Source organism: Zootoca vivipara, chromosome 12 (genome assembly GCF_963506605.1).
Source record: "Zootoca vivipara chromosome 12, rZooViv1.1, whole genome shotgun sequence".
NCBI classification, from domain to species: domain Eukaryota; kingdom Metazoa; phylum Chordata; class Lepidosauria; order Squamata; family Lacertidae; genus Zootoca; species Zootoca vivipara.
Window position 1 is genome coordinate 3910850 of NC_083287.1, and position 71234 is coordinate 3982083.

At 44.6% G+C, this 71234-nt stretch overlaps 3 protein-coding genes across 4 annotated transcripts; 2 read left to right on the forward strand and 1 right to left on the reverse strand.

Moving 5' to 3' along the window:
• Positions 1 to 20388: 20388 nt before the first annotated feature.
• On the reverse strand, positions 20389 to 22611 carry MRPL32 (mitochondrial ribosomal protein L32). Its single transcript, XM_035129525.2, has 3 exons — positions 22464 to 22611; positions 21044 to 21225; positions 20389 to 20655 (listed from the first exon to the last, which is right to left on the reverse strand). The coding sequence occupies exons 1-3, from the start codon at positions 22567 to 22569 to the stop codon at positions 20401 to 20403; spliced, it is 543 nt and encodes a 180-aa protein (XP_034985416.2). The 5' UTR covers positions 22570 to 22611; the 3' UTR covers positions 20389 to 20400.
• Positions 22612 to 23149: 538 nt separating this feature from the next.
• PSMA2 (proteasome 20S subunit alpha 2) lies at positions 23150 to 39937 on the forward strand. The gene is made up of 8 exons (XM_035129529.2): positions 23150 to 23265; positions 24657 to 24733; positions 27044 to 27176; positions 29392 to 29514; positions 36366 to 36447; positions 37364 to 37437; positions 39568 to 39625; positions 39711 to 39937. The coding sequence occupies exons 1-8, from the start codon at positions 23225 to 23227 to the stop codon at positions 39825 to 39827; spliced, it is 705 nt and encodes a 234-aa protein (XP_034985420.1). The 5' UTR covers positions 23150 to 23224; the 3' UTR covers positions 39828 to 39937.
• A 3248-nt stretch (positions 39938 to 43185) lies between these two features.
• Positions 43186 to 52062, forward strand: C12H7orf25 (chromosome 12 C7orf25 homolog). 2 transcript variants are annotated; one of them, XM_035129526.2, is made up of 2 exons: positions 43186 to 43312; positions 46760 to 52062. In XM_035129526.2, the coding sequence occupies exons 1-2, from the start codon at positions 43233 to 43235 to the stop codon at positions 48027 to 48029; spliced, it is 1350 nt and encodes a 449-aa protein (XP_034985417.1). In that variant the 5' UTR covers positions 43186 to 43232; the 3' UTR covers positions 48030 to 52062. The 2 variants fall into 2 exon arrangements, with proteins under 2 accessions (XP_034985417.1, XP_034985418.1); XM_035129527.2 differs by having other exon boundaries at positions 43236 to 43392.
• Positions 52063 to 71234: the final 19172 nt, after the last annotated feature.

Sequence of the window (71234 nt, forward strand, 5' to 3'; positions counted from 1 at the left end):
AACTGAAGTGGAAAGGGCTTTGCTTTAGCAAGAGCAGCTAAGTCTCCGCTTGCTTGGGGGGGGGGGACACAGCTTTTTCCTTAATAAAATACTGGGGGGGGCAGATAAGCCCCACATAGAAAGCCCATCAACAAGGGGGGATGACTCTTTCAAATACGGTATTTACCAGTAATTGGGGGTGGGGAGGCACCTAGGCCTCTAGGAGTTGGCTGCTATTCCTAGGAGTAGGACAATTCAAGAAAGCAGAATGATGCATATGCTATAATAATATATCAATAGAATCATAGAGTTGTAGTCGGAAGGGACCACAAGGGTCATCTAGTCCAACCCCCTGCAATGCAGGAATTTTTCCCTAAGGTGGGGCTTGAACCCACGACATGGTTGAAATATTATGCTGATATGCAGCAACGCCTCGGAGCCGTCATGGCTGCGGCCTTGCCTCACCCTCGCCCGCCCTGCGACACCCTCTCGCCTGCCCGACCCTCGCGTCCTCTCCAGCCAAACAGGGTAGCCGCCAACGCTGCCAGCCCCAGAAGCACAAGGTGGCTGCTGCCGCCACAATGTCATCGGGCCCGCTGGCCCTGTAGCCCCGCCCACATTCCCACTTCGTGGCCCCTCCCCTCCCGTGCCTTGGCCCCTCCCTTGAACGACCATGGCTTGCCCCCCCCCTAGTTTTGATCCTGGCTACACCCCTGCTCCTCGCATCTGGTATTTTGCTCTCCACAGTTCAAACAACTGAAGTTTTTGTGTATTTTCACAAGCACAACTCCTTAACCATAACTTCAGGTCTATTAAATCCATCAGGTTGTCCATTTTTTGCATGCATTTTTGCCAGCACACAATAGTTCTGCAACATTTTGTCAGAACCACATTTAATTATCACATACCCAGTGTTTGGATGACAGCTGGCAAAACAACAGCAGCTACTCTCAAGGCCTGGTTCACTTTCAATATAAGACACGTAAATGTGCAGTGATTCTCTTAGGGGGAGGTTAGCAAATATAATAGAGAGGAGAACAATCGATCTATTCCTGACACTCTTTCCTCCTAATGCCTTTGTACACAAGCAAAGTCTGACTGTAGATGGAGCCAGCTTGAGCTATATATGTGAGCACCATGTCTTCGTCCTCATCATGGGAGGCAAAAATGGAAAGCCAACGTTGTCATTTCCTAATGAAAAGCAGCGATTCAATTAGCTCCTGTTGGCGCCATCACCCTCTCGTGCCGCATGTGACTGAGTTCGAGGCCCCCAGACAATAGGCCCATACAGATAATTCACAATAATTCTGTGCCTGAGTTGTGATCTGTCTTCGTAGCACCTGCCGCAGCTGATGGCCCCATCTGTGCTCCTCGGAGAGTGTGACACATGGTGACAGCACTTAACATGCCTGGTGTCTTTTCGCTTCCTTTGCTCTTCTTTTGTATCAATGAAAGTGAATTTTGAGATGGTAGGGGGTGCACGTACACACACACACCCTTCCTAGAAGAGAATTGCTGCACTATTATAAGCAAGCATTAAGTACAATGGGGATGGAAGCAGAGAGACCCAAACCTTACTTTTAATGGAACTGTTTCTATCATTCATTATGATAGCAATAGACCGTGCGTATGAATGGGATCAAGGAAGCTTTATTTCCATCTTCTGAATGCATGTATATTTGCATGTGAAGCAGCAAAAAAAAAAGAGTAGCAAGAGGAGTCAACACACACACACACACACACACACACACACACACAAACTTTCCAAATAGGAAGTTCAAATTTTAAATTGTCAGTCCCATGCAACCTATAAATTCATTTCTCCCTGAGTGTGAGTTCTCAAACGTTCTACCCTCTGGGCCCACTTGAAAATTACTGAGGCCCACCAGTCATGGGCAGAACTAGTTCTGCGTGTTGTGGCGGATCGCCACCTCCGTATAACTCAATAACCTCAGGTTAGCTTATGGTTTTTGTGTGAGGTAAAACTTTGATTCTTGGAGACACAGGCATAAGTTGAAAAAATAAGAAAGATTTATTTTACAGAAAAAAGTTGGTAAAACAAAAGATGTGCCTGGAGATGATTCTTTCAGGAAACAGTCAACTTATTTATAATTATGCCAAATCTAGTGGATGTTACAGGCTTCTAAACAAGGTAGTAAACGTACAGCTTTAAAACCTCTGTTGCTTAGTTTCAGTTATTACTCTTCGGTTAGTTTCTAGACTGGATGGTAAATGCTTAGCTTATTTCAAGTTATTGTTGAAATTGTTCAAATTGCTGCAGTGTTACAGGTTAATACTTTGGTTCTTAAACAAGGCAGTACTTTCTCTGTCAGTTTCCCAAGCTTTTCTCTCTCACTCTGCTGAGGTACGTCTAGCAGTATAACAGACCCAGGGGGTCACCTCACCCCTCTTAACAGGCTTGGGAGTCTTCTCTACCTGAAGATCTCTCCCCTCCTGACTGGAAGGAGACCCAAGGAGACTTTATCCTCACAGCTTCTAATTCTCCTGCTCAAACTCAGCCCTCCAATTCACTCCTGTCTGAGCACTTTCCCTAGACACTACACATTGTCTTTCTATCAAAGCTCAGAGACTCCTTTCTCAAGCTGTAGATGTTTTCCTCAGAGTGGATGTTTCACCCACAGATCAGAACCAATTCTCTAACTCTCCTCTCTCTAGCTCCCTGCTGAAACTATCTCCTTATGTGACCTCTTGGTCAGTAATGGCCCCTTTTATTTTCCCGCCCAAAGTGCTGTCTCCGCCCCCCTCTGGCTGCCTGCCTTGGTAGCCAATCAGAGAGAGGCTCCAGTCCACTAGTGGAATGCAGAGGCACTGCATCACCAGACTCTGGTCCGGCTCTGCTGTCCGTCACACATGTATATGAAACTCATTTCTACCAAGGATGCTCACCAACAGAGGGCAGAAGAGATGTCCAGCAAATGACTTTGTTCACTGGTTGATTTGACACACCCCTTGATGCCGATGTCAACAGCTGGATAAGGTTGATTTGATTTGATTCCCCTCCTAGTCCTGATGTAGATCTTTACACTAACACCCTTCTTCCTGGGACACACACACACCATTTTGTGATTCATCTCAGGTCCCAAAATGTCTTGGGTTGACCTTGTGTAAATGAATTTGAAACACACAAACACACACAAATAACTAACTACTTTTCTTTTAGTAGTAGCACACCTTGATGGTCTGGGAATCAGCGTGTTTTTACATGAGTAGCATGTGTGCTTTTATTTAAAATGTATCTCTGGGTTACTTGTGGGGCATAGGAATTCATTCATTATTATTTTTTCAAAATATAGTCCGGCCCCCCACAAGGTCTGAGGGACAGTGGACCGGCCCCCTGCTGAAAAAGTTTGCTGATCCCTGTTCTAGTGGCACAGAACTGGAAAGGACTGGAGCATCTTTGTATCTCTTTTTGGAAAATGGAATGGATGGTCTATTGCTGTATCAGAAAAATTAACAAAGATTAAATAATACATACATTGAATAATACAAATGATGTAGACAATTTTGTTGAAATATGGCATAATTTCATATAATACTTTTCTGATAACCCTGAAGAATGGAAACTACCAAAATCACAGATTCGACTGTGGAAACTTAACTAGATTGATCCGTCCTGGAGGGGACAGGGGCAGCAAGCTCGGATTTTGTATATTTCTCTTTTTAAAATTGTTATATTTGGGGGGGGGGGGAACAATATCATGGAAATGGATTTTTTTTTCTCATCCATGATAATACGAGATTGGATCAATAGAGTACATAATTACGGTACAGTTGGTGGTGGGAGAGCAGGTTTGACCTAAAAAATTCCCTTTCAAAATGCTGACAACCTCCAACATTTCACAACAGCAGCTCATATTATTTCAATGATTATCTTTCTAATTTCCACAGGGGCTTTGATGAAACACTTTCCCCCATACAGACAGTATACTAATTAATATGAGAGAGATAAGGAAAGGGGAAGGGAGAGAAGGAGATGGTAGCAGATAATTTCAATAAATTAAGACCTCTTCATGAAATATAATGTCTGAATTGAGAAGAGTTGGGGATTTTTGTTGGAGAATCTATTACTTATTCAGTAGTAAATACATTAAAAAATAGCTTCAGAAGCCACAGCCCTGCCAGCTGTGTACTGAACTACATTAGCATCACATAATTTATTCAATGATTGAATTTTTTCCCTCTCCAGAATAAAATCGCTTCAGACTGCAATATTAATATGATCAGTGTAAATTGTTTCGTGCTGAATAACTTCATAGATTCCTTCTCACCATCCCCAATAAGAAATCTCACTCTACCCTTGTCGCTTCATTCATTCAACCAGATTGATAAATCCCTTTTTTATAGACCCGCTTTCAGTTAACCCGGCTTCTTTAGATGATGCGCCACAGATGATTCGTTGAATTTTTTTGTAGGGGAACAGTTACAGCCAGAGGTCAGAGGTGCCAGCTTTCAAGGGCAACGGGGCGGGGGGGGGGAATTGCATGTATGAGCATCATGCTTCCCTCCCTAAGCTGGGCAGAAGCTTCCCAGACATTAGGAAGGGGGCACCAGGGGAATATTTAGAGGACTAGCCTAGACCCCCTAGTCCACTGACTGAACACCACTGATACACTGAATTCTACTGGTAGTCAGAGACGGAGCTAGTTGCTCCGGCACCCGGAGCGGCGCACATGCTGTGTACCTGGGGGTGGGGCTAGTTGCCTGCAGGGGCACTACCCATGGTGAGCGTCCGGGGGGGGCAGGATGGCAATGTCACCCCCCTCAGGGATGACACCCGGGGGGAGCTGCACCCCCCGCACCCCCTTCCTCCGCCAGTGCTGGTAGTTTGTAGAATCTGGTGTTGAATTCTTCTCTCTGAGGGTGCCAGCTTCTATTTTTTCCTTAGTATTTTTCTTTTTTTAATCCCCGGTGCATACCAAGAAAAGTTTGAAAGTTCACGGGCAGTGTCTGTTGAAGGCTCAGAATGCATGCACAAAATATGCAAGTGTTTTTGCACTGAATTTATAGCTGCAAGTACCATTTCCCCTACTGCCTTCATATGTTTTCATTTAAACACCTATGCAACGAATGCTGCCAATGTCAATACCTGTGAGTTTTGGAACAAGACAATCAGCTCTGGATAAGTATTAGAAAAGTGCTACTATCTAACCAGAGTAAAATTTTAGGCTGTAATCCTATATTATAAGGACATGAAAATAGCCTGCCATTGGCCCATTTAGTCCAGCATCCTGTTCTCAGAGTGGCCAACCAGATGCCTGTGGGAAACCAGCGAGCAGAACAGGAACACAAGAGCATTCTCCCTTCCTGTGGCTTCCTGCAACTGTTTTCAGAAGCATGGGTTCCTTCAAATGTGGAAGTAGAGCATAGCCATCATGACTAGCAGCCATGAACAACCCTCTCCTCCATGAATTTGTATAATCCTCTTTTAAAGCGGTCCAAGTTGGTGGGCATCCCTGCCTCCTGAGGGAGCAAATCCCATTGTGCGGCTATGCACTGTATGAAGAATACTCCTTTGCTGTATGAGTGTTGGTTAAAATCTGCCCTCCACAAGCAAACAGTAAACTGGTTCAGGCAAAGGTCCATCTAAACATCCAGTTTTCAATAGCAGTCAAACAGACACCTCCAGAAAGCTCCAAAGCAAAGGCTGGAGAACCTTTTCCAGCTTGAAGGCCATATCTCCTCATAGGCAATATTCCAGGAGCCATATGCCAGCGGTGTGTGAGGCCAGAGCATCCAGCCACGCACATTTCTATGCACACATACACTGTGCCATATCTCTCTTCATTTTCCATCCAAGCAAATGAGGCAATGCCACAGTTCAGGGGTGCATTTCAGCCAGGCAGAAGCATTCAAGGGGGGCAGTGTTGGTGAGCATAATAATTAAAGTTCCCCACCTCTGAGAGAAAGGCAATAGGTTGCTGTTTGGTGTTTAATTTAGTTGTTATAGTAATAATCATTAATAGACTTGAGCTCCAGGAATTTGTCTAATGATCACAATTTCTTATAGACAAATAAAAATTAGAGGTCCCTGTCCTCACGTTAACAATCTAAGAATCACCTAATATTGTGTGTGTCTCAAGTACTGGACGTCACCAAATGTTGCGTGGCGAGTACCCTACATGCAAACACACTTCAGCTCAATAAATTATGTAACAAGAGCTACAGAAATCAATTTCTTTTTGCTCATCTCATGAGTGAAAATAGAACAATAAAGACTAGTGACAAAATGCAAGCCTCCTTTCCTTATTTCTCCCCTGACTCCTTTATTTCCAACTCCCAAAGTCGTTTTTTCATGAAAGGTACTTGGTAGTCCATGAGTTGTTCTGAACCCAATTAGAGACAAGTCAGTCCTTTAGTGGAAGACCTGGATTGGCTCCTATGTCCTTTTATCACTACAGTAGTTCTCTATGGGGGTGGTGCAGGGTGGTGGGCTAAACGAAGCTACTGACAATTTCTAAAACCTGAAAAACATATTACAGGAATCCCGTCATAGGCTGAGAATCACAAAACATCACCTTGGCATAAGCTGCCTTCATTTCTGTGAAGTTTGCAAAGGGCTTTGAAGAGCATCTGTAGCTCACAACATGCCACAAGCAGGGCTTGATCCTGCTTTGCAGTGAAGAAGCACTTTGCTTTATTGGGGTTCATTAAGTACAGTATGTGTGAATAAATACATGAGCAAGAAGTTGAACTGAGAAGTACCCAGCTTCAGGTGCTTGTTACCTGTAACTTGACTCTTATCGACTTTTGCACAGTGACCTCCATTGTGTCATGTACCTGCACTGCACCTGACTAGATTGGAACTGGGTTTAATTGCATGGTTGGCTTCGGCATGTTGTTATCGGCAGATGCTGTCTAAAGTTTGACAACAGCAGGTCATTAAGCTTGAAAGTGCAACACAAACTGTAACAAAGTGGCAGCAGTGGGCACAAGCCATCTCGCCTAACCCAGAATATATTGCTCAGGGCAACTCTGTGTTACTGAAGAGTGTTAGGCAGCTGCCATGCTGGTTACTCCACAGTGGGCGGTGGGGATGGGGTGAGGACAGATGGTCTTGATGGCAGTGAGTGAAATAGCATCCAGAACTATCACCTCTTCCTATCCACCATCTGATACAAAGTGCTCACTATGACTAATGGAAGGGTTGACTCTGACTACCCACAATGCACTGGAGCCATATGATGTCATTAGAGTGCCAGAAAAGGGCCTCTTAGCAGCTGACTGAAGATGGTACCTGTTGATGCTGTGGGAGATGGATATCTATGCTAGTTAGTACATGAAGGGGTTAAGGACCACAGAGCTGTAAATATCTAGAGAAGGCTTGGCTAGGTCATGCCCTCTCACCTTCAGGGTGGGAGGAAGGCTTGTTTCCTGTTCCTCCCCTTCTCCCCCCTCTCCTCTTTGAACCATGTACCTGACCAGAGGCTTGAGACTGATGCTCCTGAGATCCAGGCTCCATGTTTGAATATAATTTTTGTATTTTGCACTGAATAAGTTTTTACCTGTATTATTTTTGCTGAAGCATTGAATGGTTCATGAATGAGACCTCTGGTTACTGTAAGTAATTTATATTGTAGTCTATTCTCTGTGAGAGGGGTAGAGGCAGAGGAGCACATTGCGAGCGTTTAATATCCAACAACCTATATTTTCCATGCTTTGCAAATGCTGCATACATTGCCGGGGGATCCTTTGACTACACAGTGAACCAAGACCTGTATTTTTGGGATTCAGGCAGTCAGCCACTTTCCTTTTGTAGTTTCTCACACATGTGGGACTTCATGATTAATTGGTATTCCCCAGTTATTTCCTAATGGGTGCCAGACCCAGTTACATCCTATCCTCCAGCCTATTGCCCCATTTGTTCCGTGAAATTTAATTTTTCACCAATGGTGGAAAGAATTCAGGTCTGTTCTACTCTACATTTTCAGGCACAGAAATGTTATTTAGGGTGTCCAGATATCAGGCACTGCTCAAATTGCAAGAGGAAGGCAGAAAGGGCCTGGCCCGGTTACCTTGGTTGATGGTCTTGTTAGCGGTCTGTTTTTAGAAGGCTAGAGGGGGGCCATGCTTTGACTAAAAATAGGGTGATCAGGAAATGGGTATCATTATGGGGCACTGTCTGCCTTTCAGAGTTGTGCAGAAGAGGGGGATTTGTCAGCTGGGGTTGAAAATTCAATATCCTTTACTTAGTAGTTTGGAGAAAGTGATCTCATTATTTGAAAGTTTTAAGATGGTGGTGTCTGCTTTTATATTTGGAGTTAAGGTACGAGTAAGACTCTTTCAAGTTATTAGATGGCACCATGTGTCTGTGTGTCTCTGTATTTTAAGATACAATTGATTTTCAGCTGAAACAATTCGTCTATATGGGCTTACACAGAAAATGTCAGGTTGCAAAATGAACAGATGGCAAATGTTATATCAGAAGATGCAGGTCAATGCAGGTGACAAATGTTATCTGCTACAATATTGTGAAATGTACAGAATGCTTTGAAACAGAACATGCTAGAAGCAGATTATTTGGTCAATAGCTCTTGGGGAAATAGGATGCACATTTTCACAACTTCCCAGGCTATAGTTCAAACAAAAATTAAAAGCTGAGGCCTAGTTCAGACATAACACTAAAGCAGTGGTTTGCAAGCCTTTAACTCTGGGCCACAGTTTCAGAATAAAATTTGCTTGAGCCACACTGAATTTTTGAATTGATAAGAAAAACATTAGAAAACACAACTCAGATTGTCCTCAGTATCACTTGATGCTCTTGCTCTCATTTTGAAAAGCTATCTATACATATTAGGGATTTTTTTAAAAAAACACACACACACTATGATACCATACTACCTGTATGCTACAATGAAATTCTTTGATTGTCTTTGAATCTTCCCATCACTCTTGTCATCCTCTCCAGCCATACCAGGCTGGAGCACCACACACTTTGAGAACCACTGCATTGAAGCATAATTTAGTGCTATGTGGATGAGCTTGCTTGGACCTTGATTCCTCTTTCCTTTCCCTTTTTAGCATATGCCAGAGGACAAAATCAGAGGGAACCACTTCCAGGTTTAAACAGACTATACTTCGTTATTACTTTGTTTTACAGAAATAGAAACGAGCCATGATCAAACTCTAATCTTGGCTTTTAAACACACACAAAAACACACACCACATAATTTAAACTAATCACTGTTCACAGTTCAGACCAGGTGTGCCAACATGAATAAAATATTTTTATGGGAGGGGCAGGAAAGCCCTACCTTGCACAATCAATCACAAGATGTGGCACACGCAAACCATTTGAATGGCAATGCCCATCATATTTGGGGGACCTGAAGGGACTTCAGCAGCTCCTAAGAGTTGGCTCCTATGGTTCAGACATAATGATAAGCTGGTAAATTTAAACTGAAATCTGACACATGCCATCTCCTCTAAATTGTGTCCAGTCGCATGGTTAATGTGGCAAGCTGTATAGGCCAATTAATAATTTATATTTCCGTTTACAAAAGCTGCACAGCACCACACATCTAAAAGGGATCAACACTGTGCTTATAGAAATCCAGTGTGAAGCATTTTTCTCGATCCTTTTCTTTTCCATTTCCTATTCCCATACTGCTGATTTTCCTGGTAATCCCCCATTGCTCAAGGGCTTTCTCTGTAGCTAAAATAAGACATAAAGTCATATTAGTCACAGCACAATAAGTAATGCATTACAGCTTCAATTCAGTCCAAAGTCCCCATCTTTTGTAGCCAGTCAATAACAGCAAAATTTTAGTACCAGTGTTCTCTTATGTGGGAACCCACGGTGACCACACCCTTAAAAAAAAACCCACGTGTAATATAAAACTTATCTACAAACCGAGAGAATACCTGGTTTTAATATGGTTTAATTCAACAGGAGCCAGTAAACCTATAGCTGCAATCCCATGTGCATAGGGTTAAGGTTTCCAGACTCGAAAGAGAGAGGGCAATTAAAGGCACAGAAGTCCTGTCCTCTGTTGAGTCTGGCAGCCCTATTAGAATAAGTCCCATTGAACTTTGCCCTCTGCAATCTTCTTGAATGCTTCTGTTCAGTACCCTCAGCTTTCTTAGGTAGACCTTTGACAAACTATTTTGAAGGCCAGCTAACTGCCAAGGATTGCCACCCACAATCATTAAATTGCAAAGTTCAAATATTGCCCAGGGCTTCAGGGGAAGCTAGCAAGATGATTATTTGACACATAGGCCAACTGTGATCAATTTGGTATAAGTGCCGGGAAGGGAGTTTCCCTGCTTTTGTCTGTTTTTTCAGCCATGAGATGAAAGTACAGTACATGCATTGGATGCTAGGGCTGCAGATTATTTTTTTGACAGATGCTCTGGGCCTTTAAGAATGACACAGCAGACAGCAATTCAACAGGCAATGCTACCCCTCATCATTTTATTTCCATACAAAATAAAACTTAAAATTCTGTCTGCCTTGTAGCTGTTAAAAGCTCAACTATCGGGGAGCGGTGGTGTTAAAATGACAACTATAAACAATAATTCTGAACAATGTGACAGTTGTCTAGGCTGGCTATGATATGCCTCAATTTAATCATTTCTGAACTCGGGACTGGTTTAGTTGTTTAGCCTGGTGAGAATTACCCAAAAGGGACAAAAAAGGGGAGCCAGGATCATGGTGGCAGTTGTACTCAGCACCATATGAAATGTGTAAGCCTGGCATTTGCTGGTACAGTGGTACCTCTAGTTACAGACTCAATCTATTCCGAGGTGCCGTTCGCACCCCGAAAAGAAAAGTCTGTGACTAGAGTGCTTCTACGCACACATTCACAAGCCAAAAAGACGCAACATGAACCTATTATTTGTAAATTCAATACCTCTACCACATGTGGAAGACAATGGCTGGTTCTGTGTGATAGTTGGGGAAATGATTAGAAAGCTCTGACATCTGCTATCTGGAAGACAATGTCATTATAATCAAAGCCATTAAGTCATCAATAAAGTGAGCTGGATTAAATTACTGGCAGCGGACACCACCCTGCTGAAATCAGTTGCCAATTGATTCTGATGAACAGTGATACAGCATATTTGACAGGAGCAATAACCCCAGCATTTGTCAGATCAGCACAGTGAGGAAGTCATATATCCTGATTGCCTGAAAGCGGAGTTCATGTCCTCAATCAGTAGTAATAGCTGTGGATCTAGCGGTTCTAGCTCTGGATCAGGCTTCCTCAAAGTCGGTTCTCCCATCATCCCTGACCACTGGTCCTGCTAGCTAGGGATAGGGGGAGTTGTAGGCCAAAAACATCTGGAGGGCCGAGTTTGAGGAAGCCTGGATCCACCAAATACCCAACTGCTACCTCTGGGTTGTATCTGACGTAATCATACTCAGAGTAGACCACGGATTTCAATGATTCTTCTCTGAATATGGTTTAGTTGGCCACATCTCTCTGAATAAAGCAGGGGCTACTTGTTTCAGTGTCTATCTTACCCATCCCCTAAGGTCTGAGTCAGGTAAAAATAAATTTTACTAATCCAATTAAAATGTTCCATTGAAACAGGACAAAAATGAATCTGCTCTTTAAAAATGCACAACTCTATGCTGGCTGAAATGTGATTCCCTAAAGGTGCATTATTGCCTAAAAACACTTTGCCGAGCTAATATTTTTCTCTCTACATAATATTTTCTCTCTCTACAGAACATGTTTTCCCCTTATACTTTCATAGGGGTAGCCCACTACAGCAGCGTTTCTCAACCGCTGTTCCGCGGCACACTACTGTGCCGTGAGACGCTGGCTGGTGTGCCGCGGGGCGTGCGGCGACGAGAAGGGCGATTTGCAGAACTACCGTACGGAGCGGAGAACCTTCTCAGCATGGCTGCGTTTGAGCGCGCCCTTCACAAGATGGCGGCGATTCCTGTCATAACCCGCCTGCCTGCCCCGCCCGCACCACCACCACTCTCCGCTCTCTCTTTTATCTCTATGGTTCCTCCTCGAGCGTCCCTTTGACTTAGTTGTCTATGGTCTTCCGCACCCAATCGAAAGCCGCCAAGCGCTCATATAGGGCGGCACAGAGTTAAATTTTTTAACTTTTTTAATGGTAGTGTGCCGCGTGATTTTTTTCACGGAACAAGTGTGCCGTGGCCCAAAAAAGGTTGAGAAACACTGCACTACAGAATCGGGATCTGCTGCCTCTGTGGATTCTGCCACCTGAGGCAGTTGCCTCACCTTGCATCATGGGTAGGCTGGCCCTGGTAGGACTGGGTATTGCTAGCATTATCCACAGCAAGAAGGTCATCACTTCTGCCAAGAGTTACCTGCCACTGGAGCTTGTAGGAACATTTATATACGGTAATATAGCAGAGTTAAACAATTCCTTGTTTGAGTTTACACAGCAGCAAGTGTATTGCTAACTCATTTGAGTCCTTTTAATAATTATGCCTTCTACCTTCCTGCCTTTCTGCTTGATAATCCCTTTTGTCCTTCTTAAAGAAAAATACAGTGGTACCTCGACTTACGAAGACGATCCATTCCGCGGCCGTCTTCATAAGTCGAGGTCTTTGGTTGTCAAAGCGCTTTTTCTGCGCATGCGCTAAGCGCGATTCTGCGCTTCTGCACATGCGCTGACCGCGCGCACCACTTTGTGCAGGCGCAGAACACGCGCACAGGGCGCGCGCGGCGAAAAGACTCCCGGGGCTGTCAACTTCGGAAGTCGAAACCTTCTGAAGTCGAAGCGTTTGGTTGTCGAGGGACCACTGTACACATGAACCTGAATGTAATAACATAAACTACTTTAGTGTCAGATTCATTGAGTACATACTTAGGTTACATAACATATAAACTATATACTAGATATTAGTGAGTCCTAAAAAGACTCCATCAGAGCATTTACTACTTAACACTCCTATCAGCAGCAGACCAACCGACCAAATGACAAAACTGACTGTCACATAGAGGCAGTTACTCCTCTCTTAGAATGTTGGATTTGACTGACATATCCCACAGAGCTCAATCACTAGAGGGCCGTGAAATTGTTTATAGTAGGAAGGTGTTTGTTATGAATTTGTGGTGAGCTCTTCTCAAGAGGTAGGGGACTTTTCCAGCTGGGAGGCTGGATCCTGAGGCTGCCAACCAGGCTTTTGCACTTGCTAACATCAACTGCTTACAAACCCCACTTTAGGCATTGAGCCATGTCATATGACGCTCAGGGAAAATGGTCTCATGTTGGCCTCATTAGTCCTACACCCTGGAGATTCCCAGCTGCTGCTCTAAACAACAGAAAAAGAGACTTCCAAGTCAGAAGAGAACTCCATTCATTACAAAGTTTTCCTTCTGTGACTCTGCATACTTTCCCCTCTTGATGACCTCTGCTAATTTTGTTTTTCTAGTGTAACTGACAATGCATTCTTCAGGCTCACTTTTCTTATTATCCCTTTTCTTTGTATTATCTCATTCATTTCTGTGCGTTTCATAAAGCATGAGAGTAGCTCAATTCATCTTATCTTCCTCACTTGCCAGGACCATGGAATACAGTAGCACAGCTACAAGAGTAAGATTTAATTGAGATACCCTGTAGAGCCATAACACACAAGTCACATAGAAATAAGTTATATTGTCTCTGGAAAATATATTTGCAGCACACTTTTAAAAAGTAATGACTTGGAATGCTTTTCCTTCCCAGTCGTGTCATATGAAAGCAAGGCTTCTATAACTTGCAATTCCTCAGTTAACCTTCAAACAATTGTTTTTACAAGTATTTTAGGCTGCAGTACTTTACTAGTACTGGGACACGGGTGGCGCTGTGGGTTAAACCACAAAGCCTAGGGCTTGCTGATCAGAAGGTCGGCGGTTCAAATCCCTGCAACGGGGTGAGCTTCCGTTGCTCGGTCCCAGCTCCTGCCCACCTAGCAGTTCGAAAGCACATCAAAGTGCAAATAGATAAATAGGGACCGCTCCAGCGGGAAGGTAAACGGTGTTTCAGTGTGCTGCTCTGGTTTGCTAGAAGCAGCTTTGTCATGCTGGCCACATGACCCGGAAGCTGTCTGCGGACAAACGCTGGCTCCCTTGGCCTATAGAGCGAGATGAGCGCTGCAACCCCAGAGTCGGACACGACTGGACCTGATGGTCAGGGGCCCCTTTACCTTTACAGCAGGAAGGTAAACGGCGTTTCCATGTGCTGCTCTGGTTCGCCAGAAGCAGCTTTGTCATGCGGGCCACATGACCTGGAAGCTGTATGCCGGCTCCCTTGGTCAATAACGCGAGATGAGCGCCGCAACCCCAGAGTCGGTCACGACTGGACCTAATGGTCAGGGGTCCCTTTACCTTTACCTTTACCTTTACAGCAGGAAGGTAAATGGCGTTTCCATGTGCTGCTCTGGTTCGCCAGAAGCAGCTTTGTCATGCGGGGCACATGACCTGGAAGCTGTATGCCAGCTCCCTTGGTCAATAACGCGAGATGAGCGCCACAACCCCAGAGTCGGTCACGACTGGACCTAATGGTCAGGGGTCCCTTTACCTTTACCTTTACTTTACTAGTGAGACTTCTTTTTGAGTAGATATTGCACTGTGAATGGATGGTCAGTACATGCTATACTTTTTATTGAAAACATTGTAATAATGACCCTTAAGAGCTACTATTTTAATCTTTCATTCAGTCCAGTCAAGAAATTGACACTGTATGCTGAATACTCTTTTGGATTACGTCTGCCAAACCACTGAAATAATTGGGGGGGGGAGAGATACAGCATCACACCATTCCATCTGTACAGTGGTACCTCGGTTTTCAAATGTAATCATTCCAGAAGTCGGTTCGAGTTCCGAAACATTTGAAAACCGAAAACTGAAAGTGGAAGCCTCAAAACGGAAGCCTCAATACAGAAAACTCAAAACACATGCTGCATTTCCTGCCTTCAAAAACCGAGGCATTTACTTCCGGGTTTTCGGCGTTTGAGTACGGAGACGTTCAAAAACCGAGGTACCACTGTATTCCTATACAAATAGAAAAAGTTCAAATATCAGCCCATATTAACAGATTACCTGGTGGTTATTTCATATGTTGCCATTTCCCCTTATGCTTATAGCTCACGCTAAGGGGGCTGTTCTTTTACAGATGGAGCCTGTGGGGCCTGTGTGGTTTTTCAGAAACGAATAGCAGCTGATGAAAGTGACTCCAATTCAGCTAAGGATAGTCACAACTAAGGTCCACTGGAAACCTTAGCTGTGGTCCTATAACCATTTACAAGACTATAAGGGACTTGCTTTTTAGTAAACATTCATACAATGTACATTAAGTTCCATTCCCATGGGTGTTTACTCAAAAGCAGGTTCTCTCTGGGATCACCCACACTTCTGCTTGTCCTGCACTTGGAAAGCGTGGGTCCAGTGGTTTTCTACTAGTCCTGCACTTTCTAGGCACACGTCTGAGCATTATTGCCCTTGCCCCACTGCTTTCCCCGGAAAACCCTCTCTTTAATGCTAAATCAGAGCAAATGGCGGTCTGTGGAAAACCTGATTGCCCTTTGTTCTGCTTCAGTGCTAAGCTGTGGGTTTTCCCTGGAGGAAACAGCAGGGCAAACAGGAGTGTGGATGAGGCCTCTGTTTACTATGGCTTACCCAGAGGACAATACCTAGATTAAGAGTATTAAGCCTATCACACTTTTGTGGCACAGTGAGCAGTTCTTTGTGTAAATACATTTTAAGGAAAAAATAAACTGCAGAGTTTGGAGTTGCAATAATTAGAGCTCATCCAATTAAAATATAATCTTCTACCCTACATCAAGCCTTTTCGCAATGGTCTGTACTTTCTTCAGTGGAAACATAGCAATCCATTCCCAGTTGCTCCCAGTAAAGCAGTGTCAAATATAATGGGACCCTTGGGTGCAGCTTTACCTTCTGATTTCCTTGCTCTCTTTTCTGTTTCATGCAACAAACTGTGCATTTGTTCAATTAGCTTTATTAAGTGGTCACTGTTTCCTGTATTATTAAAATCAAGATAAAATACTCCCCTGTTCATTACTTAATAACGTAATACACTTACACTCTATTGCCCCACTAGCTTTTTTCTTTTTTAAAAAAGGTTAATTGGTTTATAGTATCTACGATCATTTGTATTTTTAAATTCCTCATTATGATTTTGTAAAAAACAAATTTGCATTTTAGGGATAGCACTGCCCACCTGTAAAAAATAAATAAAATGGCCTCTGAGCTTGAAGAACATTAATATTCCAGCACTTCTGAACTGCAGTCTGGACAAAGGATGCCCTGGAATTCCCTTTGGTATTGCTAACAGCAAGAGCCATTCTCCTGCTGTTTAGGGAGGGAAACGTACGATCGGGAGTTGCACCTGCATCTGAACTTCTGGAGGAATGCTAAAAGTGGAATGGTAACAACTGTAGCTATCTTTGGGAAAGCTGCATGACCTTCAGAGCCAATCCTGGTCTTTTCTCAGAGGGATTCTTGTGTGTTCCCCCACTATTTCTATGGATTTCTGAGCATTTGCCACCATCTTGAAAAAGCCATTGGAAAAGTATCCCCTCTATAGCAGAGATTACCAATACACTTCTTATGTGGCAAAATACACAGGAAATGTATTTTGCCACACAGCAAAACTCCTTTATTGTAAAGCTTAACCACCTGTGAAGCTGCCACCAGTAAGGATCCCCCTGTTATGGAGTGTGTATGCCCAGGATATACATGCATAAGGATTAAATGCTGTTACAGAATGAAAGTGAAGGATATAAATGTTGCATGTTTCATGTCTAACTTTTGGAAACAATGCTTTCTCCTCTCTTAAAGATTTTACCATACCATGAATTAAAAATTATGGTGGTCACCAGGGCAACAGACAAAATTGCCTCAGGGACTCAATCCAGTTTGTAAGCCACCAACTGACTATCCCTCATATACCATCACTCAACTATGTCATCCAGTTGCAAAAGGAATTGAAAACATACCTACAATTGAAGCTATCACATGCCCACATTTATCAGAATGCACTTCTGATAAATCTGTGCATTAAAGTAACTAAACCTTGGGGTCAACAATCATATTTTCTCTTAATTATTCCCAATGCAGTTAATTACACTTGCAGATTTTTCACTAGTATCACCATGGACTATGTTGGTATCGCAGTCTGAAATAACTAGAGATTCACTGCCACCTATTGCTTTGAAAGGTGTAATTCATTTCAGTGGGTCATAGAGGATTGTGCCATAGAGAGGATTGTGCCATAGAGAAGGTTGTAGTCTGTCGGAATGACAAGCATAATCCATTGTTTTGTCTTACAAATTAACTCGCTTACTCCTTCAGAACTAAAACTCACAAAAAGCTAATGTAGAATACCAAGACAGACCATTAAGTTTTATAGAGCCTCCGTAGAACAGTAGACTAAAGACATGAGCCATAAGCCCCTGGTTTAATCTTCCTCTTGGCCATGTCACCAGCTGATCCTACCCAAGCCACCATCTCTCTCAGTAGAACATAGGACATGGACTAACACTTAACAGGGTTTTCGTAAGGATCAGTGAAATATATGTGAAGCATCAAGTACTAATAAAAAGTTGTACATAAATATTCAGCATTACCTACTGTCCACTCATATCTCTGACCTACAGTATTAGCAATGTATCCATCTCATCTCTCTCTGCACACACAAACACGGCTACCTCCTAATCTGGCCCTTAGATGGACCAAGCATTTGGTTATTATACTCCTGCTACATCTGCAATTTACATTCCCAATACAGCTACTCAGAATAGTGTTCTGTAGTTTTCCAAAGGCCAGTAACTGAATGGAAATGAAAAGATTACAAGGAAAGTAAAGAAAGGAGGGGACTGGCTATTGCTCATACAAGTATGCCATACCCTCCAACCTTCCTCAGATGAAAAAAGGGACATTTCCCACTCCTCCCAACCGAACCTCCTCGACCTCCCCATCCCCCCCCCCAAGCATTTCCTATCTGAATAAGGGCCACCACAACTTCACCAATGGGACACAGCACACATGCCATTGCCCTTAATTCTGATTTTATTTTATTATTTGGTAGATTTACAAAAAGAAACGCACCAATAAATAAATTTTAGAAAGGTGCAAGATTGGACACACACACACAGGTTTATTATTATTATTATTATTATTAAATCAAAGACTTCACTCCTTGCACTCCGCCTTTCTTCCCACCTAGGGCAGCCCTGCTCTTTGCCTGCATGCACCTCACAGCCAGCACATCATGCAAGACTGAGCCTCAGCAGCAACAGCCTTTCCCCCCCCCCCCCCCGCTCTCCAGCAGCCGCCACAATCTGCCCAAGGGAGGAGGCAGACAGCAGTGGCCATGGAGAGGCAACAGGATGCTCCCTCACTGCCGCTGCTGCTCAGGACAAGTGCTGGCTCATCTTCCTTCTTGAGCTTGGCGCCAGCATCACTGGCTGAGGAAATAAGGACATTCCAGGATCAAATCAGAACCCGTGATGGCTATCATAATTCTGGGAGGCAGCCTTGTTCAGGCAAGTTTTTAGTGTGTGATGTTGTATATTTTTTGTTTGGAGCAGCTCAGATTGGCTGGGGCAACCCAGTCAGATGGGCATATTATTATTATTATTATTATTATTCCTCTGGAAAATAGGGACACTTGGAATGTATGGTATGGCCAGTGTTCCACTCATGCCAGGTTTTGTCTAGGGCAGGCATCCCCAAACTTTGGCCCTCCAGATGTTTTGGACTACAATTCCCATCTTCCCCGACCACTGGTCCTGTTAGCTAGGGATCATGGGAGTGGTAGGCCAAAACATCTGGAGGGCCGCAGTTTGGGGATGCCTGGTCTAGGGCTTCAATTCCATGTGATTGTGTGCTCTTCTCTGTTGAGAATTTGGCTCCAAGGATCTCAATTCCTTTAAATTTCAGCTCTTTATTTACAGGTTTCTAGTCATGATGGATGTAGAAAATATTCTAAAAAGAGGAGGTATCAAAGGAGCCAATGCTGCCGTGAAGCCTTGAAACTCCCCCGTTATTCCGACACCTTCTAGTCTTGCTTCATAAAGTCTCATATCTCTTCCCAGTCCTTCTATACCCAGTTCCTGCTAAGTAACTCAAAATTCTGCAAAATATCAACCATGTAGTAGTCATGAAATCAAACACATCTATGTTGATTTGTTTCTTTTTATTTAGAGCACAAAATTGGTGTTTACTTGCGACAGAGTTCTTATTTTCCCCCTGCCACAGAGTAACTTTGTTCTTTGAACTGATGGATAAGGAGATAAACAACCGAACGTGGTAAGTGCGAATGTCACTTGGTAGAAAACAGCAAGTTTTACATGCATTACAAACAAGGACTTTTTCTAAAGTTTGTATCATGGGGAAAATATTGGCCCTTATAAGAGATGAAAGTTGATGAGCCCAGTAATAGGATTTTGAAAGAATAGATGAAAAAAAAGTTAAACTCCAAGCCCATAATGCAGATACAACATGGTACTTCAATGTCATCTAATCCAGGCATCTCCAAACTGCGGCCCTCCAGATGTTTTGGCCTACAACTCCCATGATTCCTAGCTAAGAGGACCAGTGGTCAGGGATGATGGGAATTGTAGTCCAAAACATCTGGAGGGCCAAAGTTTGGGGATGTCTGATCTAATCAACGAGATTAAATTTGTGTCACTAGTGGGTGAATCAATGAAATGATGTTGGTTTAAGAAGTGCTTCATGCGTACCCAAGTTCTGGTTCAAACTATTAATGTGGCTGTCCTTTTCATTAAAGATTCTCAAAGGTCCTCACGAACACAACTAGCTATTTTACAAGCTTCTAAATGGAAACAGATATTACAAGAACTGTCACTATTTAGATGTAGCCAGTAGCAATGAAAGAACAAAACAACCTCTCAACCAGTGGGCTCCAACTCAGCAAGAGATCCATGTCAACTCACTTCACTGCTCTGACTTCTTACATTCTCACAATCCTCACCTCCTCATAGCTCAAAATTTCACAGAATTTCAAATGGAGCCACACACAGTATTTATTATAATGCTGAATATGCTTTATTTCATTTACAATTGCAGTTTAAATCCATGGTCCCCCCCCCCAATGCACAGTACAGTGTAATATGACCAAATAGATGCCGTAAGAATCTGCTCCTGCAAATGATTGACTTGGCTTAACCAACTTTAATACAGTGACAAAATCAGCTAAGATTACAGTAGCTAAATTAGCCATCCAGGTAATTTCCAAAAGCACAATTACCAAATGCATACACTTCTTCCCTTAGAATCTTCTTTGTAACATTTAAAGTACAGCAGTGATGCTGTACTACAATGGTAAATTAAAAAATACAATTTAAATTTACCCTTTCTGGGGATAAGTATTATCAGTAGCATTTTTTCAGCTATTTTTACTCTGCAACATCAAGGTTTTTGCGACCAAAGATTCCACTGTGCTACATAATCAGTCCTGTGTGAACCAAGATGGGCGCTTCCTTGTTCGTTCTATGATCCGCTTGCCTTCATCTTCATCTCTGGCTTTCTCTCCCTCATACAGTACAACAGTCTCTGTAGATGGAGCCTTATGTGGTCCTCCCTCCTGCGCCCCTATTTCTTTCCTTATGGCAATTGTCTCCTGTTTAACCTTTGCATAACAATAGCCACAAAGAATATGCTTCTGTTTCAGGTTGCCACACTGAGGACAGACATCAATGTTTCGCTAAAGACAAGAAAGAAAACAAACAGTTGGGCAATGAACAATTTAAAGAGAGAGAGATTTCACAAATGCTAAGAGCCATGTAGGGCAATGACTATCTCATTACCATTGTGATATAATACATTGTTTTCCAGCAACCTGAGAAAGTCCTCGTGTAAAGTAATATACATAAAGGTTTAAGTTTGCAAAATGCAATACCACCACAATTTAAAGATTCTGCACAGGAGCTGCAGACAGATTTTAAATGACATATTTTCTGTGGTAAATTTACAATACTAATGTGAATAATTAAGAAATTACAAGGATCTTGGGAGCATTGAATAGAAAATCTACAAAAATAAGGGGAGAAAGACAATGTGATGAGAAAAGACACAGAAATGTGATGAGTTACCTTTATTTTTATAAGGTTCCTAGGATTCCTTCGCCTGCAGCGATTTACTTCAATGGTCCGCCTTGATTTTGGGGCTGCCATCCAAAATATGCTGTCTAGAAAGCTTGGAGTCTCCTTACTTTCAGCATTCTCTTCTATAGGTTCAGGCAAAAAAGCTGGACCCTGAATTGCTAAAGCAGGAGCTTAAAGAAAATAACAACCGTGTTACAAATAATTTATTGTGGTAATTTGCTTACCTTTATTAATTAGATACAATATTTCATGAAGTGGTTTTGCTCAATGAGACTCTTACTTCTGGGTTTGTCGCATGCGCAGAAGCGCAAAACCGCTCCTCGCACGTGCACAGACACAGCATTTTGCCCTGCGTCCTTTTTGGCTAGAGGCTGGGGCTCCGGAACAGATCCTGGCCGCAAAACAAGGTACTGCAATAATTCCAGGACCGCCTCTCTCCGTAGGAACCGACCTGGACCCTGCAATCATCACCTGAGGTTCTTCTTCATGTGCCTCTTCCACAAGAGGTCTGGAGGCCTTTTTTGCAGTGGATCCCTGTTTGCAGAATGCTCTCCTCAAGGAAGTTTGTCTGGCACCTTCATTAGTTTCCTTAAGCACCAAACGAAAACATTCCTCTATATCAGGCCTTTGTCTTATTAAACCATCTATAGCAGGGGTCAGCAACCTAAGGCCCATGGGCCGGAAGCAGCCTGCAGAGGTCGTTTGACCGCCCCCCCCCAAACTTGCCCCAAACTGAGTTGCGCGCTTGTGCACTGGGCTAAACCAGCGCAGCGCGGGGACTCGCTTCTATGGTGCCAGAAATTGCACCTGCGTACGTGCTGCAAATTGTGGGTGCATGCGCTCCTGTGCGTGCACGATCTGGCCCATGGAGGGATCTCTGCAGGACCGATTTGGTCCAGGCAAGATAAACCTTGCTGACCCCTGATCTATAGCCTTTTAGAAGTGTGTGGGGTGTTTTTAATGTATTTCTTTTTCTCCTTGGTTTAAATATATCTGTGTGAAGTTTGGGCTTTTTGTCTCCTCCTTTGATTTTTAAGTTGCTCTGGTCTGCAATGAGCAAGATGAAGCGAATAACAAATTTAACTAGTAACAATTTCAAACATTATATATATATATATATATATATATATATATATATATATATATATATATATATATATATATATGTATATAACTAAAGCAAGAACAAAACAATACAAATCCTTCCCGCCCCAAGTAAAGCGGAGTCACCAGCGGTGCTTCTCCTAAAAGGGCACTTGGGTTTCCAGTAACGGCTGGGAACCCACGTTTGGGAGGTGAAGTCTCTGCAGAGCCGCCCCTGAGGAGACCCCGCGACACTCTTGAGGACTAGCCTCATGCGCCGAAAAGCGAGGCAGCCGAAAGAGGGGGAGACGGAGCCAGGACCTACCCCAAGGCGGGCTGCGGCAGCCGAGCTGGGACCAGCAGCTTCGGAGGAAGCCTTGGATCCTCGGCAAAGGAGACGGGAACACCAGCAGCAGCGCGGCCACCGCCATCTTGACCGGCCCTCCGCCTTCTCGGCGCGTAAACACGCCTGTCAAGATCAGCCGCGCTGAGGGCGCTGGGAAACCGAGTCGTCCTGCTCTCTTTGGCGACGTTTACGCCAGGCCACTTGGCCGAGAGAGCTGGACTACATGTCCCAGCATGCCCTACTCTAGCTCCTGAGGGTGAGGCAACGGTTCCCGGCATGCATAGCAGAGAGAGCCGGCGATCCCCGATCTCGTTGTTGACAATGCTGAAGAAAGGAACGGCCCTACCAACGGCACCGAAACCAAACCATCACCACTACCACAGCCTTTTTCAACCTTAGGAGGTGGCGGGTGGCTCAGACGTTGTTGGACTACAACTCCCATCACCCTTGGCTACCAGTTCTGCTAGTAAGGGATGACGGGAGTTGTAGTTCAACAACGTTTGGGGGCGGGTACGAACGACCCAAGGTTGAGAAATGCTGCCATAGAGTTTCGCGGCTTTCGAGAGTTCCCGGAAGTTCAATCTGTTCATGTTTCTGTATGTCGGCGCTCTATATCTTTTTTTCTCTTTGTGCGCATGCGCTGTAAAACAGTGCGCAGCGCGCGTGTGCAGCCTCAGAAAACGGGCGGAGCCAGTTATGAGGGGAGGGCGGAGCGAGTCTGTTCAATCGCGCTGGTCAAAATGGCGGAACGCGGGTACAGCTTCTCCCTCACCACTTTCAGGTAACGAGCGGTGTCCCCTCAGGGGCGGCAGGACGGGCGCCGGAGGTCTGGGGCGCTGTCCTTTAATGAGGGGAGGATTCTTGGGCCCCTCGGAGGGGTTCCGTTTCGTTGCCGTTGAAGCGGAGGGGAGAGCCGAGGTTTATGCAGAGTCACCGCTGGCGCTTCTCGCCCTCGCCTTTTGCTCGGAGGAGAAAGTGGCGCGTGTGGAAACTGTCGTAAGTTTCTAACGCGGATCCCGCATCCCCATCAAACAGGCTTGAGGGAATACGGGTTTTCCAACTGCCTTGGTCCTAAGCCCAGTGTTCGAAATGCACCTGGCTATTGGCCGCTTGTGACCGAGTGAAGATGCCCGAGTATCAGGATGGCACCCGGCGTCTCTGGAGGTGCATGCCTGGGGATCATTGGATCTGGACTGTTTTCACACATTAATACCACATTAATACCACACCTTGTAGCATTCTATCAGTTATATTTTATCTGCACAATCAGAATGAATTTCAGGAAACAAAAGCTTTCGAGCTGTCTGCCCCCCAAATGCCAACTAGAGCTTCCATTTTGGTGACCGCAACCCTGGTTTAAGGAGCCATTTGGCACCTTGTTTATATATCGGAATTTCTAGCACTGCTAAACCATGTAGAGATGAGCCTTTGGATCCAGTATGCTAGGTTTTAAGCCACGGATTGACCTTCTGCATGGCTTGATGAAGGCAAGAGCCCAAAGCAGGCCTCCTTTTCCTTATAACCCTATCGAAAGTGAAACAAATATCCCTGAACACACTACTAACGTACAGTACAGTATCTGTGTTGAGATTTTATGAAATAATAATTCATATATTAGTGTCTTCTTGGAAGTAAGACCTATGAAATTGAATGGGATTTACACTTAATCCCAAATTTGTTTCCATAGGATTGCAGCCTTACAGATGCATGTTTACTTGGAAATAAATGACATTGCATTCAGTGTGTTTAGGATTATGAATATGAAACAAATGTTACACCAAAAACGGAAGTAAAACTATTTTGGTGGGCTTTCTTTTTCCCTTTTCAGTTTTTATTTTGGGATTACTTTGATTTTGTTGCCAGACCTTGACATGAGTCCATGATTACATGAAAAGTGTAGTACAATTCTAAACATTCTTATACTAAAGTAAGTCCCACTAAATTGACTGACGCCTGCTCCCAAGAAAGTGTGTAAGACCAGACAATTATTTTGGGGATACAGTGGTTTTGACTCCTATCTGCCTGTTTTTATTATTAATATACTGTATTAATATGTGCCCAATATCATATTGGTGAAAAAAGGCCCAATGAAAGGCCATAAGTTGATTGACATTTCAGATTTGAAAATGTTTTCTTGCCAACTTGTCTCATGAATTGTATGCTTTCTTTTAGCCCTTCTGGAAAGCTTGTTCAGATTGAATATGCTTTGGCAGCTGTTGCCGCAGGAGCCCCATCTGTTGGAATTAAAGGTATTCAAATGCTTGCACAATTAATAAGCCCACAAATGTATGTGTGTGTGTTCCTACTTTGGCATTTTGTGACCTAAAAGCAAAGAGAGAAACAGAAAGGACACATATTGAGGCTGAAGTCCTAGCCCCATTTGCCTGAGAGTAAGCCTCATAGAGCTCAGCACCACCTAATTCTGAGTAGACTTGATTAGGATTGTGGTGTATTATGATTGCCAGAAATTGATCTGAAAAGGATCAGCATGAAAGCAGTAACCTGGCTTGACTATTGGTCATACCAATAATGCAAACTGAGAGAGAGAGAGAGAGAGCCACTGTGGTGTAGTGGTTAAGAGTGGTAGACTCATAATCTGGGGAACTGGGTTCGCGTCTCCGCTTCTCCACATGCAGCTGCTGGGTGACCTTGGGCTAGTCACACTTCTCTGAAGTCTTGCAGCCCCACTCACCTCACAGAGTGTTTGTTGTGGGGAAGGAAGGGAAAGGAGAATGTTAGCGGCTTGATAAAGCGGGATATCAAATCCAAACTCCTCCTCTTCTATACATGTCTACCCAGAAATAAGTTCCATTGAGCTCAGAGGTTAGGGAACCTGTGACCCTCCAGATGCTGTTGGATTGCAACTTCCATAATCATGGACCATGCTGGCTAGGACTGGTGGGAGTTAGTCTAGCAGCATCAGGAGAACCACTGACTTTTCAAAATGTATATATGTGGAATTGATTTTACCTGTTTTCTATTGGCTTTGCTAAGTCTTGATTCTCACCATCACCCTAGCTTTGTAGCATTTCAGCAGCAGCCTGATGTTAAAATACAGATGATGCATGGTTTGGTTTTGAAACAAAAAAAATCTCTTCCTGGCCAGTTTTTGAGTTTAAGAATTGAATTGAAACCCAGTGTGTGCCACCTGGGGCCCTTGGGAGGAAAAGCACTCTTGTGCTAGATATAGGGATTCTTAGTGGGGCTATGAAACATCTTCAAAAAGTAGAATCTAAATATATTTTCAAAACAGAAAGTATAACTATAATTTTTAGATTGCATTTTGGGAAACCTAGGGTTCCTTACATACTGTATTTTTATCACAGGTTTCCTAATGAAAAAACCAGTAACAGTAGGCAAGCTTCCTTGAAATATAGCTTCTCTGCCACTACTAATTTTCCTCTGCAGTGCACCCCATAGGAGAGTTCTGGGTATAGTTTATGGTGTGTTGTAAGGTGCAGTCAGTTTGCGTTGGGCCACTATGAGGCCAGACAGGCCTAGCCAGGGTGCACTTCACACAATCCTCCACATCTGTTGTGAGGCAGAGCTGCTAAGATTCCTCAGCAGTTAATGTGGAATGAAGTCTTTGAAGGTAGAAAGTTTGAAAAGCTTCTTTTCAGTTTTTTACTGAACCTTTTCTTTTTTTCTAAGTAGGCATGTAGTGATATTGAGGTAGCACATAAACATTAGGGGTGTTTATTGGATTTGGATGAATCCCAAGGAACAACGGGCTATCTTGGAAGGATTTTGAGTTTCTCCCAAAGCAAAGTGAGATCTTCTCCAACCCATGCAGCCTTGTACTGTACAATGAACCCTAAAGTGATTTGTGATACCTCGGTATGGGTGGAAGGGTGGAAATGAGAGCAGATTTGCAAAACAGAAACTTGCATCACTAACTTGAGGAAATGATCAGAGAAGGTTTTTGGAGGTGGGGGAGTGGGAGCTCTTTCGCATCCAACAATTATTTTATTCATAAAGAAAATCTCATGTGATTCTTTCTCCCCAAAAATTTACTTTAAAGGAACTTTGGCTGGGGGAGATATAGTGAGAATCACTTAACAGCTGCAGGAACAAATATCCTGCATATATCCTTTTGAAATTTGGCAGGATTCATGCCTCCAGAAGGGGCAATCTTTCTTAAGATTTCGTCCAATTCTACCCAAATATTAGTATATTTTGATGTTTGCTGTTCTTTGGGTTTTTTTGCTGTTCTTTGGGTTTGCTGTTCTTTGGGTTTTTTAAATCAAACTTGAAAGGTGTCCATCACAGAGACCCCTGAGTTGAATCGAGCTGCCTCCAAATTCATCTGAGTTGAATTGGCCTGTTTTATTATGCAGTGCCAATTTGGGGTTTAAACCAAATCTTCTGGTGGGTAGGCATCCTTAGTAATAGTGCCAAATACTGCATTGGATTTATATGATATGATGAGTAAAGGATATACAAGTGGATGAATTATTCTAGTTGCCTACTTTAAGCATTGTGGATTTGAAGGATTACAAGGAAAATGGAAGGAAGGTATTTTAACTGCATTGACTAAAATATTTGTTTTCTTTGTGCAGCTTCAAATGGCGTGGTACTGGCAACAGAAAAAAAGCAGAAATCCATTCTGTATGATGAACGAAGTGTACACAAAGTGGAATCCATAACCAAACACATAGGCTTGGTGTATAGTGGCATGGGTCCTGATTACAGGTATCTTGAAGGCAAGGAGGGAAACACTGTGATACTCTTGCTATTGGGCTTTGGCTCTTGCCCTGCTATAGGCAGCACAGCATTGGGTCTGTGGTACCATTTCAACATCCTGTGGATGGATGCTACATAACTTGACCCTCTTCATGTGTGCATCACAAGAAGTGGAGCACATGTAGAATGGGGCTGTAGCTCTGGTCCTGTCCCCAAGGTTACACAAGGCTTCACCCTGACATGTATGCAAGGCAGGAGTCGCCAACCTTTTTGGGCCACTGGGCATATTTTGAATTTTGAGAGAGTTCTGTGGGTGCCAGCCACAAAGTGGCTGCCATGGGAGGCATGACACAAAATTGGAGAGTATACCCATGGTGAAGCTTTTCCCATAATTGTATTTCCATATTAGAAGAAGAAGAGGAGTTTGGATTTGATATCCCGCTTTATCACTACCCGAAGGAGTCTCGAAGCGGCTAACATTCTCCTTTCCCTTCCTCCCCCACAACAAATCCTCTGTGAGGTGAGGGGGGAGCTTTAGTAGGGCTAGAGGTTTTTGTTTTTTTAATGAAAGCTCAAAGTCTAGGGCAGGGGTCAGCAAACTTTTTCAACAGGGGGCCGTTCTATTGTCCTTCAGACCTTGTGGGGGGCCGGATTATATTTTTAAAAACATAATGAATGAATTCCTATGCCCCACAAATAACCCAGAGATGCATTTTAAATAAAAGGACACATTCTACTCATGTAAAAACATGCTGATTCCCAGACTGTCCGCGGGCCGGATTTAGAAGGCAATTGGGCCGCATCCGGCCCCTGGGCCCATAGCTGCCAAGTTTTCCCTTTTCTCGTGAGGAAGCCTATTCAGCATAATGGAATTTCCCTTAAAAAAGGGGATAACTTGGCAGCTATGCCCTGGGCCTTAGTTTGGGGACCCCTGGTCTAGGGCCCCCACGTAGTGATCCAAAGTTATGGCACCCATGGGAACTCTGTTGGCAACCCCTGCTGCAAGTTTACTTGCATAAGTTTTTTGTTCGTTGCAGATGTGTATGTCTAATGTGTGGATATTTGGGGGTGGGGCTAGCACTGTTAGGAGTGTCTGACAGCTAGCTGTGTTCATGATACAAATTAATGGGCCAGCATTTGGTTTTCAGTCATACTTGGAGAATCTTGAGCTACCACATCCCACAATATTACAGAGCTGAGAGACATTGCTCATAAGTTATTGCAGGGATAGGGAACATTGGGCTTTCCAGATGTTTGTCTCCCAACTCCCATAAGCTCCAGCTACTATAGCCAGTGGTCAGGGATGATGGGAGCCGATTGACTGGGTGAAGGCAAATAAACTGACATTGAATCATGATAAGACAGGCAATGGGTGAAAGGTTCCTGGATCCAAATTTTGAGAGATTGTCTATTCTGAATGGGGTTGTGCTACCCCTAAAGAAACAGGTCCATATTTTAAGGGTGTTCACTGAATCATCTTCTGCACTAGAGGCCCAGGTGTCCTCTAGTGTGGTGCATCTGTTACCAGCTTTGGCTGGTATGCTAACCACTCCCTTTCTTGGGCAGAAATGGTCTGGCCGCTGTAGCACATTAGTAACCTCACAATAATAGATAACCTTTTTTGAGTTGATATATCCCAGTGCAGTATCAGATTCTTTCATTAGCTGATAGTTAATATTCCTTCAGTTTAATCTTTCCCAAATTGCTTTGGACTTTAAGGCATAATGGACATGCCTGCCAAGTCCTGGACTGCAAAATCTGGGATTGGCAGCTACGTGACACCACCTTCCGGTGGCGGTTTGCCTATCTATGGGCACCAAAAATGGCCAGCGGCAGCAACAGAAGTAGCGTCTACGCATGTCCGGAAGTGCGTAGACACAACCTCCGGTGTCGCTTTGCCCATCTATGGGCACCGAAAATGGCCGGCGTCGGAAGTCGCGTCTACGCACTTCCGGACATGCGTAGTCGTGACTTCCGGCGCTGGCAATTTTTGGTGCCCATAGATGGGCCAAGCAGCAAAAAAAGAAGAAGAAGAAGAAGAAGAAGAAGGCCGCCGGCAGGAACAGAATAAGGGATAATAACGGGAGAGGAACCGATACGGGGGATCGCCGGGAAACGGTACAAAAAACCGGGGGTTTCCCGGGGAAAACAGGGTACTTGGCAGCTATGGTAATGGATGTTCTGATTTCTTCACTCACTCTCTTTCTTTTCTTCTTTTTCTCAGAGTACTTGTCCACAGAGCACGCAAACTAGCCCAGCAGTACTACTTGGTTTATCATGAACCTATTCCAACAGCTCAGCTAGTGCAGAGAATTGCTTCTGTGATGCAAGAATACACACAATCTGGGTATGCCTTCCCCCTGCCCCTTGTTTATTCTAAAACAACTGAAATTTACTAAGAGCTGTACACAAAATAGACTGTACTCTAATGCAGCCCCCTCCCCCTTTTACCATATATCAGTGAGATTTTTGCCTCTCCATCTGAGGAGCTGCAAATCAGACTGGGTACATACAGACAAGAGTTCAGCCTTGTCTGCATGCCATGGCCAACCTCAAAAACTCTCCTCCTGTTCTTCTATTCACTTTTGAAGAGCATTTGGTCTGATACTGTGAGGGACAGGGGATATCGCGAAGTCCCTCCCCTCCTGAGTTCAAGCCCGTCCCCGAGCAAAGGGGAAAGCAGGGAGAGTTCCGATTCCAGTGGGGAAGCAGGAAGTCGTGTCCGAGGCTCAGGCAAGGTAGAGGAGCCAGGGTCCCAGGTGGGACAGGAAGGGGCAAGCAAGGGGGGAAGACCCATCCCCCCAACTCCAGAATTACGCAGGAAGAGGAGGGGCAAGAGGATGGGTCTGCCAAAGCTTTTGTGTTGGAGAAAGACGCGCCAAAAGCCATTAGGAGGTTCTGAAACCGACTGACCACATCACTCCGTGTAAATAGCAATGACTTGAGCACTGTAAATACGCAGCACCAATAAAAGAATAAAATGCAGAGCTGCGTGGCGTCGTTACTCTGAAGTAGTCCACTCCGGCCACCGTGACAGCAACCTCCTAATCATTTTTGGGCTACTTTGGAGTTGCCGGGATGAGCGTGTCAGAGGCGGAGAAGTGGCGGCAGATCGCGGAGCAAGCCCAGCTAGAACTGCAGCAGCTGTCGCTGCAGGCGCAGGGAGAATTGAAGGCAGCTAAAGAGGAGACTAAGAAGGTCCAGGACGACCGGCTACAACTTGCGGAACAGGTGAGAGAGCTTCAGGAAAAAGAGCAGCAATTAAGGGCGGTGGCGGTAGACCTCCAAAACAAGCTGGATGCAGAGAAAAACAAGGCGGGAGGGGCACCCCAAGTCCAAGTGCTGCCAGGAAGGAGAGCTGGGACCCTAGTTAGCAAGTTCAATGGAGACCCGAAGGAATTTCAAGGCTTTGAGACTGAGATTGTGTATGCTCTTGAGCTGCACCACGATGAGTTCCCTGATGATGAGCACAGAGTAGCGTTTATTGTGGAGCACCTTACCGGGGCAGCCAGGGAGTGGCTAAGACCGTTAATTGCAACAAGGAATCCTTGCATGAAGAATGTCAAACTATTTCTAGAAGGTTTGAAAACGATGTATTCGTCCGATAGTCATATGGACCAGACTAAGGAGGAACTTCATAATTTACGCCAAGGAAATATGACAGTTCGCGCGTATTGGGCGAAATTCACCATGCTGGTGCACAGATTGGGGTGGGAACTGGGGTCCCCCCCAATGCAAGCGGCGTTCTACTTGGGGTTGCATGAGGAGGTGAAGGATGAGCTCTCGAGAGGTCCAAAGCCCAGTGATATGGATCAGCTGAGCAAAGCGGCTCTGGCGGTGGGGGTGAGACAGGAATCCCGGTGGAGCGACAAACAAGCAACGCGCGCAAAGCGGGCTTGGTTCCCACGGTCGCAGGAGAAACCACTCCCCCAACAACCCTTTCAAGCCACGCCTGGGGCCAGCCAGGACCAGGAACCCATGCAGATTGATAGCGCGCGCGCGCGGGCTTTTCAAACCCCAGCGGCGCCAAGACGCAAGGAGGGAAAGGGCGGGAATTGCTTTCTCTGCAACTCCCCCCAGCATCTCGTCAGAGACTGCCCACATCGCAGGGAGTGGCAAGGAAGGGCGGGAACGGTGGTGCCCTCCCCCACTGACGCAGCACCACAGCAGGGAAACGGGAAAGCCTGGCTGCAGGAGACAAGGGGCAGCAGCCAGGCACAGTCAGCAGACAACAGCCCCAGCCCACCCACCCGCACAGAGAGGAGCAGAGCCAGCCCACCCCTCCCAGAGCAGGAGTGGTTCTAGAAGTCACGCTAACGCTCCCAAATGGCTATCCCCTGACAGTCCTTGCCTTAATTGACAGTGGTGCCTCAGCGAACTTCTTCTCGAGAAACTTTGCAGAAGAGCACCAGATCCAGCTTCTGCAGCTGGATTTTCCCCTTCACGTGGCAACCATTGACGGCAGAGAGCTGCTGGGGGGGGCCATCACTCATCAAACCCCCCCCATGAGAATGACGGTGGGAAGGCACTCAGAGACACTGGCATTCAACGTCACCACCATCTCAGACCCCCCCATCGTCTTGGGCATGAGCTGGCTGGCGCGCCACGACCCCTCCATCAGTTGGCACCAGAGATGCATCACTTTTGGATCGGACTTTTGCCTGGAACATTGCATGCAGCACCAACCAGGGGAGGGGCCTCCGATAGCCACGGTGGCCACCATGCACGTCAAAGGGGGTGAGGCGATACCCAAGCCGTACTGGGACCTGCAGGAGGTCTTCAGCGAAGCGGAGTCCGACCACCTACCCCCACACAGGCCTTTTGACTGCCAGATCAACCTGGTGCCAGGGGCAACTATACCCCCAGCCAAGCTGTACGCCATGTCAGACCAGGAACTGGAGGATCTGCGCGCTTTCATCGACAAGAACCTCAAGCGGGGGTTCATCAGAGAAAGCAAGGCAGCAGGGGGCAGCCCGGTCTTCTGGGTGGACAAGAAAGACACGCAACAGCGCCGCCTGGTGGTGGATTTTAGACGGCTGAATTCGGTGACAGAGCCAGTGGCTTTCCCCATGCCCAGAGTGGATGATCTCCTGACAGCAGCACGCAGGGGCAAGATTTTCACCAAGCTAGACCTGAGGGGGGCGTACAACTTGATCAGGATCCGGGAAGGCGATGAATGGAAGACCACGATGTTCACGCCTCTGGGCTCTTTTGAATATCTGGTGATGCCCTTCGGGTTGCAAGGGGGCTCAGCCTGCTTCCAGGCCTTCATGCACCACGTCCTGGGGTCCCTCCTCTTCAAGAACTGCCTGGTCTTTCTGGATGACATCCTTATCTATTCCAATGACCCAGTGCAGCATGTGAAAGATGTCAGGGAAGTGTTGCAGCGCCTGAAGGAGAACCACCTGTATGTGAAGCTGGAGAAGTGCAAGTTTCACACCAAGGAGGTGGACTTCCTGGGCTACAAGCTGTCAGACAAGGGGCTGGCGATGGACAAGGACAAGGTGCAGGCCATCCTGGACTGGCACAGCCCCAGGACGCGCAAAGATGCCCAACGCCTACTAGGCTTCGCCAACTTCTACAGGAAGTTCATCAAGAACTTCTCTCGCGTTACGGCTCCCATCACTGACTGCCTGAGAGGCAAGCAGAAGTTCAGGTGGACACCAGAGGCGCAAGCAGCGTTCGAAAGCCTCAAGAGGGTGTTCGCCTCGGACCAGAACCTGTTCCACGTGGTCCAGGACGCGCCCCTACGCATTGAGACAGATGCTTCTGAGAAAGCTGTGGGCGCCATTTTGTTGCAACTGGACGCCAACAGGGAGTGGAGACCCTGTGCCTTCTTCTCCAGGAAGTTGACACAGCCCGAGCGCAACTACACCGTGTTTGACAAAGAACTTCTTGCGATCCACGCTGCGTTCAAACATTGGAGACACTTCCTGGTGGGCGCCAAGCACCCCATCCAGGTGTGCACAGACCACAAGAACCTGGAGTTCTGGAGAACTGCCAGGGTGCTCAACCAGCGGCAGATACGGTGGGCAGAGTTCTTCTCGAACTTCAACTTCTCCATACACTACATCCCGGGAGAGCAGAACGTCAGGGCGGATGCCCTCTCCCGCAAGCCAGAGTACATGGAGGAGGAGGAGCCACCAGCCCCAAGGCACATTTCCCCCCCGTCGGCATGGTCCTGCGGAGCAGCAGTGGTGAGCGAGGCAGAACTCACAGCACTGACGGCAGCGGATGACTTTGCCAACCGCATCTTCAGAGAACTGAGAGGGGGGAGGGAGCAGGCAAAAGACTTTGCAGAACGCAGAGGGCTGCTTTTCTACAAGGGGGCACTGTACCTGCCCACCACCCAGCTCAGACGTACGGTCCTCAAACAGATGCACGACAACCGAACGGCGGGGCATTTTGGAAGGGACAAGACCACTCACCTAGTCATGAGACACTTCTGGTGGCCAGGGGTGAGGGAAGATGTTCGAGACTATGTACGGGGCTGTGACACCTGCCAGCGGGCAAAGGTGGTCAGAGCAGCGCCACCAGGGTTGCTGGAGCCCTTAGCCACGCCACACAGGCCGTGGGAAGTGCTGTCCATGGACTTCATCACAGATCTGCCTTCTTCCCGGGGTAAGACCGCAGTGTTGGTGGTGGTGGACCTCATGTCCAAAATGTGCCACTTTATACCGTGTGCCAGGGCAGTCTCTGCAGAAAAGACAGCCAAACTGTTTGTTGATCACGTTTTCAGACTGCATGGATTACCTTTAAGGGTTATTTCGGATCGTGGCCGCCAATTTGTTTCCAGGTTCTGGCGGCGGCTCATGAACCTCCTGCAGGTGGAGGTCAGCTTGTCGACGGCTAGACACCCGCAGACCAACGGACAAGCGGAGAGGGTCAACGCCATTCTGCAGCAGTACCTGAGATGTTACGTCAGCCAGAGGCAAACGGACTGGGTGGATCGCCTGCCACTAGCAGAATTTGCCTACAACAATGCAGTGCACGTCTCCACAGGGGGTCGCCCTTTAAGGCCAATTACGGGCGCGACCTCAGATCTTTCCCAGAGAGGGAGGGGGAGGAGGAGGAGGAGGAGGAGGGCCCACAGGCTGAGGATTGGGCAGAGGAACTGGAGACGGTGCACCAGCAGCTCAGAGAACACTTGGAGAGGGCCAAGGAAGCGTACAAAAAGGGGGCAGATCGCCACAGGCGACTAGGGGAGGTCATCAGGGTGGGGGACAAGGTGTGGTTGTCCTCGGAGGGCCTTCCCACCAGAGGGAGGTGCAAAAAGCTGGCACCCAAAAGGCTGGGCCCCTTCACGGTCACGCAACAGGTAAACCCGGTGGCATACAGGCTGGCACTGCCAGAGGACATGAGGGTGCATCCAGTGTTTCATAGATCGCTGCTGTCGCCGTACAGGGAAAGCAGCAGGCTCCGAGACAGCGAACAAACCCCCGAGGGAGGGGGGGAGGGGGAAGGCAGGGAGCAACTCAATGAGGCCACGGCCATCCTGGATTCAAGGTGGGGGGTGGGGGGACTGGAGTACCTCATGGCATGGGAGGATGCTCCACCGTCCCAGAATGAATGGGTCCCAGCCACTCAGATACAGGAGGAATTCTTGGTGGAAGAATTTCACGCCCTCTTTCCCCACAGACCCAAGCCCTGGCACATGGAAAGGGAGGGGGAGGAGGAGGAGGCACGGGAGGGCAGCTCACCATGGCGCTGGGAAGCGGAGTTTGAGGAACCAGAGGATGAGGTATGGGTGTCACCGAGATCCACCCAGTCAGAGGAAGGAGCAGATTGGCAGAACGTTTTTACCCCCACCAGCTCTGACGCCACGGACTTTTTGGGATTCCCGTCCGCCCAGGCGGAAGGGGGGGGCTCGCAGGACTGGGGGGAGGTATTCACACCAACGGGCTCGGAGAGCACTGAGTTCTTAGGCTTCCAGTCGTCACCGACACATGGGGGGGGCCTGGGGAGGGGTGAAGGAGAGCTTGGGAGGGGGGTGGATGTGAGGGACAGGGGATATCGCGAAGTCCCTCCCCTCCTGAGTTCAAGCCCGTCCCCGAGCAAAGGGGAAAGCAGGGAGAGTTCCGATTCCAGTGGGGAAGCAGGAAGTCGTGTCCGAGGCTCAGGCAAGGTAGAGGAGCCAGGGTCCCAGGTGGGACAGGAAGGGGCAAGCAAGGGGGGAAGACCCATCCCCCCAACTCCAGAATTACGCAGGAAGAGGAGGGGCAAGAGGATGGGTCTGCCAAAGCTTTTGTGTTGGAGAAAGACGCGCCAAAAGCCATTAGGAGGTTCTGAAACCGACTGACCACATCACTCCGTGTAAATAGCAATGACTTGAGCACTGTAAATACGCAGCACCAATAAAAGAATAAAATGCAGAGCTGCGTGGCGTCGTTACTCTGAAGTAGTCCACTCCGGCCACCGTGACAGATACTTTTAAGTGTGGGGCCTGAACAGCAATGCCACACTCTCAAGCTGATTACCTTTAAGCATGGAAGCTATTTATGCAAAGGAGAATGAAGAGCAGGAAATACAGTTACTGTTATGCCTTAAATCCTTTTCTGTGCTAAGGTCGTTTTTGTACATTTTTTACAGTTTTCTAAGTAGGAAAAGTAGAGTTGCCAAAAATTTCCTGGACCTGCTCTTGTACATTGGAACAATTGTTTGTCTTGCTAAAATTAAGCAATGGGATGGTCTTTCCTTACTTGTATTTTCTTTACTGCAATATTTATGAGTTTTGTATTTAACTGTTTTCTTCAGTATTGAGTAAAAAGTTTATAGGATTGATGTAGCATTTTCTATATTGTTTTTTGAAGTCTTATGTTTGTTTCTGTATGATGTTAGCTGCTTGGACTTCCTTTTTCATAGTGGAAAGTGGGGTTCAAAATAAAGATGACAATCTCTTCCCATCTGTCCCATAGCCAGCAAAATATTGAGCTGCTTAATTTCTGTATGGCAGGTTGCTGGTTAAGGCATAGAAACTTAACCAAGAAAACAGTTGGCAGCCATAAAGACTCAGAAACAAAGTGTACAAACTATTTGCACGAGGCATGATGTAACTTCTTTAGAATATATAGAAGAGGAATGTGCTTGCAAATATGTTTATAGATGAGTCCATCAGTCAGCATCCTTAATGCTGATCTTACTTGTTTCCAAGATAATCTTCTGTTATCATTAATCCTTTTCAAATGTTTTGCTTCGTAGGGGTGTACGCCCATTTGGTGTATCATTGCTAATATGTGGGTGGAATGAAGGACGACCATACTTATTCCAGTCTGATCCATCTGTAAGTATTCATAATGGAGCTTCTTAATAGCCTTAAATAGAAAGCATGGATGTTTATTCAAAGATCTGGAATATTGCCATATTATTTCTGTGTATGTGTTGTTTTTTAATTAATACAGATAAGTGGGTGGGGAATGATAAGCATCTGGACTAGAATAAGGTTACAGACTCTCAGGACATCTTGGGTGATCAGTTTTACAGTTGTAAGAGCATAAAGAGAGCCTTGGCAGATTAGGCGAAACATCTGTCCTGTCCAGTATCCTATTTCCAACATGGAAGCCCATAAGGAAGAGATGATTCAATAGTTCTCCCACCTCAGCAATTAATATTCAGAAACTGGCTGCTTCTGAATTTGAGGTTTCCGTTTTGTTACCATAGCTAGTAGTGGTAGTAGGTAATTTTTCCTTAAATTTCTTTTTAAGTCAAGGGTTTAAACAATGATTGGGGAATAAAAGTGGGGGAATTTTGAAAGTGAACCTGGTATTACAGATGTATCAGGCAAAAGCACACTGGAGGCTTTAGACAATAGTTCTCAACTTATTTTTATTTTTTAGACCCTAGTGTTACAACGTTGAATTGGTCTGTTATCCTAAACCCCAGGTATAGTGCCCTCCAGATGTTGTTATACAGCAATTCCTGGCAGCCCCAGCCACCATGGCCAGTCGTCGGGGATGATGGGAATTGTAGTCCAGCAAATCCTGAAGGCTCCACTTTTGCTACCCCTGCTATACCGTCCCACCTAGGGTTAAGTCCCACTGAACTCAGTGGGGATTGCTTCTGAGTAGACATGTGTATGATTGCTCTGCATATCTGCAAGCAGAGAACCCTAAATGAGGCTAATTTTTCACTGCATTGATCAGTGACTCGAAGATAACGTGTTCTTATAAATTTACTCCCTGTCTTTCTCACTTTTCCAGGGTGCTTATTTTGCGTGGAAAGCAACTGCAATGGGAAAAAACTATGTGAATGGAAAGACATTCCTTGAAAAGAGGTAATGTTATGATTACATGACTGCGAATCACTAATAAAATATGAAGATAGTAGAAGTTTATATGTAATGGTGTGTTGTTTTCCATGTCTAGATTGGCTCTTTCCTGGGTGTTGAAGTGCTATAGTTTAAAAATGACTAAGAGTGCTAGAAACACCTATGAAAATAAGACAAAAATGGCAATTTGCTTTCGTTAGGAGAAGCTTGTGTAGGTATGGTGATCCCATTGAACAACTTGATGAGAAGTTACCAATCAACCTTTCCCTAGAGCAGTGTTTCCCAACCAGTGTGCCTCCAGATGTTTTGGGGCTACAACTCCCATCATCCCTAGCTAGCAAGACCAGTGGTCAGGAATGATGGGAGTTGTAGTCCCAAAACATCTGGAGGCACACTGGTTGGGAAACACTGCCCTAGAGTACAGCTTGGAGCATGGACACACCCTACAGAGATTTCAAGTCCCATCCATAAGGGAGAGTTGGCCATCCTTGGCTCTCAACTCTCTTCCATCCCAGGATCAGTAATCACATCAGCAGCAGCAGTGGTGAAGGCATTGGTAGTGGCCATATCCTGTGGAGTCCACAGTTTCCTTCAGAGCCTCATTGATAATGTGCACGACTCAAGGCTTGTCAGCAAGATTCTGCTGTAGTTGAAACATCCTGTAATTCATGGGGATCAGGGCCAGCTCTTTGAGGCCTCAGAACATACACTTGGGGTCAATGGAAGCTAATTAACATGGGATTTATGTACATAGAAATACATAAAAAGCTCCCTTACTTTGGGGCAGATGGGGCTCGTCAGCCTGGGAAGGTAGCCCATCTAGGAGTAGAAAAACTGATTCTAAACCTCCATGCTGCCTTGCGGGATATCTTCAGGGGAAGGAAAGGATCCTTAAGACGGTTGGGTGTTGCCTTATACGGTATGTACGGTGCCTCCTGGCAGCTCCTGCAGCCAAGCTGGTGCCAAATGTATTGCTGTTTTTCTTTGGACCACATCAGTGAGGCCGAGAGGGGGAAGGTATTGTCGTCTGGGCAGCTCAGGTCCTCCATACACACAGCCCAGGCTTATGCCCTGGGGAGGTCACTTCAGTGCTGCTAACGTCCAGAGGAGTACTCCATTTTTTCCCGGGGGGGCAATTTGATTTGATTTTTTAAAGGGGAACAATTTGAGAATGAGTTAATAACAATTAATGGCCTTTTCACTTTTTTAATAATAAGAATTATATGTCACGGGTTGGGGGGGGATCAGGATTTTAGAGATGCTTAAGTGGGGCATGGCCAAACCAAAAAAAAGTTGGGAACCACTGGACTAGATGAAATACAACATTCTGTTAATATTCAGACTTGTGAGACCACATTAAGTTGGAGAAGAGAGAATGCAATACAGTTTCTACACTTAAATAAACCAGTTGTGTGGGTACTATTTGATGACATTTCCTCATGGTCTTGAACGTTTAGCATCTAATAAGACCAAAGAGCCTAGGGCTTGCCGATCAGAAGGTCAGTGCTTTGAAACCCTGCGACGGGGTGAGGTCTTGTTGTTCGGTCCCAGCTCCTGCCCACCTAGCAGTTCAAAAGCACGTCAAAGTGCAAGTAGATAAATAGGGACCGCTACAGCGGGAAGGTAAACAGCGTTTCCGTGCGCTGCTCTGGTTCTCCAGAAGCGGCTTTGTCATGCTGGACACATGACCCGGAAGCTGTCTGCGGACAAACGCCGGCTCCCTCGGCCTATAGAGCAAGATGAGCGCCACAACCCCAGGGTCTGTCACGACTGAACCTAATGGTCAGGGGTCCCTTTACCTTTAAGACCAAAGGTGACTAAGGCTTCTGAGGGTTTCACTTCTAGAAGGTATCGATACCCTGTGTGTCTAATAAACTGGTGTAGCTTCTACTGTAAATTGCATTAATTATGTCTGAATCTATTGGTTGGCATCCAAATAAAATGTGCCCAAATAGTTTGTGTGTGCTCATTGCGTGTTTTTTGAGTACACACTACTGTCCTGCCATATCCCCAAATGATTTGATATTCCTGTGATCCAAGTGGTATTTGCAATGCTGCATAGGAAGTTATTTGCAAAATGCTGCTGTTGCAGCGACAGTAAAATATATTTATTAGAAAACTTCTGTTCTTTCATAGGTACAACGAAGACTTGGAGCTTGAAGATGCTATTCATACTGCTATATTGACACTGAAGGTAAGAAACATCCCCAGTGTATTTGTTAAAACTCTGGTTTGTGAATTGCATTTTCATGAAGGAACCTGTCTTTCCCTCTCTCTAGGAAAGCTTTGAAGGACAAATGACAGAAGATAACATAGAGGTTGGCATCTGTAATGAGGCAGGATTTAGAAGACTCACTCCAACTGAGGTTAAGGATTACCTGGCTGCAATTGCCTAGTATGCGTTAAGGAAGACTGCCTCGATACATACAAGGATCTTTTTTTCCAGTCATTTAAATATTTGGCTTCTGCACTCTCATTTCTACTTTACCTGCTAGATTTTTTAAAACAGAAATATTATGGATCCAAATACTACTGTCCTAATATTGAAAATGTCGAATTATTGTTCTTTAAAATATTAAACAATGTACAACAATACACAATATGAAAAAATAAACATACCAGGAGTGGTGTGATTTCTAGGTAAAACTTCAAAAGGCATTTAATTATACTGAGTTCCTTCTGGTTTCACCACCACCACAAAATTTATTCAGAAGCACACTTTTAAAATATTCATAAATCCTTTGGAACTACCTTCAGCTGCTGACATAGCTTCTCTTAAAAGATTTCTAAATGTATGTCTTGAGTGAGATATTATGCAGGCCTCTATGGGAGCAGTTAAACCAAAGCGGCTGTGAATCAAATCAGATGATTTGCATTCAGCATGTAATACTGAAAGACTTTAGTTAGCAAGCTGCTATTAAGTCAGAACAGAAAGCAGTCTTGGTACCATGTGTGTTAGAGATCTGTCTTCCACTCATGTGGCAGGTTCACTACCTCCATCCTTGGTGTAAGTGAGAAGGTGCAGGGTTTGCCCCCACTGTCACAGTGATCCCATAAGGGCAAGAAATATCTAGCAAATGCAACCTTTATTGGACGAACTCATTGAAAGACTGAAAGTGAATTTTCAAGATACATGAAAGCTAATGTTCAAAGTTTTTACAGACGGAGAAGCTGGTGGTAAAGTGGCAGGATAACAGCAACAACAAAAAGTAAGCTGGGTGGGGGCAGGAGGAGCTCACTCTCATGTAGGAGGAAGGGTGGCAGAGGTGTTCTGAGGGGGGTGGTGTTAAGGTAACAGGTCCCACATTGTGATTTGTCCTTCACCCCCTGGGGGAGTGCCCCAGTTTGGACCAAGGAACCTTCCACTTAAGTTTACAGTTCAGCTGTAAAGCTCCATAGCTGAGTTTGGGTCAGTCATCCTAACTTAACCTGAAGGATTGCTGTGGATAACCACATGTAGGGCTTGTTTGAGTTTGGGAAAAGGGCATGCAATGTGATGAATGAGTAAGACGTTGCTCCCTCATCCATGCGCATTGATCATTCATTGACTAATGTCAAGAGGTGAGTTGTACATGTGAATGGGGCACCATAGAATAATTGAGAAAAACGTTAACATCACTGAATGCAGTCAAACTTTTTTCTTTGTTTTTAATTTAGCTGAGTCATAAGCATTTAAGAGCTCTGTGGATCAGACCAAAAACCTAGCCCTATCTAGTTTACAGTATTCTGTTCCCACAATGGCCAGTCATAGATAGAGGCTTGGGAAACCCACAAGCAAGACGTGCACACAGCACTACTCTCCCTCTTATGTTCAGTGGTGTATTTGCAGGCATTCTGCCTGATACTTGAGTGTTGGGGTAACAAGTAAAGTACACGCTGGTACAGTCTGACCCCTTGGGTAAATGGTTTGTGCCACTGAATTTCCAAAAACTAAAACAAAAATCTGATACCATGTAAGTAGAATGTTTGAGCCACAGGGGAAAACATTGGAGGGGCATAGAACAATTTAGTGGATATATTTGCTTGAAAACTGTCCACAGGGTGGTGGTATGGTGTGCTCGGAAATATAAAATCTAAACACGAACAAAAAATAGGTTTGTCTGACCAACTGAGATGTTATGTGGAACTTTAGTCAAAATTCTTCTCTAGTAAGAATTTCAGGTGCTGATTGTATTCCGCAAAAAACACTGTTGTGAGCTGTAGAGATAAAACAAGTGCACAAGGTTAAAGGTTCCCTTTTCTGCCTGGGTACTGCTTCCAACTGGAGTAGTCCGTGTATGTCTAGGAAGTTTGGGACATGGCAACCCTATATAGACACATCAAGCTAACTGGTCCTATCAGCTGGCTGTGCTGATATGAGTTGTAGTTGTCCAAAATGCCAAAAAGGCTCTAGGAAAACTGTTGTGCTCTGCACACAATTGCGCCACTTGTTCCTAACCACCCTCATCGATCTCACAACTCATTTGTTAGTTTAAAAGAAACACCATTCAGTGTCAACAGAGAAAAACAACTTTCCAAGGGAGGGGCCACATAGCAATACCTTCTGGCATCTTCAGGTAGGGCTGGGAGACAGTGTGGTGTAGTGGTTAAGAGCAGTAGACTCGTAAAGGAACCGGGTTCGCGTCTCCACTCCTCCACATGCAGCTGCTGGGTGACCTTGGGCTAGTCACACTTCTTTGAAGTCTCTCAGCCCCACCCACCTCACAGAGTGTTTGTTGTGGGGGAGGAAGGGAAAGGAGATTGTTAGCCGCTTTGAGACTCCGGGTAGTGATAAAGTGGGATATCAAATCCAAACTCCTCCTCTTCCCTGTCTGAAACCCTGAAGAGCCATTGCTGCTGCCAGTCAGTGTAGACAATACTGAACTAGTATTTAGTCCAATGGTCTGACTCCATATATGGCAGCTTACTAAATTCTATGGTAGAAGTCCTGACTTGATTTCAAAATGGGTTGGACTAGATGACCCTTGGGAGACCTTCCAATTCTATGACCGTGGCTTGGGCCAATCACTGCTTCTCAGCCTAACCTACCTCACAGGGTTATGTTGGGGGATTAGAGGAGGAGAACAATGTACACCAGGCATGTCCAATGTCTGTTTCGGGGGCCTAATTTGGCCCCTGTGAAAGTCTGTCCTGGGGCAAAATCTTTTAAAAAGCTCAGCAACTTCAATAAACTTTGGTTGGCCCTTTTTAAAAAAATGTTTGGGCACCCCTGATGTACACCATCCCTCTTGGGAGAGAAAAAGGTAGTACAGTATATTTAAATGCAGTCAATCAAAATATACTATGCCATACTATAATTACAATTTAATAATAATTTAATAGGATAACTCAGTTGGTAAGAGCATGAAACTTAATCTCAGGATCATGGGTTCGAGCCTCACATTGGGCAAAAGATTCTTGCACTGCAGGGGGTTGGGCTAGGTGACCCTTGTGGACCCTTACAACTCTATAGTTCTATGATTCTGTGAAACTAATTATAACATAATGTAATTAAACAATATACTAATATAAATTATTTACTATTATAACATTTAAAATTATAATATAAATAAAGAAATGCAATTATAACGTCATAGTATAATTAAAATAAAATAAATAATAAAATGTAATTTAATAAATGCATACAGTACAAGGAAAAAGGTTGACCCGCCTAGTACGTCCGGCCACCCTTGCCCCGCACATGGAGGCGCCTAACGGGAACCGGAAGTGAGGGCTGGGCACAGTGCCGGCTCCTGCTCCTGCTTGCTTTCTTCCTCTTGTGAAGCTCTGAAGGAGCCCGTCTCCCCCCCGCTCTCTATGGTATGGAGGCGGAAGTCGCTTGCAGCCGCCGCCGACGGGCTGTAGCTGCAGCTGCGGGGACGGTCGGCAGAGCGAGTTGGTCGTAAGTCTTGCAGGAGGAAGGAGGGCTCGGGGGTCCCTGGCGGCGGGGCTTCTCCTTGTTCGAGGGCTGTGGACGAGGGGGTAAACATTTTGTATTTTTCTGTTGTGATACAAAATGATACAAAAAATACAAAATGAGAACACCAGATACATAAGAAGAACGAAAACAAACCAATAATTCCCCCTTCCACAAACGTATGCAAAGGATATAGATTGTTAATATATAGGGAGGAAAGGGAGTAAAAGAGAAAATGTTATTTGTACAGGTTTAATAGATTTTTAATGTGTGTATATCTGTTTAATATCAGTTTAATTTTTAATGTGTGTATATCAGTGTTTGTCTTTTAAAAACGATCCCCCTCCTTAGTTTTCTATGTTTTTAGCTGTGTTTAAGCTAACCCCGTCAGGGTTAAAAGACGGGGCATAAATAAATACATAATAATAAAAATTTTAAAAACAGGTTGGTGCACGCTTCCAAATGACATGTTAGTCTCCCAGTGCTTTCAAAGGTGGGAGGAGGGGATACAGGATTATGTTTCTGCAGACGGAAAGAAAACACTTGGATCTTGGAACATTATGTTTGCAAGACCAGAAAGTCCTACAGACCAAGGAAGGTGCTTGCTGTTCGTTTATTGTTACGTATTATTTCATTTGTTTCTTAAAATTTATACACCATTTGATTGTTGTTGGGTTTTTTAAAAAACTCAAAGCGGTTTAAAAAAAGATCACAACCATGCTTTAAAAACATATGGCAGTTAAAGTACTAAATGAGTTTAAAATTACAGCAGCTTTCTGTTGCTTCACGAGAAATGAGTGAAAGTTGCGATAAGCTGCTGCTGCTTTTAGCTGCTCCCAAGCCATTGCCCATCACCATCATCATTTCATTTGCATGCTACCTTTCCATAGCTAAAACCATGCTCAAGGCAGCTCACAGCATGAAAATATTTACATAATTGCAAACATAACAAAAATAGTCGTATTCAATAAATGAAGCATGTCAGGAACATGGACTTTGCTTATGGGATTCCTCTGTCCTGGGTTCCTTATAAGGACACTGGGAAATTTTTTCTCCTGGTGCTGCTTTTGGAATATTTTTAATATCCAAAAGTCTGGAGAAAAGCCCCCCCCCGTTTTTTTTGTATTTGTAGCTCATCTTTGCCTCTGTTTCCTAAGCTAACTGCCAACAGTCAGGGGTGTGGGAATTTTGTCCTGAAAAGCCTGGATGGCCACAGGTTCCCCATCCCTGTTTTATTCGTCTTGCGTCTGACTTGACAAGGAAAAGTTCAGCAAATGCTGCCTAACCATGACCCAAGCGTTGTACCGTATTTGGTTCTGCAACATGATATTGATGCCATTTTGACTCGTGTTTCAGACTGCATATGGGCTTTTCTTTTCTTTTAAGCTCAGAAACTGCTTGCACTTTCCACATAAACATTTTCAGATTGCACAGTTGTTTCAGCGTGGCCTTTCTTGTGTTTATTTTAGTCTTTTATATTTTTGAAATAAGAATTTAGAATTGTACGAGGGAGGGAGGGAGGAAAGAGAGAGAGAGAGAGAGAGAGAGAGAAGAGAGAGAGAGAAGAGAAGAGAGAGAGAGAGAGAGAAAGAAAAGGTGGTTGATTATAAATTACAGAAAAGGAAAGAAGAAAGAAAACTAAAGGGAAACAGTTCTGTGTTGCTATATCATTACTGATTTTATCATCACAGCAATTAATAATAAGTGTCATTTTTTCTATAACTTTATGTTCTTATTGACTCATAGACTCCTTTATTTCATAGGTTAGTTTAGCTAACAGTTTCCCAAATCTCTCTTTGTGTTTAATGATTCTTGCCTGACTAGTTATTGCTGCTATAATTATTATGATGTATTTTTAAAGTACCTACAACATATACCAAAACTTCCTAAAATACCTGACTCAGGATTAGCCCATTGTTTTTGACTGTTAACTAGAATCATAGAATTGTAGAGTTGGAAGGGACCCCGAGGGTTGCCTAGTTCCCTGCAATGGTAGTTCTGAGACTACCTAGGTCATCTGCTTGGCAGGGGGTTGGACTGGGTGGCCCTTGTGGTCTCTTCCAACTCTATGATTCTATGATCTTTCTGCAATTTGGTACCCTATAGATCAGTGTTTCTCAACCTTGGGTCCCAAGATATTGTTGCGACTACAACTCCCATCATCCCTAGCTTGGCAGGACCAGTGGTCAGGGATGATGAGAGTTGTAGTCCAAGAACAGATGGAGATCCAGGTTTAAGAAACACAATGCAGTTATGAGGAAGATCTCAGCTTCCATTCAAGCTGGGTGAGGGGAGGGCTCTTCTAACCAGCATGAGCAGCAAGGGAGGCTTTGCCAGAAGTCTCCTGTCAGGCCCTTATCTTCTCACCCCAAATTCCCTCTGGCTTGGCTTGTGTGTACGAATGGAGCTGTATAGGGCTTTGCCAAAGTCATGCTGTAGACACTGAAGCAGATGGGGTTAGTGAGAGATAGTGGCCCGGGTGCAAAGCTGTCTTTGTAGGGAATTGGTTCCCATGGGATCAGGAGCTATGCTCGGGGCCAAAGTCCCATGTGTACCCTGGGTCCCTAGCTGCCTATGCTTGCTTGCCTATACAAATAGCTGCCTATTTGCATTGCTGTCATACTATCAACCCAGCAGCTGGCAGTAACTAAAAAAACAACCCTCACTCAATTGAAGGATATTGTGTCAGCTATCTGAAGCAGCTTTCTGTGTAAGGGCTTGGGATAATCAGTGTCTATTGTGTGAAATACCTCTAGATTGCCTCTTTTTAAAAACAAGATCAATGGGGATATAGTTCACAGTGTATTTGAATGAAAGCTTTAAAAGCAAGGGGCAAAACTTGATAGGAAATTAGGCTTCACTTCACTTATTACAGAAGGATTCAACTGGATTGAGTGGAACTGGGTGACGAGATTTGTGGCAACACTCCCTCGTTTCTCTCCCCCTCCAACACCCCACCACCTATGTAAATTAGATTTATGAGGGTGGGTACAATTTTAAAGCTGCCAAGTATGTTGGAGTTGTGCTATCCATGTAGAAGCATTTCTTCCAGGTAGAAGCATTTCTTCAGTGTGGCTGTCATAAGAGAATCCATCCCACCATGTTCTCTCTTTTTCTCTCCTGTTTTCACAAGTGACTTAGCCCTAAATCTCTCACATTCTTTGTCAGTCCCTGAGGAAAATAGTTACAGTTCCACAATCTCAGGTTTCTCCCTGAATTAATTTTTTTAATGATTTTTACTGAATTGAAAAGCATGCTTTAGTTTGGGGGTGGGTGTTTTTTGTGTTGGTTTTTTTTTTTGAGCCTTTGCTTTTTGCTTTGCTGATTTAAAACAGTTTTTGAAAGGGAATCATTGTCCTAGATTGAGAAATGTCTTCATAAATGTCTTTATATTACAGCTTGAAATAACAGTGATCTTCATCTTTTTCTCAGGAATAATGTTACCATGTCTGTACATGCCTTGCTGTGTGAGCGGATTGCTATTGCAGAGGAGCTCATCAAGAGGGCAGAAGCCCTTTCTAGATTCCGGAAAGGTGGCGTAGAAGGCGGATCAAAACTCTGCAGCAAGCTAAAGGCCGAGTTAAAGTTCTTGCGCAAGGTGGAGGCTGGCAAGGTAGCCATCAAAGAGTCTCACCTGCAAAGTACCAATCTCACTCACCTGCAGGCCATCATTGAGTCAGCTGAAAACTTGGAGGAGGTTGTCAGTGTTGTCCATGTCTTCACTTATGAGGACCAATTCGGGGAGAAACAAAGCTTGGTGGTGGACGTCGTCGCAAATGGTGGCCACACCTGGGTGAAGGCCATAGGCCGAAAGGCTGAAGCCCTGCACAACATTTGGCTGGGCAGGGGCCAGTATGGTGACAAAAGCATCACTGAGCAGGCAGAGGATTTCCTGCGAGCAAGTGGCCAGCAACCCGTGCAGTACAGTAAGCCGCACATCGTCTTCGCTTTCTACAACGGTGTGTCCTGCCCAATGGCACAGAGGCTGCAAAAGATGGGCATATCGGTACGGGGAGACATTGTGGCTGTGAATGCATTGATGGAGTGTGCTAGTGAAGACCTCCCCTTGAGCTCTGGCGAATCTGATGAAGGAGGGGAGGGCCTTCAGGTGACCAAAGTAGATCGGGGCAACTTAATAGCTAGTGTTGCTTTTCCTACGGAGATCCGAGTAGACGTGTGCAATAGGGTTAACTTGGATATTACTACTCTGATCACGTACGTCTCTGCCCTGAGCTACGGAGGCTGTGACTTCATCTTCAAGGAGAAAGTCTTGTCGGAACAGGCAGTGCAGGAGAGGGAAGAGAGTGTTCTCCCCCTCCTGGAGGATTTCATGAAGGGCAAGGAACTGTTTGCTTGTCAATCTGCAGTCAAAGACTTTCAAGTCATTTTAGAGACTTTGGGAGGGGCAGGTGAGAAAAGTCGAGCCTTGCTACTCCTGGAGAGAATCAGTGTGGTGCCAGACCAGCCCTCTGAGCGTGCCTTAAGACTAGTGCCTAGCTCCAAAATCAATAGCCGTTCTCTGACCATCTTTGGCACAGGCGATGCTTTAAAGGCCATCACCATGACTGCAAACAGTGGCTTTGTGAGGGCAGCAGCTAACCAGGGCGTTCGGTTTAGTGTGTTTGTTCATCAGCCGAGGGCGCTGACAGAAAGCAAAGAATCTTCTGCCACACCTTTACCAAAGCATTCAGTTGGGTCCTAATGGTTCGGGACTAGTCTGCAGCCATTAAAATAAGAGAACCAGTGGGTAGATCTTACCCAGTATTTGTGTGTTTATAATGCCTGCAGTTTCAAAAGCAAAGCTTTTAAAATAAATAAATGCAAAGACAATCTACCCAGTTGTGGCGCAACTTATTGTATCTGCTGGCATCTTTTTGCTGTGCAGTTCCTTGCTTCCAGTGCATATTGTATGAAAGGTTGGAGACATGTGCAAATGGACACCAGGCTACTGCTTTGGATGCAGCCCTGCTGTGTTCCTTGTAAAGTTTTCATTCTGTCCTGGGGTGAGGCACATTTAAGTCCCATACATTTATCCTATTGATAAATGTAATGCTTCCATGTGGGACTTCAAAGTGCACGCATTTGGCTGGATTGTGTTCCAACTTTCTGCCCATGGCATAAGGTCCTATGATTTCCAGGATCTGTCTTCAGATGAAAACTGTATGGAATGAAGATCAGTACATGAATATGCCATGAGTATGATCCCACCAAACTTAAACACACTTAAACCCATTTATTTAAATGTGAGTGCCTTGGGCACCTGCTAACATCTCTTACAGAAAGTGACAGGTCTTTTTTTAAAAAAAACCTGTAGATTGTAAATGGTATTTTTGCAGAATCCTCCTGGTTTTCTCTTTGATGGTTCCACAGTAATTTATTTTATTGGGCGTAATTAAGTTGTTAACAGAGTGCAGCGTATCATCGTCATGTTACCATTCAAACAGAACCAGTCTATGGAGTCTTAGTGCTCAAAGGCTGACTTTTTATGACTTTTCATATTTAACTGCTGAAATCCTTTAAATGGCTTGGCATTGTGGGAGTGGGAAAACTTTATATTAGGGATCAGAATAGTGCAATATGAATAATATGACAGCAACTGACAAAATACAGATGCACAATAATTTAGAAGTGAACAGTTCTACTATTGAGCTCTCCCTTGTTAGTTTTACCAGCGGTGTTAGAGAAGTCGAAATCTATGCTCTTAAAATAATAATAATAATAATTAGATGTTCTTCCCTGTTCCTAGTGCTCTAGGTCAGATATTTAGTTTCACATTATGAAAAGGAACAAGCAGGAACCTTTTCCCTAAACGGTGTCTTGGTACCTGCTCTCTCCACCCCCGCCCCCTTCTGCTCTACATATGCATGAATTAAATAAATATGCCAAAAGTTTGTGTTAAAAGTTGAGTTGCATTCTGTCTCCTGTGTGCCATTCAGACGCAGAAATGAGTTTATTCTTACTCAGCATGGTCATCAAGTCAGTGTCTACTGTGGGTTCTTAAACATCCTGAATACAGTGTGTGCTGTTTCTTTGACACGGATTGTGTAAGAATAAAATGGTATTTATGAAGCTCCCTTCCCTCCCTAAGGTCTCAGTGCTCTGGAAATGTTGCAATACTTTGCCTTTGTTTGTCAGGTGGAGTACAGGAAAAACATGGAAGAGCATGAAGACTGGATGCAAAAGGGGATGGAAAACAATAAACGGGTGTGCAAGATCCCCTTCTGTATACATACCTTGGAGTAAGCTCCGTTGAAGACACAAACATGCATAGGATAGCACAGTTGGAAAATTTCTGTAGATTTTGCCCACATGTTAGCACGCTGCTTTTGATACCCATCAGGTCTAGAATATTAATGTGCATGTTTCTGGGGGTCAGGAATCATTTTTAGTACATCAAATTGTGCATTCGCATCAATGCCATACAAAACTTCCTCTGGCACAGTAATCATTTGTTTGAGTGTACTAGTTTTGAAGACCGGGTGGAGGATGGTAACTAACAGTATTTAATTTTCACAAATGGGAGAGAGGAAAACTTTAAAAGGTACACTCTCTTTCACGTAGGCTTCTTATTCCTACTAAAGAACCCATAATTTTAAGCAGCTTAAATTGGTTAAGATTGTCAGGCACACAGTGAATCAAGATGGGTTTAGAACGTGGAAGAAAATCCCAGGTCTTCCTGAGAGTCTTCAGCAGAACCTGTGCTCTCCTAGAAAAGGCCTAATTCTCACTCCTCTTTTCTTGTCACTGAAAAGTGCTATCTGATTTATTCCAAGTACTTGTCACCACACAAAGGACATGCAAATGTTCTCTTCAGTGCAACCAGTTTTTGACACTTCTTTTGTGCAACTGTTATCCACTCAAGTCGAGGGCTCTTAAACTCAGCCACTCCATGTTTCTTCCATAGAAACTTGACTTCCCATTCACTTTGAGAAAAGGGTAAAGAAGCCCTCTTTCTTCTAGTTTTACTGCACAATCATAAATGGCATGTTCTCAAAGGGGAGCCAGTCTGGAGGCTCTTTGATCACTACTAGGCCTCATGGCTGTACTTCTAGTCTATAATACTGGTACCGTACCATGAACACGTCAAGCCTAGACATTTTGCAAAGCAGTTCATGCAAGCATATCTGGGGACATGGGTCTAAAGGTGTGAATAATTTTTGCCCCTTTCTCCTGAAAGGACTTTCCTCCCGGAGGCGAATGATTGCACGCGGGGCCCGCCTCCCGTGTCTGCAGGGGGATGTGGTCAGCCCCCTGCACCAGCCCCTCCCCGCCGCCGCATCATACCCCTCTGCCAGCCAATAGGGCTCACGGGGGGCGGCGGAGTCCAGCTCCGTTTAAAATACTGCGGCGGGGGATTTTTCTCTCTTTGCTTCCTGCTCTTTGGGCTCAAGTGGCTGTTAGGCATTGGATTATTCCAGGCATCCCCAAACTGTGGCCCTCCAGATGTTTTGGACTACAATTCCCATCTTCCCTGACCACTGGTCCTGTTAGCTAGGGATCATGGGAGTTGTAGGCCAAAACATCTGGAGGGCCGCAGTTTGGGGGTGCCTGGATTATTCAATATGTGATGTAGCTGTGTTGTGTGTCGGAGGTCAGGTTAAGGCCATCACCTACCTTCTAGGGGTATCCCGTTAAGGGGATCCGACGGTTGTGGATCCCATCTGATGCCCTACTTTGGTTAGGGCCATGGCACGACCCCCGGTGACGTCAGGGGAAGCTTCCAGTTGTATTTGCATCAACAAGCTCCTCCCACTGTTTGTTAACCTTTACGTGTCTCCACACCAGTAGGGTGGAGTCACGTGTTGCATTCCCATCCAATGCCTAAGCCAATACCACTCACATGCTATAACCAATAAAGTTGTGGCCTTTATCTACCCATTAACCTAAAATCACGTCTCCTTGTGTCTTATTTACTCCACGCGGGTGGCGGGTCATCAATGTGCAACTTGGCGACTTGTTAGGCAGAACAAGTTCTCTCTCACACATGCAACACTGACGTTTGGGTGCGCTCTAGTTTCCTCATACAAAAATAAATAGCCAACTTCTAGTATTTTACATGCAGCTGAAAGTTTAAGGCAGGGAAGTTGTGGTGTGGTGTCATTGCCAAATCTGCTTTCTTGAGAACGGGAAGAATACACTGTGTTACATTGTTGGGTTGTGGGGAGACGCTCACTTGCTAACCCTTGGTCTGGAGGGGGTGTGCCGATCTGCACACACAAACACCCAAGTTATTCTGCTCCTGTCCTGATGGGGATGCATATCACCCCACCCTTGGTCATCAATAATCATTTGATGACCAGGGAGGGGGTGATAACCTCACCTCAGCTGAGAAGGGGGCTGTGCCCTGTGTAGGGAGGTTTGGCCAAGCTGAAGTGTACTTAACCCAAGGCATGACTGTACAATAAACAGTCCTACCTAGCTCTGTTAGTAGTGTGTTGTGTGTGAGAGAGGGGAAACACATCAGTGAGGGAAAACTACACACATTTGTGCATGTGCAGGTAGCCCAATGTGAATTGTTTGAGGGGTGTATTATTGACTCCCCTGCCAAGAAAATGATCAATCTAATGACAAGGGGGAAGCAATTTGCATCCCTAGTAAGGAGCTTGGATCTACCCACCCCAACGCTGAGTCTACTTTAATTGCCTAATCCTTTTCTGCCAAAATTGGTTGGGGGGTCAGGGAGAAAAGGACTGGAGAGGATCAGACCCTTGATGTTGCAAGTATTTCTATGTCAATATTCCCAGCCTTCAGGTGTAGATCTGAAATTAGCGAAATATGTGAAGGGGCCTGTGGGGATGTGCGCTAGGCCCACCCGCTGCTGCTCTTCTTGTCCTCCACAAGTTGGAAGATGGCTGTCAGAAGTGGAGCGCCCAGAGGCTCCCTGCGTGTTTTTAGAGCTCTGGATTTTTCAGGGTTCACAAATTTGCCATCCAACTTGCAGAAGAGCACAGGGACTGGAGCTAGCACATCCCTTTCTCACTACTCCCCCCCCTCCCCCCGGTTTTAGATGATATTGAATGCGCCCACCTGAAAAGGTCTTCTGTCTCTCCATATTCCGCATCCACTTTAAAATGGAATTTGTGAGGCTATAGGGCAAAGACTGGCTTGTAATGAAAGGCAAACTGGGAAAGGCTTGCAAACAGTAACACAGTACAAAGGTTGATAATGTCATTCCATTTTTATTTTACTTTGCAAAGCAGACGGCACATACAATAGAGAGAGCCCATCGTTGTGGGAGATGACCAGAGGGGAAAGTGACAGTAGCATTAACACAGTATAACTGCTACAAGTCCGCTGTCTGGCATGTCACAGTTTAATAAATAACAAACAAAATGTAGTGGACTGGGTGGGATAAACCACCATATACTGATTCATCTGAAACCCAACCAATTAGGTTTAAGGCTTGCTGGCATTAAACCTACATTTACTGGAGGGCAACTTCAGTCAAGACAACATTATCAGGAAGACATCAATGCAGGTTCTCTTTCTGGGTTCATTTTCTTTTTATTCTGAAGACAAAAACATAAGACAAAAATCAGAAAAGCAAGGCTACACAGGGGAGCATGACAGTGGCAATGAAGTTGCACGGAGATTATAGATTCATTTAATTAAGCATGATTAACAAAGCTGGAGTACCAATCCCCAATTTATTATCACTCTTAGACTAAAAGTTTGTACATGTGATTCTAAGGAAATTTCAGAGGCAACAGCAAATGAATTTGATATTTAAGTTTTTAAAGTGCATTTTTATTCTCTGACATTACTTCCATGTTGTCTAGAGAGCATGTGGGGGTGATGGGTACACATGATCTGACTGTTCTTCACTCCTAACAGCTGTGTTCTGGTGAGTACTGTAAATAATTGTCTCATTGCCCAGTGGGGTTGGTCTTGCGTGTCTCCCACTCACCCTCAGGGCTCCTGTGCCTTTATCAGCTGTAAGGCTATCAGCTAGCAAACTTTCTTGGGCCTTTAGCCTGAAGAATTTCAACTTGTCTTGAGTGCTCTGCCACAAAACAGTGGTAATACTGATAGAAAACTTGGGCCTTAATTGCTGGAGCAAAGATGGCAGAACACGCCCCCAAGTGTAAGTTCGTAAAGGCAAAAGGAAATAAGGAAGTCATTAAGTGCCTCTAGTAAGTTAAAAATCTACAGATGCCACACAGAAAAGCAGACTGGATTTCTATACTCTTCACTGTGATGCAGGCAATATGTGGGATTAGTCTTCAGTCAAATTATTTGCCTATTAAAAATATAGGTAGAAGCACTGACTTCTCAGCATACATCTAATTTTCCCCTGAACCTAATCACACAGGAGAAAAGGTGACGTCCCCATGATCTTATCCTCTGCTTGTCTTCGTTCCGGTTAAAAGAAACTATGCTCTTCCGTGACATCAGTCTATGTTAAAAGTTTAGCGTGGAGCTTATTTCTTGCACCATAGTTTCATTTATGGATGCTGCTTCACGCCCTGAGCACAGAATATGATTCTCCAAACCTCCTGATACAGAAGACAGACATGGCACCTTTTCTTTGTGGTCCAGTTATCTCACCCTCCCCACCCACATACAATTTGCTGCGAGGAAGAGGGGAGATGACAGATGAGGGGGGAGGAGGGAGGAAGAAGAGAGGAAGTATATGTGCTTTCAGTTCCCCCTCCAAATCCACATCCAAAATTCTAGCTAAAGTTGCTCCTGTGATGCTATTTTAGCATGACCTATGGACCAAGTCAGTAGAAAAGAGATATTTAAGTTGCAAATCACATATGGAACTCAGTGGGCCTTACTTCTGAATAGACATATATATACTTCTGCCGTAAGGTTATGACCCTAAAGACATTTATCAGAGAACAAGTCCCATTTAACTTAGAGGGACTTGCCTCTAAAGTAAACATGCTTAGCATTGGACTTTAAGCTACTGTGTCTGTGCCAAAAGGAGTCTTAAAAAAGTAGAATCCTAGGACTGGAAGTCTCAGCTTTATACTATTCATTTCCTTATTCCTAGCTTACACAACTTGGTTACAGTGGGGAAGGATTGTGCATGCTGTTTTCTTGCACAACAGTCAGTGATAAGTTGGCCATGTGTATTGCTAACTCACATGCTGCATGTAGAAAGACAACCCCCGTGATTGTTGCAGGGGGCCTCTTAACTGTGAATTGATGAGCATGGAACTCATCATGGTCTGGGGTTTCCTGCTTCTACAGCATTCAGGAATCCTCATATCTATTCACTACAAGAGGTGGAGGTGGCCTTTATCGGGGTAGTCAATGTGGTCCCCGACAGCATGTTGAATGGATAGGGACAATGGGAGCTGCAACCTAACAATATCTGGAAGTCACCATGTTCTCTCTGTTAGACTTGTCTCAGTGACATTGCCACACTGTTTCTCTCTTTTTTTTTTTTTAATTATATTTTTTATTAAACATTTTATCAACACACATACAGAACACAAATACAAAAAGTAAACATCAAAATACAGAAATACAAAAATACAAAAATACAACAAAAAAAATATATCATCTCTAATCCATTTTAATATTCATTGTCCTCTGGCTTCCCCAATTCCCTACTATCTGATTTTCTTTTTTATAAACTTCTGTAGCAGTTTCTAAATCATCCTTCTTACCCATCATATAGTCTCTTTAACACTTCAAAAATTTCATCTTTATATCATCTATCATATTTTCTCCCTTTCAATCTTCTATTATTTCCCTATTGCCTTAACTTCTTTATTTTCCTGGATGTTCAAAATCTAGTTTTCAAATTCATACCCTATGTATATTTTAAATTTCTTCCAATCTTTTAAAACTTTGTCATTTGTTTGGTCCCGGAGTCTTCCTGTCAATTCTGCCAATTCCATATAATCCATCATTTTCATTTGCCATTCCTGCCTCGAAGGCAGTTCCTCTTTTTTCCAATATTGTGCTATTAAGATCCTAGCGGCTGTGGTGGCATACATAAACAAATTAACATCGTCCTTGGGGATTTCTTCCCCAATTATTCCAAGCAAAAAGGCTTCCGGTTTTTTCAAAAATGTGTTTTTAAACATCTTTTTCAACTCATTATAAATCATTTCCCAGAAGCCTTTTATCTTAGGGCATGTCCACCACATATGGTAGAATGAGCCAACATCCTGCTTACATTTCCAACATTTATTGTCGCTTTTGTGATACATTTTAGCCAGCTTGACCGGCGTCAAATACCATCTATACATCATTTTCATCAAATTTTCCTTCAACACAGTACAAGCCGTAAATTTCATACCCTTCTTCCACAATTTTTCCCACTCCGACATCATCACATTATGACCCAAGTCCTTGGCCCATTCAATCATCACTGATTTTGTTTGCTCATCTTTCAAATGCCATTCTAGCAACAAATTATACATTCTAGACAAATTCTTGTAGTCTGTCTCTAATAACTCCGTTTCTAATTTCGACTTTTCTGTCTGGAATCCTATTTTTTTATCTAGCTTGAATGCTTCATTTATCTGCACATACTGAAACCAGTCACTCAACCTATCTTTCAGTTGTTCATATGGCCTTAACTTAAAGTGGTTTCCCACCTCCATCAGGATATCTTTGTATTTCAACCTATTCTCATCCATATTTGTCCTTTTAGGTTTCTTTGCCTCAAGTGGTGAGATCCACCTAGGAGTTTTTCTTTCCAATAGATCTTTGTATCTAATCCAAACATTAAACAATGATTTCCTAATTATATGGCTTTTAAAACCTTTGTGTAATTTTACTTTATCATACCATAAATATGCATGCCAACCAAACGCATTATCATGGCCCTCTAAATCCAACAAGTCATCATTGTCTAACAAAAACCATTCCTTCAACCAACAAAAAGCTGCGGCTTCAAAATAAATCTTTAAGTCTGGCAAGGAGAATCCTCCTCTTTCTTTTACATCAGTCAAAAGTTTGTATTTAATCCTGGGTTTCTTCCCCTGCCAGACAAATTTAGACAGTGTCTTCTGCCACTCTTGAAAACATTTCATTTTGTCGACTATCGGTAGGGCCTGAAATAAAAACAACATTCTCGGCAATACATTCATTTTAACAGTTGCAATTCTTCCCATTAAGGACAATTTCAACCTTGACCATACTTCCAAATCTCTTTGGATTTCTTTCCAAAGTTTCTCATAATTGTCTTTATACAAGTTCAAATTTTTTGACGTCATATTAACTCCTAGGTATTTTTTACACACTTCAGTCCTGTGCAATCCTCTATATTCTGTCTCTCTTGCAATGTCAAGTTCTTTTCTAGTACTTTAGTTTTCCGACATTGCCACACTGTTTCTCATCTCCACACCTATACTTTATTACGAATTACTGTGTCTGTTGGGAACATTGCATTGAGTCTATCTATCCTACTTGTTAGATAGACTCAATGCAATGTTCCCAACAGACACAGTACTGTAATTCGTAATAAAAGTATAGGAGTGGAGATGAGAAACTCAGTGTGGCAATGTCACTGAGACAAGTCTAACAGAGGGAACATTACTGTGTCTGTTGGGAACATTGCATTGAGTCCATCTATCCTACTTCTTATGGGACCCAGGTGGCGCTGTGGGTTAACCCACAGAGTCTAGGGCTTGCTGATCAGAAGGTTGGCGGTTCAAATCCCTGCAACAGGGTGAGCTCCCGTTGTTTGGTTCCAGCTCCTGCCCACCTAGCAGTTCAAAAGCACGTCAAAGTGCAAGTAGATAAATAGGGAAGGTAAACGGCGTTTCCGTGCGCTGCTCTGGTTCGCCAGAAGCAGCTTTGTCATGCTGGCCACATGACCCAGAAGCTGTCTGCGGACAAACGCTGGCTCCCTCGGCCTATAGAGCGAGATGAGCGCCGCAACCCCCGAGTCGGACACGACTGGACCTGATGGTCAGGGGCCCCTTTACCTTTATCCTACTTGTTAACACCATTAACATGGGTCACAAGTGGGGCACTCAATACGTTATGGGCCGAAATCTTGTGGCGACTGGAGCTGGGAAGTGGGGTATTCTCCTTGTGCAAAATGTCACATACTAACTAGTTCTAAGAAGGGGAACGGTTGCTAACAAGGTCACAGTAATTGCAGAATTAACTTACCTGTACTTGACTCATCTGTTTACGCTGCAGTTGTTCTTGGCTTTGTGCTTGTCTCTGTGCTTACATCTCCCTGGGTTTCTTCAGTTGGCAGGATAAGTGAAAAGTCTCCTGATTCTACGATGACCTTTGGGGTGGCCTCTGAAGTTGGCGCTGTACTTGGCTCCTTGGTTGGCTCTTTGCTTGCCTCTGTGCCTAGTTGAATAAAATGTGAACCCCCATCTCCGCTGAATTCCCCACTTCCTTCTGCGCTCGCTTCTCCGCTCACTTCGCCGCTCGCTTCCCCGCTTCCTTCTCCACTCGCTTCTCCGCTCGCTTCGCCACTCAGCTCTTCGGCTGGCTGTGTGCTGGGCTCCTCACTTGTCCCTGCACTTGTCCCTGCGCTTGTTTCAGCAGTCGGCTTTTCTGTGCTTTCTTGGCCACCTGGTTCTTTGCTTGACTCAAGAGTTGTCCCCTCGCTTGGTCCTGTAGTTGGTTCCTTGGTCACAGGGGCAAGAGAAGCCTCTGGAAAATTAAAAACAGCAACAATTATAAAATGCCAGGTGTCTACTGTTACCAAATACAGTATCAAGAACCTGGGTACTGGCATACACCAAACTCCTATGGCAATGTACTCAGAAATAATAACCATCCCGGAATGTTAAGGCACAATTAACTTTTCCATCTAGCATTAGAATAATTTAACGAAACACTAACACTAATATTCCTTAAACTCTGACACTATGCATTTGCAAAGTATTTTGCTTACCTTGTATGATCAGAACAAGAGCTAATGCTGAGAGAATTGCAATCTTTGGCAACATTGTTGGCTATCGGCTCCTGTAATGGGCAAGCAACAGAGAAGCAAGCTGAAGTATGTATCCCATGGGAAGTGATCTTCGGTTGTATTTATTGAAGAAAATCCTTTGCCTCCACCTACTCCAAAATCTATCTCCACCCTCAACGGAAGTTGCAAGATAAAACCCTTTAACATACTCAAGACTCAGAATAGGATCAGGAATCACCATTCCCATTGGTAAAATTCCACTTTGCTATCTCAGAGAAAGATAACCTTTATGCAATGAGCTCAAAGGAAAATTACAGGTGTTTGTTGTGGGGATGGGTGGATATAGTAATGGAAAAGACTGACAGAATAAGGTCCATAAGAATTTGCTTCTGGCAGTGCTGATTTCTCAAGGCAAATTTTCCCAATGTTATCTGGCGGCGTGTGCTGCATACTGGGGGAAATGGCCATTGACTCACTGAAAGTGCCTCTGGGCAGTTGGTGGCAGGTGAAGAATCAGTGGAAATGACTGTGTATTTTTGTGAACATGCCTTAACTGTTCAATCCTAGTGTTGGCTGGGATGGGAACGCTATCCCAAAGCTCTCTTTTTAATATACTTTGAAAGTGAATCCCATCTTCACACTTTTCATGCTTTGTTTGTGATCCAAAGACAGGGCTGTGTTGATCTTTGCTAGTTTTGATTTTCAGGTCAAAAGTAGTTATTTTGATGGATTGGAAATTTCATGTTTAGGCACTACAAATATAATAAGTGTTGTTGTTTTTTAAACTGCTTCTTCAGGTGCTATTTCACCAGTGTGACCCCTGCCCCCAGCCAACTTCTTCCTTCCCCCCTATTAGTTACCATATACCTATTATCTATCATCTATCTATCTATCTATCTATCTATCTATCTATCTATCTATCTATCATCTATCTATCTATAATAATAATAATAATGGTTCCCTGTAACTCTGCCTGGTTCCCTGTAACTTCGCTTCTCACAGGGAGGGAACCGCTAGAAGGCCCTCGGCGCTGGACCTCAGTGTCCGGGCAGAACAATGGGGGTGGAGACGCCCCTTCAGGTATACTGGACCGAGGCCATTTAGGGCTTTAAAGGTCAGCACCAACACTTTGAATTGTGCTCAGAAACGTACTGGGAGCCAATGTAGGTCTTTGAAGACAGGTGTTATGTGGTCGTGGCGGCTGCTCCCAGTCACCAGTCTAGCTGCCGCATTCTGGATTAGTTGGAGTTTCCGGGTCACCTTCAAAGGTAGCCCCACATAGAGTACATTGCAATAGTCCAAGCGAGAGATAACTAGAGCATGCACCACTCTGGCAAGACAGTCTGCAGGCAGGTAGGGTCTCAGCCTGCGTACCAGATGGAGCTGATAGACAGTTGCCCTGGACACAGAATTGACCTGTGCCTCCATGGACAGCTGTGAGTCCAAAATGACTCCCAGGCTGCGCACATGGTCCTTCAGGGGCACAGTTACCCCTGTACAGTGTACATATAAAAATGTAAACTGGCCATGTGGGTGTGTCTCCACTTTTCTCTGAAACTGCTTGACCGATTGCGTTCAAATTTTGACACAACGTCCCAAACGAATATGAGAGTGACCCCATACTGTTTGCTTAGACAGATGTCACACCTGGGCCACGTAAAACCCCAAAATCACATTTTCCAGAACTCACAACTCAGAAGAAAATGCATGCTAGGAGCACAGGAGAGGTTGCAAAACAGCGCCCTCTAGCGACGGCTACACTGGAAAACTTCCATCTCCACAGCATCTCGGCTTGGCTTTCCAGACTGGGCCGAGTGGAGGTGGGGGCTCGCCTGGGTGGGTGAGGGGGTGAGGGGGTGAGATAGGTTATGGGTTGGGACAGGGTGGGGCCAATCACAGGGATGAGCCAGGGTGGGGGAGGAGGGGTGGCATGCCTCATGAGTCGGGACAGGGTGGGGGGAGTCACAGGGATGAGCCTGTGTAAACAGAACATGGATAAACATTTCAAGAAAATGAAGGGGGACTCTGAAGGTGAGGGGAGTCTGAAGCCCCCTTCAGACCCAGGTCCATTTAACAGACTGAGCCACAGCAACGCATGGCCGGGCCAGCTAGTAAGTAATAATTATTACCTATCCACCTACTCAGAGATCACATTGTAAGCAGAATGTATGATGAGCTGGTTTAGGTTAGGGGTAGGGAATCTGTATTCCTCTAGACCAGGCATCCCCAAATTGCGGCCCTCCAGATGTTTTGGCCTACAACTCCCATGATCCCTAGCTAACAGGACCAGTGGTTGGGGGAGATGGGAATTGTAGTCCAAAACATGTGGAGGGCCGAAGTTTGGGGATGCCTGCTCTAGACATTGCAGGACTACAATCCCCATCATCCCCACCAAGTGGCCATGCTGTCCTGCTCCGATGGGATCTGGAGTCTTGCAGGTTCTTACTTCTTGGATTAGAAGGACAGTAAAGGCAACTCTTATATCCTTCTAATAGCTCAGCTGGTAGAGCATGAGACTCTTAATCCCAGGCTTGTAAACTTGAGCCCCATGTTGCATCGCAGGGGGTTGAATGAAATGACCTTTGTGGTCCCCTAAAAACTGTACAGTTATATGATTCCATTATTCTAATTTTCATTTATAAGCTTTGTTTTTAAGATTGCTATAGCGTAATACAACAGATACACAAACTTGAGTAGATCTGGCATCAATTATATTGATGAATGTAATGAAAGGCAAGGTTTCAATTGCTTCTTTTTATTTTATTCCATTTAGTTGAGGGTGTCTGTCAGAGGATGCCACAGAGGGAGGCATCATTTCCTCATTCTGCTTCCGTTTCCCACAAGAGATAGTGATGGCCATAGCTTGGATGGGCTTACGAAAGAATTAGACAGATTTATGTAGGATAAGGTTAATAGCCACAGTGGCAAAGTTTGACGTCCACTGTTAAAGACACTAGGCCTCTGAATGCCTTAGTGATGTAAACCTCCAGAATGTATTTTGTATAGTTAAGTTTTCACCTCTCTTTTCAGTACATTGTATTTTATTTTATTGCTATGGCCAGTGGCTGGTGCAAATAAAGATTCTTCTGATTCTGATTCTCTGAATGCCAGTTGCTGTTGTGTACAGGTCCTTCTTGCAAGCTTCCGATAAGTATCTGGTTGGCCCCTGAGAGACCAGAATGCTGGACTAGATCCTGTAGATCTTGTCTGATCCTGTAGGGCTCCTCTTAGTGTTGTAAAAATGCCCTTCTGTGACATAGCTTCATCACATGGGGGGGGGATGCCAGTACAGCTGTCTGCAAAACCAGGCCAGGTGGCTGCACCCCTGAACTGCCCATTCCCAGGTCAATCCAAAGCGTGTTTATTCCAAAGCAGATCCCACTGAGCAAAATGGGGCTGACACCCAAATAAGCGTGCTTACTGTTTTACTTGGAGCCAATGACATAAACTCAACTGGAACGAAGCCACTATAAATATATTTAGCATTAAGGCATTTACAGTACAAATATATGCATGCAGTGCTTTTTTCTGGCGGTACGCAGGGGTACGCATACCCCTAAACATTTTGTGAATCTTTGTACTTTTGTCCATTTACTGTATTTATTTCCCCCGATTTGATCTATAAAATAGTGATTTTCTTTTTCCTCCTTTTTTTTTACACTTCGATCCTTTATTGTTGTGAAACAGGTTCAAACAGCAGAGAGTGAACCTCGAGCATGGGGCGATATTGACTTTTTAAAAATGTATTTTTATTAAAGATTTTCTTGATTTACAAAAGTATGTGGAATGTCTCTCTCTCGTATTCCCCCCCCCCCCCCCGTAACATTTTTACAAATCGGTTTCATTTGTTGAGACATTAGGAAGAAAAGGGGGAAAGCGGTGGAGGGGGGAAAGATGGGTGCGGGTGGGGTCAGGTGGCGATGTTTCTATTTTACTTAATATATGTGGGGTTTTGTGTCAGTGTTGCTTGTGTAGGTTCTCTGCTGTTCACTTGTGTTCCTTTGGTGGTGAGAGAGGTTGGGGTTGGCCTAGGGTGTGATTGTTCACTTGTGATTGGCTGTGGTGGTCTTTGTTTTCATGTGTGAGTGGGGTGTGTGTGTGTTTTGGATCAGGTTAGCCATATTGATTTGTATCCTGTTGGTGGATTTTTGTCATTGCCTTGTTGGCCTGTGTATGTGATAAAGGGGAGTCTTCTTCTATTTGTCCCCGTGTCAGTTTCAGTTTATTGGTTAATTTTTCTAGTAAGCCTGTTTCCCATACTATTTGGTACCATTGGTCCATGCTTACTCCTGACAGGTCTCTCCAGTGTCTGGTTATGATGTTTCTGGCTGCTGAAAGTAGGTGGGTTATGAGTTCTTTGTCGTGTAAATGGGCATTATTGTCTTGGGAGATGTTTAGTAAGGCCAACTCTGGGGTGATTTCTAATACTTGCTTGGTTATTTTACATATTTCTTGTATGGTTGTTGTCCAGAATAGTTGGATTTTGGGGCACTCCCACCACATGTGAAGGTATGTGCCTGTGGAGGTGCACCCTCTCCAGCATTTTGCTGAGGTTCTTGGGCATATTAGCGCTAGTTTTCTTGGTGTTAGGTACCACCTGAAGGTGAGTTTCAGAGTGAGTTCTTTTCTTTTTGTTGATATGGATTTAAAGGGGGGTTTAGACCACATTCTGGTCCATTGAGTGGGGTTAATCTCATAGCCTATGTTGTCCTCCCAATGTTTTTTGATTGTGTCTACGGAGTTGGTGGGATTTTGGAGTAGTATTTTGTATATTGCAGATACCATCCCTCTACCGTGTCCCTTTGTTGTTAGGAGGAGGTTTTTGAAGGTTGTCAGGGGCCTAGTTGCTGTTGATTTTACTACTGGATTGTTTAAGAGGGCATGTAATTGGTGATGTGTTAACCAGGGCATTTGGGTGTCTTCTAGTTTGTCTTGTATTTCTTGTGTTGACAAAGGTTTGTTATTTTTATAGAAGTCTATTAGGCAATATAAGCCTTTGGTTTACCAGGTTTTAATTTGGAGGGTTCAATTAGTGGGGATGGGGTTGGGGATAGTTTGCTTATTTCTGTTTTCCATTCTTTGAGCATGGTCTGTGTGTACCTGTTAAGTGTTGTGGGAATTTTCCTTAGTTTGTTTGGGAGGAGAGGGTATGCTGTGGTGCAGGTATTTTCAATTGTGTCCCTCTCTAGGTGTATCCATTGTTTTGTCTCATCTTCTCGTATATAGGGTTATATAGCGTATTTGGTTAGCAATGTAATATGTTTCTATGTTGGGGATTCCCCATCCTCCTTCTGAAGTGGGGAGGTGCAGGTATTTGGGGCTTATTCTTGGTTTTTGTGTGTGAGAAGATAAAGGAGTGCAGTTTTCTCTGCCATCTGCGGAGTTGGGTTTGGGGAATCCAGATTGGGAGGGTTTGGAATAGGTAGGTTAGTTTTGGGAGGGTGATCGTTTTGATCATGGCTATTTTGTCAGAGAGTGAAATTCGTGTTATTCCATCTCTTTAGGTCTTTGTTTATTTGTTGCCCCAGGGGCTTGTAGTTGTGGAGGTAAGGTTTCTGGTTATTTGTACCCCTAGGTATCTGAACTTGGTGTGGCAAAGTTTTATCTTGGTGACATTAGTGGGTTCTTTTGGGGTGTGAGGAGGGGTGTTGAAGCACATAGCTTCTGACTTTGCAAAATTTACTGGTAGGCCTGACACCATTGCAAATGTGTTGAGTTCTCTGGTTAGGGAGGTTGCTGTGTTTAAGGGGTCTGGTGTTGTGACCATTAGGTCATATGCAAAGAGCCCTAATTCATAGGTTCTGCCTTTTATTTCCACTCCCTTGATGTCTGTGGCTGCTCGGATTCGGATTGCTAAGGGTTCCAGAGCCAGGATAAATAAGAAGGGAGACAGTGGGCATCCTTGTTTTGTGCCTCTTTGGATTGTGCTGAGGCTTGGGTGTATAATTGTTTGAGGATTTCTAGGGACATAATTGTCAGTGGGAGTTTAGTTGCCTTGCTGTGTTTGATTAGGTTCAGTAGTGTCCAATGAGGCTTACTCATAAACGAGCTTAAAGTCACAGCCACTGGTCAAGAAGTAGCCTGTTCTTCCTAGTTCACAGTATGATTTTGGGAAATTGTTATTGTGAGTAGAAAAGGGCACTGTGTGAAAGAGAATTATGACTTCCATCTGACATCAGCCTACAGGGATTACCATATTTGTTCTATAAAGTGGGGAACAAATCTTTCACTTAAGAAACCCAGATGAGTCAGTTCAGCCTTCTGGTAGAGAGACTGGAGGCTACTCACTGAGAGAATGTTTCTCCTTTGAATGAGTTGCACAACAAAGACAGCAGCAGCACAACCCAGCTTTTCTGGAAAGGTGAGAGAGGTGGCGAAAGCATCTCATTCCTTTCTTATCAGATAAGGACAGTTGCCTACCCAAAACATGAGCTGCAGGGGTAAAGTGGCTCAGCCAGGGGCAGTTGGATTACTCTCCCCAGATAGTTTATAAACTAGTTTCAGATTTTGGTTGGCTAGGTCTAGGTGGAGCTGTTCTTATTACAGTACTATTATTTTTTTAAAAGATGAGCTATAATGAAACCTGCATTCTGTAAACCTCTCCTTATCCACCCATGCTATCCATTTTCAGATAGCTTCCAATCTAATCAAAGTTTGTAATGGTGGGAAAATCTTGTGGGCTGTGGATAGCTATGCATAGATAGGCCTGTGAGTAGGACTGCAGGGAGGTTCGACTGGCGCCTTTATTAAATATCTTTAGGCACCAGGTGAAAACGTTTCTGAAAAACCAGGCCTTGGGCTGGATAACATTCTGTGGACTTTTAAATGTCTTTGTGCAAGGGGGGCTATTGGTTTTTCTGCGCTTTATTATGTCTTTTGTGTTCTCATTTTGTATTTTTATGTTGTGAACTGCCCTGTGGTCTTTGGATGAAGGGCACTATAAATAAGAAAAGATTGGCCTAAATTCTGGGCCAAGTTAATATAAATTGTGCTGTAAAGGAATACCCAATATTGGCCGTATTTTGTTTTAAGAACAAGCTATGGTTTTCCCAGTAGTGATGTATGGAAGTGAGAGCTGGACCATAAAGAAGGCTGATCGCCGAAGAATTGATGCTTTTGAATTATGGTGCTGGAGGAGACTCTTGAGAGTCCCATGGACTCACTGCAAGAAGATCAAACCTGTCCATTCTGAAGGAAATCAGCCCTGAGTGCTCACTGGAAGGACAGATCGTGAAGCTGAGGCTCCAATACTTTGGCCACCTCATGAGAAGAGAAGAATCCTTGGAAAAGACCCTGATGTTGGGAAAAATTGAGGGCACTAGGAGAAGGGGACGACAGAGGACGAGATGGTTGGACAGTGTTCTCGAAGCTACGAACATGAGTTTGACTAAACTGCGGGAGGCAGTGCAAGACAGGAGTGCCTGGCGTGCTATGGTCCATGGGGTCACGAAGAGTCGGACACGACTAAATGACTAAACAACAACAACACTGTAAAATGCAAATTTAAAAATCACTTTATTTTCAGGCAAGTGGGGTTGTTTTTGTTTAAAAACAAAAACCCTAAAGCACCAGTTTTCATTGTGACTGTGTGTGGGCCAGAGGCCACCAATACAGTGCCCACAAATATACATGCCTGATCGCCACCCCCCACCCCCACCCCCGGGCGGAAATTACACTTGAAAGAAACAATCTCTGGTAGCCAACAGAACAGGTTGCAGCAGGTGCGTGTTTGCAGTTTAGTGTGGAGACCACAACAGCTTCTCTGGTTTGCAGATGGGCCCACAGTCTCCAAATGTTCAGCAGCCCCTGGCATAATAGTTCTGGGTCCAGAGACAAAGAAGAGGAATGGCCTGAAACAGCTTTATTCTTCGGAGCCTTTAAGTCATACTTGTGCAGCAACATCTAGTTTTTTGATCATGCAGTCTCAAGGCAAGTCCTTCTTAATACTGAGGGAATATCTCTAAGTTACAAACTCTGTCATTACATCTTCCCTTTAATTATTTAACAACATAAACAACAATCCTAAAATAGTTCCTTGGAACTTAAGAGGCTGCCTTGTGCCATTGCTCCATCTAGCTCAGTGTAGCTTACGCTTTTGTGTAAACAACGCAGTCCATGAAGGTTGGGGCCTGGGCCAGTGAATATGATCCCTCTCCACAAGCAGAACTGCAGGGGGAAAAGTAGGGATGGAGAACTCCAGGTCCCATCAGCTGCAGCCAGTGTGGTCAATGGCCAGGGATGATAGGAGTTGTAGTCCAGCAGCTAGCACTTGGCAAGGCACTGCTGTTACTCTTTCTTGTGCTGCAGGAATTAGTGCTTTCCTATAGTGGTACTTTGAGACACTGTTATAACCAATAATTATAAGCAATTAGCTGTGGCACTAATTAGAAATAAGCAATAGTGACCTCCAGGGCCAGACTTTGGTAGGGTTTTTTTTTTTGTAAAATGGCACCCTGTGCAAGGCCAAAAATTGGTGCTCCCAAATGGATCTTCTCCATTTTGCACCCCCTCAGCTCAGTGCCCTATGGGAAGGGGGCGAAACTGCCTGCACCTCCCTAAAGCTGGCACTGTGACCACCGTAGAATCAGACTCTTAGATTATATTTGTATATTACAGTGGTACCTCTAGTTACAAACTTAATTCATTCCGGAGGTCTGTTCTTAACCTGGAACTGTTCTTAACCAGAGGTGTGCTTTCGCTAATGGGGCCTCCTGATGCTGCCGCGCCGCCGGCACATGATTTCCGTTCTCATCCTGAGGCGAAGTTCTCAGCTCAAGGTAACTCTTCCAGGTTAGCAGAGTTTGTAACCTGAGGCGTTTGCAACTTGAGGTACCACTGTATTCCTAACTGCTCTGCTTAGAGCAAGGAGTTATTTCCCACCCCTTCCTCTACAGAATAAAGAAATGTTGTTTGGATAAGGTAAAAAGCTATTTTCCTTTGTAGGTCTGGTTTGCCCAGTAGTTTCAGAACTGTTCAGTTGCTATTAGGCAATTTCCTTTTCAAGATATTCCTGCATAGCAGATGGAGCACAGCACAGCCAGTTGGCCTTCCCTGGGGGCTTCTGACTCCATTTCCGTTTCCTTTATCCATTGGGTAGATTTCTCTAAGCTTAGTGTTTTGTTCATTGGCAAAGAGAGCCCCAGCTTGCACGACACACTGAACCACAGTTTAAAACCACCTATCATTTTAATGTGAATGAAGAGCAGACTAGTGCCTGCTGTTCAAAGAGTCCCATGGTGCTATTTCCCCACTCAGGCAGCAGATGAAACAGGCCAGAGCCTGAGTCCTTGCGCTGTCTCAACCTGGGATGTTTGTTCTTGGTTACTTGTGGTGGAGAACAGACCTTGAGCCCAGATTGTGGCTTGTTTCATCTGCAGTGTGGCAGGAGCAAGGGAATAGTGTAATGAAACTTTTTCACTGTGCACCAACACACTACTTGTGTGAAACCTCTGGCCCATGGGGGCAATTTTCACCAAACTGTCCCCACTTACATGATGTCGTCTGTGGGGCAGGTAGAGACAGGGCTCAACAGGAATTGGCTGTGTGACTGAGTTCCCTATTGGGAACTTGATGGCGTGGACTGCAGTTGATCCCTACAGAAATCAGCTTTGCTGGCCCTGCGCATGGTGTTTGGGAAATGGTGAGCGCAGGGCTTGCAAAGCACTTTGTGCAGCACTTCACATATGCCTGACAGCCGGTTTGCTTGTTGGGTGTGTGGAAAGCATTGTGGAAAGTGCTTTGCAAGCCCCAGGCTCAATGTTTCCCATGTTCTGTGCACAGGGGTGTTAAAGCCCCATGCGCTTTTGGTTCCCAAGCAACCAGACAACCAGCTGGCTGTTAGGTGCTTGGGAAGTTCTGGGCCAGGGACTTTGAGAGGAGGACTATCCCATCCAGCTGTCAAAGTTGGCCCACAGGGGTGGGAAGATGAAGCCAAAAAGGTTCCCCAGCCCTAGGACAAAAAGGCTTCTCCAAGGGTTAAAATGCAAAATGCATAGCACTGATTGGCCGAGTGCTGTGATGCTGCCAAAAATCTTCCCCTCTCTAAACTGGCTGTACTCACTTTTACAAAGCTGCCTTTTGAGAACAAATAATGTGAATTGATACATATGCATCCTAAGTGTGGGCTTATTCAGAAATCAAGAGTTTCTAAATGCACACAACATGTTTTGGCAATTATGCAGTACTTTAAACAATAAAACATATACACATCCCATCTGGAGCATGGGATGGGGTTGTTGAGCCAGCTTTTGACTCACTGGTGTGCATTTTAATTGTGAGGCACTGAGGAAATCAGGCTTGAAACAGAGTGTGAGAATTGGGTTTTTTCCATATCAGTGTATTAAATCAATAAAAAAATTCTTATTTCTTTCCATTTAGTCAAGCTTTGAGAATAAGAAGCCAAAAGTCTTCCCCCCCCCAAATAATATTTATTCATTTTAAAACAATACAAAATAACCACAAAAACAGGACAAAAGACAAAAATAAAACATAAAAAAGAAAAACATATCAATTACAACAAATCTTTCATTTTTACTTAACATTGTAGACTTCCTCAATTCCCCCCTCACTGGGTCCATTTTTAAATCCAACTTAAGCAATTTTCATATTATATCTTAAATCATTTTAACACATTTTTTTCATTATTCAACTATTCCTGAGAATAAGAAGCCAAACGTCATGTGCATGAATTTCAATTGCATGCCAGCAATATTGGCAAATTCAGATTGTACAGTTAAATTAAATATGGTGCTCTTATGCAACAAACCTCCTTCCAAAAAATAATCAAACTTTTTGCAGTAAGGAAGTGTTAGGAAAATGCAAAGGTAGGATAACACTTTTTAGCCGTTCTCATTTTTATCTGTAGCATATGGGGTATAAATAAATTCACCCCCACCACCACACTTCTGTGCCTCAGTTTGGGGGGTGGAAGAGTTTGTGCTCATTCAACAATTTTTTCTCAGCATTCAAAACAACCATAAATTGTTGTTTGGAAAATGCAGTTCAATCCCAGCCAGCAGGGCCACTGCAGATTGTATTTATTAATAATAATAATAATAATCAGTGTTTCTATAAGCACACAAGAATTGACAGCATACTAACTCTTTCAAGAAACCCAGGGATCAATCCAGCCAAAGTTAAGCAGTTTAAAGTCCCATTGATTTCTGCGGAAGGAGAGTCAAGCACATGCTTAGCTCTCCTCCACCGAGAGACCAACAAGACTTAAAAGTGGTAAGATTGCCTGAATTGCATTTCCTGCAATGAATCTTGTCATGGGGGTGGGAACAAAACACCACATTTGTGTTGGAAAGCAGAAAGAAAAAGGGTTTTGGAAGTCTCCTTAAGCCCACATTAAAAAAACTCCACCCAACCCAGCAAATGAAATAAAAATCCTGAAGAGGGAGCCCTCCTTCAAAGCAAGACGGTCATACTTGTCATTGTCTGAAATTCGTAATCGTTTATGTTCTTCGCGCCAAAGTTTATAGGCGTACAAATGACACTTTAGTCCAAATCTCTAGATGACTTTATGCGAGAGATTCCATGTTGATGTTAAGGAGCAGGGGGCCAAGATGGACCCCTGAAGTCAAGGACCATGAGGCAGGGCAGTAGCTCCCAAGCCCAGAGTCTGGAACCTGCCCTCCAGGAATGAATGGAGCAGGGCCAGTTTGGTGCCTCCTAGGATGATACTGAGGGAGATTGAAAGCTGCATGGTAATTTACTGAATAATTGCCTTGCTTCTTCCTCTCCCATGAATGTCTGGGGAAGCTGCAAATGCCAAAGGGCAGCAAAGGCATAAGTCTGTGTTGTGTAAATTGGGTGACGTTAAAAAAGCAAATACAGGCTGCTGAGATCTGCACAATCTGTTCTAGCTACATCCCAGGCCACTTTGAAACAAGAAGCCAAAGCCCAAACAACATTTATGGCTATTGTATCATTTCCAAAGCACCTCTGTGACTTTTCCTACCACCAGTGTGGGTTCAGCCAGCTTTGTGATGATGAAAGGCCTGGCTGGTGGGCAGAAGGGCAGCCCCCTCCAGCCACAGGGAAGACGTGAATTGCTTGAGCTGGCTCCCACAGCATGATGGACAAAGAATGAAAGAGAAGAGGTGCGTCTGCCTGGGCTCCGCAGGGCCTTTCTCAACTCACTGCTATTCCCAAGCATCACAGACACAAAATAGTACTGAAGAATTTAGAATCTTACAGAAAGGAGAGTGAATGCTTTCAATTCCTTCTTGGGACGGTGCCACTGTAATCACCTGTAATCATAAAGTTGGACCCACTCCTTGTGGCCAGAAATTCAGAGAACAGGATTCCTGGAAGATGGCTCCCTTGTTTCTGCTTGAAGAGGGGGAGCCACTGGCTCCATTGTTCAGTTGCCCTCACCATCAAGGCTGTTCTCCTAATGTTCAGCTGAAAGCCACCCTCCTATAACATTGGCCCTTTCTATCTAGCCCTGAGCTTGGGAGAAGCCACTTCACACTGCGGACTCACGTGCAAGTACAACCCTGAGATCCTTTTCACAGGATGTACAGGCACTCCCCCCCCTCCTTATCCACGACTGTGTTTATGCAGGTCGCTGCAAAATAAAGAGATTGGCCTCCCCTTGCTCAGGGCTGCTCACATAACTGCCGGTTATGTTTCTGGTATTCTTAGGCCTGCCATGCCCATGTGGAATTGTGCCATGATGACAGGACTCTCACTTCCTGCAAGGGTGTGCCTAGGGCTGCAACCTTTGGTCAGGCAAAATAAAGGACAGGTTGGTCAAAACACGGAACAGGTCAGTGGGGGAGATTGGGGAGGCTAAAAATTACTTTACCTGGTGCAGAAATGACAGTGGCATACAGGGTTTACAGTGCTTTATTACAAAACCAGGCCTGTGCACACACCCCGACTCTGAATCTCATAGCTGCCAAGTCTCCCGTTTTCCCCGGGAAACCCCCGTTTTTACTTACCTTTTCCCGGTGGTCCCCCGTATCACTTCGTCTCCCGTTTTTCTCCGTTATTTTCTCCTGCCGGCGGCCATTTTTTTCTTTCTGATTTGCCCTTCTATGGGCACAAAAA

Coding starts and splice junctions, on each gene's coding strand:
- MRPL32 (XM_035129525.2), bottom strand. CDS start 22,569: ATGGCGGTGGCCGCGCTGCTGCTGGTGTTCCCGTCTCCTTTGCCGAGG. Junction 21,226..22,463: donor CTGCCGCAGCCCGCCTTGGG/GTAGGTCCTGGC, acceptor ATTTTCTTTAAG/CTCCTGCTTTAGCAATTCAG. Junction 20,656..21,043: donor GGAACCTTATAAAAATAAAG/GTAACTCATCAC, acceptor TCTTGTCTTTAG/CGAAACATTGATGTCTGTCC.
- PSMA2 (XM_035129529.2), top strand. CDS start 23,225: ATGGCGGAACGCGGGTACAGCTTCTCCCTCACCACTTTCAG. Junction 37,438..39,567: donor AAGACATTCCTTGAAAAGAG/GTAATGTTATGA, acceptor GTTCTTTCATAG/GTACAACGAAGACTTGGAGC. Junction 39,626..39,710: donor CTGCTATATTGACACTGAAG/GTAAGAAACATC, acceptor CCCTCTCTCTAG/GAAAGCTTTGAAGGACAAAT.
- C12H7orf25 (XM_035129526.2), top strand. CDS start 43,233: ATGGAGGCGGAAGTCGCTTGCAGCCGCCGCCGACGGGCTGTAGCTGCA. Junction 43,313..46,759: donor GTCGGCAGAGCGAGTTGGTC/GTAAGTCTTGCA, acceptor TCTTTTTCTCAG/GAATAATGTTACCATGTCTG.